The sequence below is a fragment of the Pagrus major genome, chromosome 20 (genome assembly GCF_040436345.1).
Source record: "Pagrus major chromosome 20, Pma_NU_1.0".
Classification (NCBI taxonomy): domain Eukaryota; kingdom Metazoa; phylum Chordata; class Actinopteri; order Spariformes; family Sparidae; genus Pagrus; species Pagrus major.
In genome coordinates, this window is record NC_133234.1 from 7,746,806 (window position 1) to 7,818,687 (window position 71,882).

The 71,882-nt window shown below is 40.5% G+C and overlaps 4 protein-coding genes across 4 annotated transcripts; 2 read left to right on the forward strand and 2 right to left on the reverse strand.

The window, feature by feature from the left end:
- Positions 1-7,630: 7,630 nt before the first annotated feature.
- On the forward strand, positions 7,631-11,484 carry LOC141015033 (uncharacterized). The gene is made up of 4 exons (XM_073488928.1): positions 7,631-7,759; positions 7,976-8,092; positions 9,195-9,503; positions 9,679-11,484. Exons 1-4 carry the CDS (start codon positions 7,645-7,647, stop codon positions 9,939-9,941), a joined length of 804 nt encoding a protein of 267 aa, XP_073345029.1. The 5' UTR covers positions 7,631-7,644; the 3' UTR covers positions 9,942-11,484.
- A 1,927-nt stretch (positions 11,485-13,411) lies between these two features.
- Positions 13,412-34,139, reverse strand: usp22 (ubiquitin specific peptidase 22). Its single transcript, XM_073489804.1, has 13 exons — positions 33,920-34,139; positions 27,985-28,117; positions 23,741-23,854; positions 22,921-23,022; positions 20,943-21,109; positions 20,697-20,844; positions 20,258-20,360; positions 17,852-18,010; positions 17,377-17,503; positions 17,193-17,284; positions 16,291-16,353; positions 15,796-15,945; positions 13,412-15,653 (listed from the first exon to the last, which is right to left on the reverse strand). Exons 1-13 carry the CDS (start codon positions 34,037-34,039, stop codon positions 15,611-15,613), a joined length of 1,521 nt encoding a protein of 506 aa, XP_073345905.1. The 5' UTR covers positions 34,040-34,139; the 3' UTR covers positions 13,412-15,610.
- A 569-nt stretch (positions 34,140-34,708) lies between these two features.
- Positions 34,709-46,279, reverse strand: cops3 (COP9 signalosome subunit 3). Its single transcript, XM_073490112.1, has 12 exons — positions 46,101-46,279; positions 44,991-45,120; positions 43,174-43,286; positions 42,527-42,576; positions 41,375-41,467; positions 40,771-40,950; positions 40,484-40,624; positions 38,006-38,179; positions 37,142-37,228; positions 36,720-36,833; positions 36,520-36,600; positions 34,709-35,565 (listed from the first exon to the last, which is right to left on the reverse strand). The coding sequence occupies exons 1-12, from the start codon at positions 46,153-46,155 to the stop codon at positions 35,512-35,514; spliced, it is 1,272 nt and encodes a 423-aa protein (XP_073346213.1). The 5' UTR covers positions 46,156-46,279; the 3' UTR covers positions 34,709-35,511.
- Positions 46,280-47,239: 960 nt separating this feature from the next.
- LOC141016047 (5'(3')-deoxyribonucleotidase, mitochondrial-like) lies at positions 47,240-56,444 on the forward strand. The gene is made up of 5 exons (XM_073490296.1): positions 47,240-47,816; positions 49,712-49,812; positions 51,737-51,797; positions 51,950-52,064; positions 53,831-56,444. Exons 1-5 carry the CDS (start codon positions 47,541-47,543, stop codon positions 53,968-53,970), a joined length of 693 nt encoding a protein of 230 aa, XP_073346397.1. The 5' UTR covers positions 47,240-47,540; the 3' UTR covers positions 53,971-56,444.
- Positions 56,445-71,882: the final 15,438 nt, after the last annotated feature.

The window sequence follows — 71,882 nt, forward strand, 5'->3', positions numbered from 1 at the left end:
ATGCATGCCTATTGATCGGACGTTGCTTTTTCTGCATCCCTGAACACAGTTAGTTATCAGAACACATAAACGATCCTTTCTCTCATTTAGCTTCTCTGGAGTTTTTTGATGAGGTTAGCTGTGACACTCTTGGTCATGGTTAGGGTGAGGATATAGATATATACATGTTTAGACTTCAAATACCTGCTTTGGTCTCCACAAACTCAGCTGGAGGTGTTCTGGCGTTCTGTCACCATAAAAGTAGCTTGAAATTGTCCCGAGGTTTCCTTTAAAAATATCCAGTGGTGTGTCGCTTACAAATGTTGAAACGCTATGGGCCTGTGTCAGAAACGTATGAAGCCTACTAATGTTCAAATACAGGTTAGAACTGCGGTCACCGGCTTGGTTAGCCGTCTCGCCTGTAACTACAACACCACCCCCTCCAACTCCCAATGTGAAAGTCAGGTCATAAACATGTAATGTGGACACAGAGGCTGGGCTGGGGCTGAAATGCCTGTCAGTTTCTATGCGTGGGCCATTTTATTTTTTATTTTGAGTTAACTCATATGCCTAAATGTTAATATACTTTTCTTGTATATCTATCAACCAAAAGCATTACTTGATTCACAATATGAATAAATGTTATTTATGCATATACATTTATGTTTGTCGTTGCTAAGGCCTTTCTGTATCTGCAAAATATCAGCACTGGTTACACTAAAATGTAAAATGTGAAGGTTTCGCTGTGACTCGACATCGAGCCGAGTCATACTTTTATTTGCGCTTCCTCAAATTCAACTTGTTGGTTTTCCTCTGGATTTTTGTGTTTCACACAAGGCTGCATTCAGGTGATTTACATACTGATGTACCCAAAGTGGAAGAAGAACTTATTTACTGCAAACTTGTGCAGGTGTAGTCCTGCAAAATGAATCCCAAAGATGAATCACTTGTTAGTATTGTTCATTCTCAGAGGCTGTGTATTTGTTGGAAAGACTTTTCCAATGGCCAATCAGAAAGCCTGCTACTGCACAGATCCACACATTGCTCTGTGTGTGTGTGTGTGTGTGTGTGTGTGTGTGTGTGTGTGTGAGTGTGTGAGTGTGTCTGTGTGGAGGTGGTTGTTCTTTAATGACTCAAATGCACCAAACTGTAACTAATTATTCAAACCAAAAACCAACTACAGGTTATATCCAACCATAACTATTAAAGTACTGAACAATTCATTCTAGGGCATGGTTAATCACTCATTCCGCTTCATTTATTGTTTTATTTATTTTCCACTTACCATTTTCTAAAATACTCATTCATTAACCAGCACAGCAGCACCTTCTGTTCTCAGCTGCTGTCGCAGGTGCTTTGGTGCCTCTGATGGTAATCTCATCTGCAGTTAACATCGACCGCAGTGTCTTCTTTTTCTCCACCCTGACTTTCTTGTTTGCAGCAGTCTCCAGCTAAATGTTTTAAATGCCACAGACAGAGCCAAATAAGTCTGTTGTAAAACAAAACTAACACCTTTTAATGACTTGTCACACCAGAATTTCCGGTTCTTCTAGCAGGTGCACAGCAAAGCCCCCTCAAAATCCCAGAGTGACAAAGTCTGTGCATTGTCTGTAGAAGATTAAAGTGCTTTTCATTCTTCTTCCATCTCCCCCTGATTTGTTGTCATCTACCAGTATTGTCTCTCTTATGGACTTTTAAGTTCTTTTCCAACTTTACTCTAGACATTTCATTTATTTATATAAATACATCATTAATCATTTTGGTTGGTGTTAGTGTGCACTGTGTGACCTCTTTCAAAATTGGACAGAAATAAATCGCTGGTTATGTTTCACATGTTTCAGGTGTTCGTGCTTTGTTTAAAAATAATCCACTGTAGTCACTCTCAGTCTAAAACTACGCTGCACATGGCCAGAGAGATCCTGGTTCCTACGAGAAGTGAAGCAGAGATGAAACGCTGAAATCTTGTTTTGTGCTCAGTGGAGAGGAAAAACACATGGCGTGGAATTGCCCGACAGTTTCACACTGATGTTGAGAAAGTGGGTTTACTCACATCCTCCAAATGAAATTCAATAAGTGTTTGACACACTAATACCCGTCATCTGTGAGTCACTACGGTCCTGTGTTGGTTAACTGTAAGTTAGGGCTCCATCAGACACTGATTGATTTCTGAATATCAGAAGAAGAACCAAATGACTGCATGAGTAAGGATTCTGCCCCTTTTTAATCATTGAAACCCCTAGAAGTGGCATGATAAGGCAAATGGAGATTGTCGTGTGCAATCAAGTGATGAAAGTGATTTGTGTACCCACCACACCTCAATGTGAAAAGCTTTTCTATCAGTAGAACTTTTCGCAGTAAACCTTTTAATTTTTCATTGCAGAAAAAGCAAAAAAATGTGCGAATACAGTTCCATGAAGTGTCCCACTGAACTATCATCTGAGTCAGCATGCACAATAACATGACCTTGAATTTCACACCTAAATGGAATGCAGTCATTGTTAAAGATATTAATGGTGTGCTTTTGTCCTCCTATGACGTGTCAAGAATCTCTGGAAAAAAGGAGTATTTCAAAAAAATGTGTCTCAATAGGGTTAAAAAGTACCAATTGGGGGGTACAAGGATTTCACAGCGAACAGTAAGGATATTTCATCCGTGTGGCTTGGTGTATCATCAGTCACAGCGTCAGTCCAAGTGGACCTATGACCTGACCTGACAGCTTTTTGCCCATCCAACATGTACTTTATTTGGCGCATGCTGCACTTCCTAGCATGAAGCCGGGCTGTGTTACCTGCTCTGGTGGAAGGGGGCTAAAATGCAGCAAAATACAGAGAAATCATGAATGAAAACAGAAATTGCCACTAGGGAGGTGACTTATATACTACACATTTTATTCTATAAATATTCTATTAATATGGGGGGGGGGAGATTTACATAGCAGCTATAGGCAACAAGCACAAACAGAAAGCTAAAGCTACAGAGGAGAACTGGGTAACACACACCTATATTAGGTCCTTGGAATAAGCAATAGTTAATAGGTAATAAGGCCCTTATAAGATTATCGTTAATAAAACTATTTCAGTTATAGTAGCATAAAAAGCATGTTTATTGTCAGATTAGATTTAAAGACTTCTATGAGAAGCTTGTTAACAGTTTAGACTGATTTAAATTGTTAAAAAAAAATTAGTTTATCTTATTACCTAATAACTAACAATCCCATTACAAGGACCTTAATATAAAGTGTTACCCAAAATTATAATTTGAAGACTTTAATTCCACTCAAATACATTTTGAAGGCAAATCTTTTACTTTTTAACTCAACTGGTGCAGGGTCTGATTGTCAATAGAAAATATAAATAAACTAATAATGATATATTATTGCACGCTAAGCTAAACAGTTGTGTATAAAGTAGCTGAAATTAGCTCCACTTTCACCAGCTGCAACATTAAAGTGATGACCACATTACTGCATCGTTAATTATCCTATAATAATATCTACTTTAACAATCCTATAATATATTGGGGTCTAAACATGAACCATTCTGCATAATGAGTAACACGGCAAATACTTTACTTAAGTAAGACAGTGTGTGTGTGTGTGTGTTCGGTGTGTGTTCGGGTGGAGGGGATCCTCCTCTTGCAAAGGGGGAAGTCCCAGATCAGACACTGAGTTCATACCCAAATAAGTTTACGTGCTGAAACATGGGCCTGTCTCACTCTCATCTTCAAATCACGGATTCTCCCACTGCGTCTTCATCTCGCCAGGTGAGTGAACCATCTAAACACTGTTTTCAACCCATAGCAGGTCACATCAACAAATCGAATATTAGTTTTTCAGTAATTGTGGTCACTATTGGTGGTCCAGGTAGGAATCGAACCCCTTGACTTCAGCAAGCGTTGTCACAGTTTCTAACTTGTATAAGTTTGTGGCGGCTCTGCAGCTCACTGGGAGCTCTACCAGAAACACTCGACATAGCAGTGAACGCAGTTTAGGCCCGCTGGTTACAGGAACACACACACACAAACACACACATGTACACCATAATAAAAAATGGAGGCCAAACATAAGAGCCTTATAATGAAAAAAAAAACAAAAAAGTAAAAAGAGCAAAAACAAAACTCAATAAGGAGGAACAAAAATAAGAAAGCTAACTCTAAATTCTGATGCTGGTTTGTATGGAAACACAGACTTTTGGTATGTGTTTATGATAAATACACATTGTACTAACTATACATCAAATCTGAAAGGTAATTATTGAGGATCAGGGTGTGACAAATAGACTAGATTCTGTGCATGTGAAAGCAATGGAGGGCGGAGGAGGTTCAGATCTGCGTGTCTTTCACAGTCGACTGACTCAGTGCTCAATGGAGTGAAGAAGACTGTGTTTGAGAACAAAGACGTGACTTCTCGAAGGTTGGGCATATACAGTATGTGTTGCAGTAGCAGCAAGGCTGGCACGTTGCTGATGGCTCTGTATCTTTGATTTACTGGAATTTGTACATGTTTTGCAAGGCTTGCTCCAAGAAGAAGTTTGAAAACACAAAAGGAAACAGGCCTACTTTGCTTTTGAAGCTTAGGTGAAAAGAGCTGTCACAGTACAAGAGCCCCTCCCCAATTCATCCAGTACGCACTGAATAAAACTGGGCCAAGTGCAGACTAAGTAAAGCTCCTACTTGCTTCTTACATTTTCATGCATCATGCTATAAAGACATGGGGCTTATATTAAATAGCAAGACATAGTAAATACTATACTTCTACAACACAATAGTCCTCCATGCTTAGTATAGTATAGTATAGTACAGTATAGTATAGTATAGTATAGTATAGTATACTGTACATTAGTATAATAGTATGACAGATTATAGTATGGTACAGTACCGTGTTGTATCATTTAATATAGAATAATTTCAGATACATAACGTAGCATAGCATAGTATAGTATACTAGAATAGTATAGCATATCATGGCATAGTATAGTATATTATAGCATACTAGATTAACATAGCATAATAGATTATAGTATAGTTCAGTACAGTGTAGTATCATTTATTATATAATTTAGTATACTTACATAATATGACATAGTTGTAGTAGAAATTAAGTATAGTATCATTTAACATAGTATAGTGTAGTAGACTAGAATAGTATAGTATAGTATAGTATAGTATAGTAATACTGTATATTAGTATAATAATATAATAGATTATAGTATGGTACAGAACCATGTTGTTTCATTTAATATAGAATAGTCACTTCTTGCTTTTCAGTTCCTCCTGTGTGTTTTTCCCTCCCAGTGTTTTTCTGCTCATTCCCTCACCTGTTCCTCTTCCCTCCTCACTCCGCCTGTTCCTGATCCCCTCTTTATTGTGTCTGTGTATGTAGTCTTTGTTCACCCTCATGTGTTTGTCAGTTCGTTCTGTGATGTTCCGTGTTGTTCCCTGTTACTCCGTCTTGGTCTGCCTTCCCCCGTGTAGCCACCCGGCATTCTGCCCCAGTGTTTCCTCGTGCCTCCCGTTTGGTATGTTTCTGATTTTGGTTTCTTGTTTCTCGTTTGATTTGAACTTTGCATTTTGTTTAAGCTTTTTAGTTGCTAGTTTGTTTTATGTCCTCGTATCTGGATTCCTTGGTTTTTGTATATTCAGCGATTGTGTGATAAAGCTTGCTTTTTTGTTCCCCTGATCCTGCCTCCCATGTGTGTCTGCATTTGGGTCTCACCTCGTCTAACATCGTGTAACAAAAAGTTTGGACACACCTTCTCATTCAATGTTTTTTCTTTATTTTTATTTTCTACATTGTAGATCAATACTGAAGACATCCAAACTATGAAGGAACACGTATGGAATTATGCAGTAAACAAAAAAGTGTTAAACAAACCAGAATATGATTTATATTTTATATTCTTCAAAGTAGCCATCTTGTTGGCTGCTTTGCCTTCACTCTGCAGTCCAACTCATCCCAAACCATCTCAATTGGGTTTAGGTTGAGTGATTGTGGAGGCCAGGTCATCTGACGCAGCACTCCATCACTCTCCTTCTTGGTCAGATAGCCATTACAAAGCCTGGAGGTGTGTTTGGGGTCATTGTCCTGTTGTAAACCAAATGATGGTCCCACTAAGCGCAAACCAGATGGGATGGCATGTCGCTGCAGAATGCTGTGGTAGCCATGCTGATTAAGTGTGCCTTGAATTTTAAATAAATCACCAACAGTGTCACCAGCAAAGCACCCCCACACCATCACACCTCCGCCTGCATGCTTGAAGCACACATGTAGAAACCATCCACTCACCTTTTCTGCGTCTCATAAAAGACATGGTGGATGGAACCAAAAATCTCAAATTTGGACTCATCAGAACAAAGTACAGATTTCTACTGTTCTAATGTCCATTCCTTGTGTTTCTTGGCCCAAACACTTCTTCCTCTTCTTGTTGTTCTTCCTCAGTAGTGGCTTCTTTGCAGTAATTCGACCATGAAGGCCTGATTCACAGTCTCCTCTGAACAGTTGATGCTGAGATGTGTCTGCTACTTGATCTCTGTGAAGCATTTATGTGGGCTCTAATCTGAGGTGCTGTTAATTTGTCGTTTCTGAGGCTGGTAACTCTAATGAACTTATCCTCTGCAGCAGAGGTAACTCTTGGTCTTCCTTTCCTGGGGCAGTCCTCATGAGAGCCAGTTTCATCATGTGTTTGAACTCAAAACACTCAAAGTTCTTGATATTTTCCAGATTGACTGACCTTCATGTCTTAAAGTAATGATGGACTGTCGTTTCTCTTTACTTAGCTGGGTGATTCTTGCCATAATATGGATTAGAACAGTAGTTGAATAGGGCTATTCACTGTATTGAACTGTGTACCAACCCTAGCTCTGCACAACACAACTGATGGTCTCAAACACATTAAGAAGGCAAAAAATTCCACAAATCAACTCTTGACAAGGCACACCTGTTAATTGAAAACCATTCCAGGTGACTGCCTCATGAACCTGATTGAGAGAATGCCAGAAGTTTGTCATCAAAGCAAAAGGTGTCTACTTTGAAGAATATAAAATATAAATCATATTCTGGTTTGTTTAACACTTTTTTGTTTACTGCATGATTCTATATGTGTTCTTTCTTAGTTTGGATGTCTTCAGTATTGATTTACAATGTAGAAAATAATAAAAATAAAGAAAAAACATTGACTAAGAAGGTGTCACAGAGGCACACAAATAAAATGAAGGACTACTTTCAACACAGTGGATGGGCCTTCAGACCATCACTGACTCAAAGCCCACCCCACAAACCTGTGACAGTGACAGCTGCTAACCCAATGAGTTTCATGTGCAATTAGAGGTTAGAAAATGCACCTGCAAAGAAGTCTGTTGTTCCCCCTGATAAATAAGCACCTGCCTCTCCACTGCTGATGTCAGAAGGAGCCTCTCTGACAAACAGTCATGCAACTCTAGCTGTCAGTGATGATGCAAAAAGATGACGATGACCCATAAATATAATACCCATAAATCTTTTACATAAGCTAGAAGATAATGAGGGAGTTCCACAACCTATGGATACTATCTCACAAACTTATGGTTACTGTCATTGTATTGTCACTATTCCCTCTACACTTATCTTACTACGTATCTCTGTGCTGTTGTTCATGTGTGTGTGTGTCAGAGCGAGGTTTGTCAGGGCCGATGGCTGATCGTTGCCATACGGGTCAGTACTGGGATGCCTTAATCACTCAATGCATGGACTGTGATATAGAATGCCAGCGACCACATGTCAATCCCAGATGCACCAGTTACTGTGGTGAGTATACACTTACACAGACAGGGATACAAATCCAGGAACATTTTCTTACATTTGGTCACAGGACTTTGTGGGCCACCCTTCTCATGTGTTATCTGACTATGCTACATGGACTGAGATAAAACCTGATCAGTTATGCACTAAACAAGTGTAATAGTTGCGAGGGTAAGCTTATAATTCTCCTGATTGCTTTCACACTGTGTCCTCCTGCATTAGAGCCTGCGATTTGTAAGGCAAAGCTTGGCCACTACTACGACGGGCTGCTGAAGAGATGTGTGATATGCGCTGAAGTTTGTGATGGACCTCCGGCAGAGTGCACCCAGCACTGCCAGAGTGAGTGCTGACCATGCTAACCTGAATAAGAGCTTTAATTATTCTGTGACTTTACCTCTCTGTTTCATGGAGAAAAAAATGTCGGCTGACAAGAAAAGTTTGATGGTAAAGAAGGAATTCTTGTGACACTACAGATAAATCCCAATGCAGTGACTTTTTTTTGGAAGGTCAGCAGCGAGCTGAAATGCTTACCGAAATGCATTACCACAACTCCTGAGCAGTGGGGCTGAATGGTTTTTGGTTTCTGGTACATATAGCAGGGGTTCCCAACCACCGGGACTTGGGACGTTCAGTACAGGTCTACGAAAACCCAGTAGAAACAAAAGAGGATGATTTGATTTCCATTTATGTGCTGCATTGTGTTATCATATCACAAGGTAAATCATTTTCAATGTGCTTAATTTTCACAAAAAAATATTCTATTTACATTTTCATGTGTATTGTACAGTAGTTCAGGATGCATTATGCTTTTACTGTGTGTCATATATGCATATATCTCAACAAGAACAAACAGTGGTGCTTTAGTTCTGTTAAGAACTCTCTGTCACCCACCAGCTAATGGAAAGCTTCTCTCATTGACACAAATTCAAATGGCTGCAAACACTGGTTGATGTGACTGTGGCTCGCTAGCAAATGTTAGCTCACTAATAGCTAACATAAAGGGTGACCTGTAATTCAGTGCAGTGAATTGATTATAAATGTGTTTTTGATTGTATTCAGTGAGAGAAGCAAATGTCTAATACCCTTTGTTGCCATCACTGGCCCTTGTTGAGAAAGCAATCCAAAGTAAAACAGTAGCACAAACATAGCCTCTACGACATTTTCATCATTCTTGTTTACCGTCCACATTTGTGTTAGCGAAGTCAGTACAAGCGGGGAAAACAGTAGTTACTGGATGTAACTCCAGTGCTATGAGTGCATGTTCAGCCTTCTAGCTGAATGTTATCGTACCTGCAGTAAAACATGTCATGTCTAACCCACTAAAACACTTAGGATGGTATTGACCGTGTTGCTAAATGCATGTCGTGGCTGGACGTGACACTGGTGACCGTGTTGAAAACTAAGAGACATCACAGTGATATTCTTCCCATCTATCCTCCAGCTTCACCACCTCCAATAAAAAAGCTCCTGACCACTAAAAGGCTGCTGGTGGGAGGTACGTCACCTGTGTCGTACTCCAGAGTGCCGACAGCCGTGGAAGACCCCACTATTCTTGTATACCCCCTGCTGGCCCTGTGCATGGTGCTGCTGTTTTCTAGCTTGTCTCTAGCCTTTGTTGTCTTTCTGAGGGGAGCCAGAGCCAAGAGCTCCAACCCAGCTACCAAGGAGGATAACCGCAACCAGGAGTGTGTAGTCCAGCTGGGCCAGGAGGTCGGCCCGCCAGGGCCCCAGCCAGAGCAGAGCTCCAATGGTTAGTGTGGTACGGATTTACATCAAATGCCCCAATCAGTGTCGTCAATGAGTGGTTTATGTTCAACAACTGCTAAACTAATTATTAACTCTAACTCATGTGTAGTTAGATTGATGTTGTGATACTGTGGCATCTGTTCCATGTTTTGATACTATGTGTGTCTGTCCTATTACAGATTTTGTAACAAATACAAACCTTCCTACTGACCATGAGCCATCCAATGACTCCAGCCCTACTGAGACCTGCGTGTGTGTCCACTGTTTCCCTGATCTGAAAGCACTAGGCCAGAGCCATGACAGGCCACCGAGAGCACCTTTGTCATTCTACCCGCAGGCTGTCCACCACAGAGCCCAGATCCAAAATGGAGAACCTCTCTGGACTGATGGGAACTTATACACCTCTGGACCCGAGGTGCAGGATGAGGCTGCAGTGGGATGAGGCTCACTTTTTGTCTCATAGGGGACAAATGGAACGGCCAATTGTGACCCTAAAGGATAGGAGAAGAGTCCGTGTCAGTATGTTGGACTGTGGATTCTGTCACTGCGAAGGTTTTTAAGTGTTTGGACAGTGAAACTGAATATAATGGTGTTAAAGGGGCCCGTCTTGTTCCCTTATGTCACGCATTGTTCATAATTTGTGTTAATTAACAAATGTTATGACAACATTTATACCGTCTTATTACACTGACATGAAGAGTTGACACAGCTTTGGCGTCGTCTTCTTCATATACGTGTGTGTGTGTGTGTGTGTGTATATATCTCCAAAATCTATTTAAAGTAATAGATTTTTATATCAATTTATATAACCATTGTGTTATCAAAATGTATGTTATTTTTATTTTGTAATATAGTCTTGACAATATATTGGCATGTATTGTCATTTTTCAGCATGTGTCAATGTACACAATCTCAAAAATTTAGAATATCATGGAAAAGTTAAATTAAAAAAGTGAAACTTTCCTATATTCAAGATTCATTACACATAAAGTGAAATTTTTCAAGCCTTTTTTTGTTTTAATTTTGATGATTATTACAGCTTACAGCTCATGGCCGGCAAAAGGAAATCTGCATCTCCATACAGTATTGAGATGCCATGGTATTACTGTGCTTGATTGGCCAGCCGACTCGCCTGACCTGAACCCCATAGAGAATCTATGGGGTATTGTCAAGAGGAAGATGAGAGACATCAGACCCAACAATACAGACAAGCTGAAGACAAAGCGACCTGGGCTTCCACAAAACCTCAGCAGTGCCACAGGCTGATTGCCTCCATGCCATGCTGCATTAATGCAGTAATCTGTGCAAAAGGAGCCCTGACCAAGTATTAAGTGCATAAATTAACATACTTTTCAGAAGGTCGACAATTCTGTATTATAAATCCTTTTCATTGATTGGTCTTATGTAAAATTCCGGATTTTTGTGAGTGTAAGCCCTAATCATCAAATTTAATACAAAAAAAAGCTTGAAATATTTCTCTTTATGTGTAATGAATCTATGAACTTTTCCATAATATTCTAATTTCTTTTAGATGCACCTGTATATTTGTTCTGGGGTTTAAGGTCCAGTGTCTAGGATTTAGTGATATCTAGCAGTGAGTTTGCCGATTACAACCAGTGAAATATCCCTTGCTTCACTCTCTGCTACGGTGGCTTCTAAAACTGCAAAAGGCCCTCTCTGGAGCCAGTGCTTGGTTTGTCTGTTCTGGGCAGACTCCATGGATGAGGACCCACTCCCTCTCTGGATGTATAGGGCTCGTTCTAAGGTCAGGAAAACACAAACATTCTTTTTTGGGGGTGATTAAATACAAATGACAAAATATTTATGAATATTATATTCAATTTGAAATAACATATCCTCCTAATTCACATAAATCTTACACATTGGACCTTGAGACACAAAAGCAAAAACATTGAAATGAAATATTTCCATTAGAAATATTACAAAAGCTATTGTGGTTGATTCATATTAAAGGTCGCGTGGGGTAGAAAGTAAGACTTCAGTGTCTTTTTTGAATAGGTCTAGATGCTATATGAATCCTGTAAAAGGATCAAAATGCTCAACCTACAGAGAAATAGAGACAAACAAAGAAACTGTGCCTTCAGAAAAGCTGTTAGGGAATTCTGTAAGATTATGATGTCACAGCTGTATAGTCACCTCACTAAGCATGGCCTTGGCTGAAAAATCCCTGGCAAAGCTGATGTGGCCTGTTCAGGCCTGTGAGAGCTGACCAATCAGAGCAGACTGGACTTTTTGGGAGGGTGGCCTTTAAGAGACAGGCACTAAAACGGAGCATTCGGACGGAGGGTGAATAGAGGAGCTGCAACAATGAGAAAATAATTGTTTTTTTTTAACATTAAAGAGTGTAAACATTTTCTACTAGACACACAAAATGTAATTATGAAGCTGAAAATGAGACTAATATGCAATCATTAAACCCCTGAAAAACTTTGCTAACTCTGTCAAAGACATTTTGATAAAAATGTGGAAGTTTGTGCCAAAAGCACACTTATAGTATCACTGAAAATGGGGCAAGGACTCGACCTACCCCTAATTGTTAGGGAGCATGTGTGTCCAAGGGCCACTTACAAGTATTGTTGGACTTTGAAGGCAACAAGGTTAAATCACTGACACACAAATCGGACAGCAAAGAAGAGTGATCGATGCTTGGCTCCACCTTGCCTCATGGCTCGGGCTAAACGTTTCACTTGAACACATCACAGAAAAGCTGAAACTACCTGACCACTGTCATGCCCGCAAGCGTGTCTGATTGTATTCATGATCCAAAAAAACATAGTGAAACAAATAGAAACACCAAGAGATAATACTAATTAGCCAACTATTTACACAACCCTGTGAATCTCATTCAGTCATTAAGCACAGAGAATACTAATGTAGAGTATATCTGATACAAAGTTACTACTGACACTGTTTCTTCCATTTCACTGTCGAGGAACTGAGATGATTTGGAGGACCAAATAAGGAGAAAGTGGGTCTAGGTCCAGTCACACGTGACGTGAAGTGCTTACCATTCCATAATCAGCAATATTAAAGCAGCTAAGGAACTTTTTTTGTTGAATCTGGCGACCCCTGTGGTCAAGATCCTGATCTGGCTAGCTGTGCACTTTTTCAAAAGCGAGCATCACATAGTATTCTTGACGGTATTTTTCTTTTTGGAAAGCAGACACAGACAGCTTTTCAACTTTCAACCCTGCAAGTGTTTTCCTGTGGTATTACTGTTGGCCGTTATTGCAAAGATAGCATTGACAACATGGCAACCAGCCAGCAGCCTGGCTACTGTCCAAAGGAAAAATAAAAAAGTAAGAACTCCATCTTGACCAACAAAACCCTGATCTCAGTGCTGTGAAAAAGGCAGAGTATAATATATATATCTTTGAGCCTTAATTTGTCTTTTGTTTTTCCAGTAAAAATCCAGCTGGGCAAGAGGAATAGCATAGTGAAGGCGAGTCTGATAGGGAATGCAATCAGTATGTACTTCAGTATGATAACTTAAAGCGATCAAGTTGTCTATTGCCAGTTTACACAGCTGTTGAGATGATGAGCTAATATATCTATTTGTGTTATGTCAGATCAATAACTGTAATATGATGATGGTGAAACAAAGTAAACTTTGTTGTAGAAGCGTTCATACACTTAGGTCACATTTAATGCGACAGCATACAGATGTAAATACTCAGTAAGAGTCATTTTGTTGAGAAAGCAAAAATGATTAACGTTCTGTCGTAACCTCGGCACACTGACAAATAGTTTAAACTTTTGGAATCCAATCTGGTGGTAGGCATTATGAATAACTATGCAGAGATAGCCCATCTTCTTGCTGATGGTCTTGTTTGTTTGTCTAGGTCGTACGCAGAATAGGTATTAAGGACAATAAAGAACAGGCACCAAGTGTTTACAGATATAGAATTTTCTTTATTTGAGTGTCTCTCAGTCACCGTGTCCAGTTCTTGCAGCAGTTACATGTGTGTGCGAGGAATGACTGACCGGGTCAGGACAAGTTTCTTCTGATTATGACCCCGTGTCCGGATCCAGCAATATAAGAAGAACAACTTGCACAAATCAACTTTGAGGTTTCACCATTTGTCTCTTACATACAAACTGTACATATATACTTTTACATACATCATCAACATGTGGAAAAAAATCCTATCAAACTGTGATACCCAGCTCGGACGGCATGCTGAATGCAAGTACTGATTCAGTACACAAACATACGCTACATACGCACGCGCACAACACACGTGCATACAAACAGGAACACACACACACTTTTTTTTTTTAATCCGCAATAACACATTTTACACAAACACACCTAGACTGAACTCCCCCCCACCCACTCCCATTTCTCGGGCACATACACGTGCACACACACGTACAAACACACTGAATTAGAGCAACATGCGGCCGACGGTTAACACTGCAGGATCGAGCATCTGACCCATTACATATGGAAGACTATTGCTGCCATGCACGAAAAACAGATCAGTATCATGGTATAGAGTAAAAAAGTTAAGTGTTATAACAAGATGTGTTCACGTTTTAACAAATATTCTCATTTATATTTTCACCAATACAAATTATCATGTTGTAATCTGAAACATTTTGTTATAACATGTTATTACGTTATATCATGCCAGGTTATACGTTACCACATAAATAGCATATTGCTATAACCAGAAAAATGTCTTGTTATAATGTGAGTAGTTTGTATGAAGGGTCAAAATATCTTGTTGTAACATGAAAAACATCTTTTCATAACAATTAACTTTTCAAGTTATAACCTGATACTTATTTGTTTTTCCTCATTCTGGTGTGGCAGCAATAGGCTTCCATAATTATACACACACACACACACACTTTACTGAGAATTATGCTCTCCTCTTTTGTTTCATTTTTCTTTTCGCTGTTTACCTGAAACAGCATCACGACAACGTATCTTGAACATGGAGAATATGCCCCCATAACGCAAAAGAATAGATAAAAAGTAGCCAGATTACAGTTAAATTACAGGGATAAAATAATAATAATTCATTTAGCCGCCATAGCAGCAGCTTTATGAAAGTTATCAACACTATTTTGCCTTTTGTGTACAAATAACATGATTGACGGCACAATGTAACACGGACGAACAATGTGACAGTTTAGGGAGAATGCAAAACTGTAAACAAACATTTTAATTACAGTATGTATAAAAATATAATATTCACTGTGTACTTTATTTCCCCCCTGTGACTGTTGGAAGCAGCATGACAGGCAGAAAATAACAGATCCTTTGCGTACTCGTCCTCGGTCTCCTAAAAGTATCTGACAACTACGACTCACAAGTAATGAATGGAATTGACTGTCTCTCTATACAAAGTTCGTAATACCATTTGTCAGGTGTTTTTTTTTTTTTTTCTTTCCACTCTTTGCATTCTGAGCAAAAATGCATAATAAGACAACTTCCATCCTTGATATATTTGGTCATTTGGAGGAGTGTGGGTGTGGGACGGACAAGTGTGCTTGTGTCAAGAAAGTTGCCAGTTTAGCAAACTTTATTCGCTGCCACTCTCTTCTTAGCGCCTTCAGGTGTTACTAAATGCAGCTGTGCTAGCATGAAACAGGATGTTGGTAAAGAACAGCATTTGTGACGAAGTAAACCTTCCGCAGGTAAACTAAGGTTTAAAGAAACCTCCTGTAAAAAGAGAAAAATGTCGGGAGCACAGACTTATTCTGCAGTCATTTCTTTCTTATGGAAGATAACCACAGCTGCTTTCTTCTTCATTTCCTGAATTCAAGTGAAAAACTTTTGCAATATCTCCTTCAGGGGCCCATACAAATCTCCCTTCCAAATTTCTTGCATTTTGTTTGGTTCTTGCCCTTTGTCTTTGCACCATCCTGCACAGCAGACAGTTCTCTCTTGCATGTCGTACACTGGAGCTAGTATTAGTATGTGGTAAGAGCGGTTCCATGTTAGAGTGAGAGTTGCGACTAAAAGGGTGATTCAGGTAGGCTTGTGTTTCTGTTTCCATGCCTCTCTCATCACTCCCATGCAACTACTGTAATCCTTGCATCGTAGCTCGTCTCCTCCTGCAGGTTGATGGGAGAGAGCTATTCATACTCCAGGAACTGTTTGTGGTAAAACAAAAGGTACCTGGGGAGATAAAAGTACCATGAGGTCAGATTGCAGCACCATTAATAAGACAGCAGCTGCTGTCAAAAAGCTATTAGAAAGACAGAGGCTAACTGTATATAGTTACAATTGAAACATGTAACTAAACACAGTTTCAGCTCACCCTTCACTATCCAGGACGTCCTTGATGCTGGCCTTGGTGATGATGGCATCGTCGCATTTGAACCACTGATCCTTGTGCTGGCGGATGAAGGTGGTGTAATGGCCACTCTCTAGTGTCCCCTGGTGGTTCACCACTGCAAATAGACTGTACCTGAAGCAGAGGAAGAGAGAGAAGAAGAGACTTAATGATACAACGAGGCTTAACACACAGACTGCATACACTTGGTAAGATAGGACAAATTCCATCTCAAACAACATTTATTTTTACAATACAGACAGTCAAGATTAACGTCATGATGTTTCTGTGGTGGACTCTCCGCTGTGAAACCATTAAAATTGGTCAGAGAACAGGACACTGAATGTATATTTGTAGATGCATTTGCTGCACAAGACCCATAATTGTTGTCAGGTGACAGAGTGGTGATTATCTGGTTTATTCTGGAATAACCTGTGCTGGTTCAGAAACTGGTTTGTGACAGACGGATGTTTGCCTTACTTGTTGTCGTTGTTGAAGGGGTCCACGGTCTGCTGGTACTGCCCGTTCATCCTGCTTTCTTTACTGAAACACAGCAGAACAAACTTAGTCAAAACATCAACTGTTCTTGCTAGAGTTAGTAGTCAACATGTTTGTTTTTTTAAATAGGTTTTAATTTTTTGTTCTGTTTGCTCTAAAAACCAATAAAACAAAGGAAACCATTACTGCAATGCGACTTTGTCTTCTGTGCTACTTATCTTTCTTTTATTCCCGCATTTTTATTGGTATACCAGTGTGTACGAGTTTGCAACTGTATGAGATTTGCAGCAAAGCTACAAACTGACAACTAACTGACGTCACCACAGGGGACACTGGATCTCTGGGAAGCAGTGAGGTCCAACCTGCAATTGCCACTTGGGGAAAACTTCGAGATTGCCACTTTAAGATAAGTTTGTTTAATCTGTTTATTCAGTCATGAAAACAAAGAGTTTCTTTATTTAGTTTCTTAAAGCCATAAAAATATGAATGAATGAATATCTTTCTCTTCTGATTAAAACTTCTTCCACAAAACTACATAATGCACCTTTAATAAAATGAATACAGAGTGATTTTTGGTTAAAGAAACATATTTTCCTAACACATGAAACTTGATATAAACTTATATTTTGTTTTATATAACATTAGTACCACAGAGTTAAATACTGTAGATAAGAACAGACACACTTTGTCTACTCAGGATGCACAGTGCTACAACCATGACTATAAAGCTGAAACATGTTGGCAGAGGTCAAAGCAGAGGCAGTCACGTATTTCTTCCAGATCACAGGTCTTCCTTCCATCCCTCCATTTCTTTAGTCTGCGTGCAACTTACTTCTTTTCTTTTCTGTTTCTAGCTGACTGCTTCCAGTCTGGATCGTGCTCACCTGGAGGCCATGAAGGGGGTCATGTCCAGCTCTAACGGGAAGGAGACATAAGTTGTGATCTTCCGCCGCAGTTTGGCTGAATGTTCAAACCTCTGAAAACAAACAAAGAAACAAGTGTTAGAGCACGGCTCAGATAAACTGATATCGCCGAAATTAGCAGTCAAACCGTCGCACGCGCTCTTACTTTGAGGTGAAAGCAGGCCACGATGGGCAGCTTCTTCATGGTCAGCTGCTTGGTGGACTCCTGGTAACTATGGCAACCGCTGCACTTGATCTTAGCACTGCTGCCGAGGTGCTCTGGCCTGGTGAACCTAGACAGGAGAGGATGGGGTTTAGTGCCAGTGTGTGTGTGTATGTGTGTGTGTTCTATAATCCCTGTAGTCTCCAGTGAATTTGGGAAGAACAGGAATTAGTGTTCAGGGAACCAAGCATGTGTGTGTTACTCCCTGCTCTCTAACAGGCTTCGGTGTGATGATTTTGGGAACCGATTTTCGATTGTTTGTATCTCTGAGTTTATCAGTGCATGCATGCGTTTATTTCCGTCTGGGGAAACAAAAAGCTTCAGCGGTTACTTCTGTTTTGGAAATGTGCGGTGGGGAGATACACAAAAGAGGGAACTAATCAAAAATTATAAAAAATGTAGTAACAATGTCAGTTACCTGCGCAGACAGTCTGTCAGTGTCGTGGCTCCAGTGGTGTGACTCTCTCCGTTAAGTGCTGATCCGTCTCCTCCGGGGCTCAGGGGCCAGAATGGGGTGGAGGAGCCCGGCAAGTCCAGGCTGATGTCCCAGAACGGGTCTATGGTTGTTGAAACGCCGCTAGAAGGAAGATAGAAAGATGCAAAATAATGATTCTGAATGAGAAGATGAAGATGCCACTTCACAGTAGGCCCGGTAAGACACTGCACTTTGTAGTTTTCCTTTATTCAGACAGACATATAAGTGAGAAGAAAATCTGGCATCAACTCCATCTTGGCACCGTGGCTTAGACCCTTGCGCTCCTAATGTTGGCAGCTAAGCTCCTTCGTCTGGGCGACGAAGATAATTCTACTGTTGAACATCTTTCAAACATGCACGCAGCAGCTTAGTGCTGGCAGTTAAGGATATAAAAACAAAGCACACTGGCCGATAGCATCCGCGACCTGCGAACGTTTGGGGCGGAGATCTTCTCTAAAGAACTCCCTTTGCTAACATCAAGCGTTTCTTTAAACCGCTTATCTTTTGCAGGGTTTGGAGCTTGTTCCAGCTCTCATTGGGTGGAAGAGGTGGTGTGCAGGCGGGGCGGGTTGCCAGTCTGTCACGGGGCTAACACACAAAAACATAAACGCCCGATTCAAAGTCTCCAAAACATGTCAAAGATGCAGATGACACACACACACACACACACACACACACACACACACACACACACACACACACACACACACACACACACACACACACACACACACACACACACACACACACACACACACACACACACACACACGTATGGAGAACATGCAAAGTGCAGCATAGTATTCATCCTGCAGGGGGAGTCAAACACATGACCTTCTTGCTTGTGCCTGGTCCCTGCAGAGCACAACAGATTTATTTGTTCTATTGTGACACACTGCCAAGCTTTTCCCCTTCTATCCCTCCGTTTGAACAAATTAAAATGTTTTGACTAAGGTAACCCACTTAATCGTTGTTCAGTCAAGAAGCTATAGTACAATTACGTATTAAGTATTTCATAACTCAGTGAGCTGCTGATCCCACTCAAATCCTGGTTTCCCCATGTCTATTCTCACTGTGGGAACTGAATCCAAATTAGAATACGCTTATTAGTTTGTTAAAGAATGTTAGCAGACAAAATCCTTTTTTTTTGCAGCTCTTACTCCTTACAGGTTATGTCATTTACACCAACACAAACTGTAATTAAATATGATGGTTGTTAAACATGTCTTATGTCAACAGCAGGCTTTCTGAATGCTGTGAGTGGATGGTTGACATCACAAGACCTTCATCACTAGCAGCCGTGTCATAGCACAATGATGGAGATGAGTGCAGTGAGCAGAGACAGTAATGGAGTGACGCAAAGCTGGTATGCTGTGTAAAAGCACTGATCATCAACTAGCTCCACGGCTGACACTGAAGGTAATTTTGGGTTAATTTCATGCAGTTCAAAACGAGAACTTCGGCTGGATTTCACCTCTGGATCCTGACTAAATGATTCGGTCTGTAAATAGTGAGTAGTGTTGTGTAAGCTGCTCTGTGCTTTGTAGAATATCTACCGGATGCAGGATGAGTTTCTTCTCTTATAAACAAACACAAAGCGTCAGAATCCAATTTTGTGGCTCTCGGCTGGAATAATAGCAAATGACTTCACTGTATGCTAAAAATTCTTTTGATTATTATTTTAGAGTTTTCCACCGTCGTCTGCAAGCGATCATCCTTTCTTTTGACTCCAAGCCAAAGCACAGTGCTTCTTTCAGTTAGTTTGAATCACTGTCTTTTAGATTTAAGGGCAGAATGAGTACTTCAGCTGTTCATACTTGAGTTTTTGATGATACTTTCTTACTTTTACTAAAAACTCTGAATGCAGACTTTGTAAGTTTTGATTTATAAATCCCATTTTGCTGGTAGATCTATGCACACCCATTTCAGTGTGTCAGCCACTGTAAATTCATAAACGCATCTTTCTCAACCACCAGGTGGAGGTAGAGGTCAGCTTTCCAGACTGTATGCCATGAAAGGCTTTTCCTGTTGCTGCAGTGTAAGGCTTCAGTGTGTGTGCGCGTGTGTGTGTGATTGATGATGCACTGTGTGAATGATGGAGGCAGGAGGGTCACCTCAGGCCAGGGAATTAGAGAGTTGTGATGCAGGATGGTGAGAGACGAGTGTAATGTGTCATTTTTGAGCGGCTGTTCGGTCAAGACAGGCGTACTGCGACATAATGGAACGCTACTGGGTCATGGCTTTGTTCTATTAGGCTTCATGCAGTCTCTAGTGAGGCCTAAAAGGCTTTTTATGTTGTGTGTTTCTCCGGGAAGAACCTCACACACACACCAACTCCATCACACTTACTGGCAGACTTGACAGGTGACGTCAGACTGCAGGCCCCCTGTGAAGATTTGGTCGATGATGCAGTTACAGTGGTTGGGGTTGTTGGCTTTCTTCCCGTTGTCGTCTGTGTGGGTGTAAAAACACACACACACATACACACACACAGTCACTAAAAGCAATGCTGTGTAACTTCACAGCCACCCTCTCTGCTTATGAACTGCAGAGAGACACAGGGATCCAGCAGAGATCAGTCCTGTGTCTCTCCGTCTCTCCGACAGTCAGTGCATCTCTGCCTTTTCTTTTTCATCCTCTCAACTCCTCTCATTCCAACCAGCTCTCCTCCCATCACTCCTACACTCAGCTGAAAGCCTCTTCTCTGTCGTTCTTCCAGCTTTTCCCTCGCCTCTTTCACATCTCACTCAATTTTTTGTTTGTTTCTTCTCTAGTTTTATCGTCTAACCTTTGCAGTGTCTGTGCAGGACGTCCAGCGCCGCGATGAGGAACTCGTGGGCGTCCTGCTGCTCGTAGCCGGCCAGGTGACGGGCGTGAGTCCACACCAGATGGAGAAGACGGAAGGGGATGTGCGGCGACCGATGGCCTGAGTAGAACTGCAGGAGGAAGGTGTGTATTTGAGAGAGAAATTCCCTTTTTGCACCTTGCTTCTACTTATTCCTCTTCTTTTTACTCATCTGAACCAATTCTTTACCTCCTGGAAGAGTTGCGACATCTCGCACACCAAACAGGAGTTGCTCTGCATCTCGCATTTGTGCCGGTCGGACAGGAAGAAGTCGCGCAGCAGCGGGGTGTGTGTCAGCGCCTGGACGATGCAGTTCATGAAGCACGTGTTGCCCAGGTTTATCAAACCTCGCAGGCCTGAGGGTTGAGAGGGAGAAAGGGAATGAAAATTTGGTAACAAAGAAGAGACAGAAGCCCAATCCCAATACACTGCTTGCCCTTAATTGCGAGGGTCCATGCTTTTCTCTCGCCATCAGATAAATGGCAACCACCAGGATTGCCACAGTAATGCAAGAGAAATCACCACAGCTGAAGATGATGTGTTGAAAATGTCTCAACCCGTCCGTTTACGTAAACGCCATCATTAACAACTGATGACGTATGAGGGTCTTGAAGGGTTGTCCCATTTCAGGGAGATTTCAACCACTACCCCTTGTAACTCTGTCCTGAAGGGCAAGGGGGCACTTGAAAACAAGAGGTAGGGTAAAGATTGGGATTGAGCCAGAGAGAAAGAAAGGGTGGAGGGCGGATGGTAGAAAAAAAAAAAGGGAGGATGGAGAGAAAGAGCTGAAGAGAGCCAGATCGTTTTTCTTGGCTGCTGCAGTGGGGCTTCGAAGCTGCAATGCTGTTAAACGCTAGACAACTACACACACACTCTCTCACACACACACACACACACACACACACACACACACACACACACACACACACACACACACACACACACACACACACACACACACACACACACACACACACACACACACACACACACACACACCACAGTAATACCGTGATGTCCCTGAGGCAGTGTTGGACTGCACGCAGGGAAACCCTTGTCGAATTACAGCAGAAAAACACCACACACAGACACACGGAGAGGGGAGAGGGAGGAGAGAAGGTGGAAGGACAGAAGGAAAAGGAAAGAGGACAGAGGAGGACGAGGGAGGTAGTTTTCTCACAGATGAGCAGCCAGGCCTGTAATTTCCCTCACCTAAGACAGTGCCAGGGATGTTAATGATGCTCGAGCAGATTCCTGCAGGCTGCTACAAGGTGTTAAACGTATGACGGCTCTCCTCAGTCCCACAGGCTGCCAAACCCCCAAACTGCTTTACTCTGATGTTCCCTGCAGCTTCAAATATATTCTGCTGCTTTTCTCAGAAGACAATATGTCTGCCAGCTTATATCTGCATGATTGACCGGTGATCACAGACATGTGTAGGATAGCAGTGTTATTATTATCACAGTTTGTAGCAGGGGCTGTGACTAATGCTTGTTTTCTTTAACAATGAACCCTTTCAGAAAGTAAAAAGTGTGTGTTCCCAGGCACATCATGCCTTCTGTTTCTGCCTCACGAAACTGTCCAAACCCTAAAGATCTTTAATATGCATATAATGATATAAAACCAGCATATCCTCCACTTTGAACCTTGAAACAATTAATATTTTGCTTTTTCTGTTTAATAAGTGATAGTTTCACTAGTTCAAAAATGCATATTTTCAAATACGCCTAATTTTGCATGAGAAGTTGAAATTTCTCCATTTATAAGTTAAAGTTCAGACTGTCACCTCTTGATCAACTGTTTTAACTGATCTAAGCACTAGAATCTGTGCACACTTTAATTTATGGTTTAAGGAAAGCAATGGTTACAACATCTTAAAGGTGGCTGATCAAAGATGATCAACACCACCAACCAAAACATACAGTATAATATTGTATGTACTATGTGACAAAACAATAATGACTATAACTGGAAAAACACAGTTGAAACAATAAGTTCTGACGATCAAGCAGCTCTGATAGCAGCAGCTAACATTCTGCTACTCCCTCTAAGCTCTGCAGTCTGTCCCTCTCTCTCTGAAACTGAGCCATCGGCCCACACTGACACCTTGCTCTCTGCAGCTACACAATCACACAGTCAGTGCATGAGAGACAAAAGAGATACTAACCAATAGTACAGTTGGAGGTGATTCTCCTTCTCTTGGGGTTGTGGCGGAGAAGCTCCAGCTCCCTCTTGGTAGGCTCCCATGTCGAGTACTTCTCCCCTATGCCTGGAAAACACACACACACACACGCACAGGCACACACACACACACACACACACACACACACACACACACACACGCACACACACACACACACACACACACACACACACACACACACACACACACACACACACACACACACACACACACACACACAAAAAGGATTACACGCTTGCCTTTATGATTCCTGGCACCCCTCTTCCCTTTCTTGCTTTCAGAAAAACATGTTCTTGCTCGTGCTGCAACGTTTATATTCACTGTTGATTAATCTGTCGATTATTTTCTGGATAAATCGTTTTGTTTTGTCTTTAAAATTGTCAGAAAATGGTGAAAATGTCGACCAGTGTTTTCAAAAGCCCAACTGTTTTTTGTTTTGTCCACAACTCAAAGATATTCAGTTTACTGTCATGGAGGAGAAAGGAAACCAGAAAATATTCACATTTCAGAAGCTGGAATCAGAGAAATTTGACCTTTTCTTTCTCAAAAAATAATTTTAACTGATTTATTGATTATCTAAACAGTTGGCCAATAATCTAATAGATAACAACTAATCGATTAGCCTTTGCAGCTCTAGCTGGAGCCAAGATCTAGATAATAAAGTTGAATATTATTGTATTTCAACTGGAACGCTGAAATTCGTTGCCTACTTTCACTTTAATCCTGTGGCACAGTGTGATGCCACAGCGTGTGGTATGGCTACATGTGGTTAATGCGGTCATACCTTGCAGTTTCCAGGCTTTCCTCTGTTCCTCTTTGGCAATCTGCTCCATGTCTTTGTCATAAATGTAGTCTTGGCACATAAAACAGTAAATTCCTCCATACAGCAGGTCAATAGCTGGGAAGAAAAAAAAAAAACAATGCATGGAAAGCCGTTAATCAAATGCAGGGACACTGAGGGTGAATATCGTTTGTGTGTGAACCGCTAACTGCTTCATCTCTTAAGTCTTTTTCTATTCAGGCCACGTTGTCATGGTGCTGCGATGCCAGGCAGCCGGGCTTATCTGCTGACATATCAGCTATCTGTTAACACCATCCAGGAACGGCGGAGAGACACCCCGAGAGATAAAGAGAGCAATGAGGAGTCAAAAGGTGAGGAGGGAGGCGCCTATCTAACGGTGCAATCTTCCACTGTCACACACTCACTTAAATCTTCAAAACCGTCCTTCCCCCACCTCTCTCCCTCCTCTCCTCACCTTCTCTGTACCCTGCAGATACCTGTTTGCTGTTGCCATGACAACCTGCCTGTCAGGCTTCTCCTGGGCTGTCATCCTCTGCAGGTATGGAGAAAAAAAAGAAGGAGCAGGAAGGAGACAGGAAGGGGAAGGAGGTGGGGGGAGGAAGGAAGTACAGAACTTCACTCAATTGATTGGAAGGGGAAAAAAAAGAAGATGCCAGAGGTACGAGGCTGACGGTGCAATTAGATGAAATGCTTTTACAATTCTGAATATCGAAAGGGTCATCAGGTAACCATGGGAACAAGTGGAGGGAAAAACAGACGAGGATAGAGACAAGGACGAGCCCGATGCAAGGCTGCAAACAGCATTCGACCAAATAGCTGCGAGTGAAAATGCATAAAACGGTTGGATGAGAGAGGTGGAACGGCAAAAAAGAAAAGGAGGAGGAGGAGGAGGAGAAGCAGGAAGGAGGAGGAGGAGGGGCCGGTGGTTTAATGGAGGCTAATTCCACAGGGTTTGTTAAAGACGACTTAATTACCTCCTCACTAGTCTGCTGAGATCTTTTCTCTCGCTCTGTATCAGACCATTTCTCACTCCATTTTTTGATTCAGAAGCTAACCTAATTAAATTCACAATTACACTCTGTGGGAAAACACACACACGCGCACACACACACACAGACACCAGAGGGGGTCTTCCTGAGCTGGGCGATAACGCAGAGCAAAGGAGGCTTAAAAAAAAAACAAAAAAAAAACAACCCGGCAGATTCTCAACATCTGCCAAAGCCAGCCTTTGTCATGGACACCCCGAATGTGTTTTTTCTGCGGCGCCGTTCTCCTCCAAAACACACCGCAGTGGAACGTACTTCACTCACTGCTCGAGCAGCCTAATTCTATTATGTGGAGAATAAAAAGAGAAAGCTGGCGGGTGTGGAGCTGCTATCGCAGCATTAGGTGAACAGGATGACGCCTCGTGCCGGAGATAATATCCTGTTTTCAGTGTCTTTTCAATGTTGCCTCTGAAGTCGTGTTTTTCATTCAGTGTCGTTATGCACAATAAAAGGTTGTACAAATGTCTGCACACTACATCTCAATGCAGCTTATACCTTAAATAAAATGCCCCATGTTCCAAAGCTGTGAACTGCACTGTGCATTTTCACCCCTTGCTAAATGTCTTTGCATGTATGGCGGCCACCTGCTCCATGAATGTGAAGTGTTGTTAACCCTTTGAGAATCACTCAGTTCATTGTGTGGTCTTGAGGCCCTGTATGATCACAGAATCACTGTGTAATATGATTTGAATGATTTGAGCGCGTGCAGAAAACTGTATGATGGTGTTATGCTGTCCTGAGGTCTGTTGTCACATCATCATTGTCAGCTCAATCCTCAAACAGGACACCAGCGTGACTGATACTGGATTTTTGAGGCCAATTAAGATTTTTTGACAGGTGGACAATTCTTACATACTGTACCTTAAAATAAACCTAAAATGAACAAACAACGGTATATAGATCTCTTATATTTTGCACTGGGTGTGGCATTTTCCAGATAAAAAATATGGTGAACATACATAATGATGATGACTATTTCTCAATGACATCAAGAATATATTTGGCATTTTTATACAACGAGGTCTTGTTACGTCAAGGCTGACATGAACATTGATAGCGATATGTCTACTAAGAGCTACTTTTAGCAGATTTATTGGTCTGGCTCTACTTAGCGGTCGCATTGCATCATCCTAGTTAGATGAAAACATGGGTGCAAGCTCTCTCTATGCTTGACTCTTCCTCAGCCCCACAACAGCATGGGCAGAGAACCCTCGAGAGCTGAACACCAACCAATGCTGGTATCCTCTGTGCAATACATGTGTGTTATTTGATGCTTGTGTGTAGCGAATTTCTATTAGAAAAGCCAAATCATACTCTTATTTTGTGGTTTTCTTTTATCTGGCTGCGTATATGCGAAAGCAATATGTATCCGAAAGCACCATATTTTTTATACCACAATTCAGTAAACACAAACAGTGCACTTAATCAACATAACTTACTCCCAAAAAAACAAAACAATCCAGTTATCCTGGAAACAGGAGATTAGTTGGATGGTGTTAAAGGATGTGGTCGAAACTATGTATTGCACAGTCTGCTGCAAGTTTGAGAGAAAGGTGGGTAAGATTGAACATGACAGTTAAGTCTTTGTTGTTGACGCTGAAGTGCTAATAAATAAAGAAAATTGGATTGGGGCAAGTAATAAATGTAAAAAAAAGAAAGAAAAAAAAAGAAGAGAGAACCACCGCCGAACCAAAATGAACAATATGAGTTTTTCCTTTCTTGTTTCTACCAGTGGAACACAGCAGAATATTTTGCATACACTTGTAAAATCATGACATAAAGCAGGCTAACAAATTGAACAACAGCATCAAAGCTGTTCTGGAGGCACGAGGCAGGCAAAAACCTTACTGAGACACTTGCCATTCATCTGCATATTAGTATCATCCCTTCTTTGTACTAAGTAAGACACAGCAGTTTACAGATGAGTCAAGACTGCACACATTCAGCAGTTGTTTTGCTGGGTGGGATCAGGTAATACACAGCAAATTTCTCTGCAATAATACAGCGATTTGTGTGCGAAGTTTTATTACAGGCCGTGTGTCCCTGTGGGAGTAGCACGGATGGGGAAAACAGCCAACTGTTCTTGGTGTTCGGCGAACACCCACGTCTTTGTTCAAAATCTGGAGCCATCCACGTTGTGTCTGTTTGATGCAAATATTTAATTCAATGGATTGAATACAACTTTCCCGTTTGTCACTGTGAGAGCTCAGCAACAAAGCGCCCTCCGTGTGAACTGCCGTGAGAAACACAGTACAATTGTTGCATTGCTGAAAATACAAGCCGTCTCAGTCAGGGAAGAATATTTAAACAAATCTGATGGAGATTAATTCTCTGAAGTCGCTGATGTGTGATGTTTAACGTTACCTTTATCTGACCTGGAATAATAATCCTGTCAAAACAAGGCAGAGGTAAATCTCCTGTTTGTGTTCTTCCCCATAAACACACACGCACACCGCTGAATGTTTTGAAGGGTTTTGGAGGAGGATGACTGTAAAACAGGGGAGGTGCACCCAATTAAGTAGATTCTTAGGTGCTTAATTTTAATCAGTCATCATGACAGACCTCAGTCCCTATTCATTAGTGAGTTCACTAATGCATATATTCCCTCTAATAGGCTACATGAGGCCAAATACACAGGTGACATTCAAATCCCCCATGAGGCCAAGCCTCTTCGGCTGTGTTGCAATTACATTGCACCAGGTTGCGTAATAGCTCTCTGTGTGCCTCTCGATTATTTTGCTCGATTAAACACATCACAATGTGTCACAGTCCAACATATAACTGACTCATAGCTGACCCTAAATATAGGCATAAACAAAAACACACACACGCTCCAGTGTGTGTGACTTGTCAGCGCTTTGTGCAATCACACCAGGCTACGTCTTCATTAGCCACTCAGCTGTATAATTAGCCTTTTAAGCAGCCTTTGTTTGGAAACAAGAAGCATTACTGATCATCAAGTGTAGGTGTGTGTTTGTGTGCATGATGTACATAATGCGAGTGTGTCCGTTTAGGAGGCAGGGATCGACTCATTTACACAAAGGGGGGGGGGGCTAATTGCAGGTATGGATGCCTGGTGTGACACCATGTGTGTAACACAAGCCTCAAAACACACCTGCTCCAACTGCACCTGTGGACACTGTGAATTCCTTTGTGTGCGCGAGTGTGTGTATGCCGTACCTAGGTTATGCCTTTTGCTCTTGGCATGTTCATGGATGTGTTTTTTGGCAAAGCAGGCGAAGAAGACGCAGTAGAGGCAGGAGTGGAGTCTGTTTAGGTGGGCGCCGCACATGTGGCAGATACATGACTTGGCCTGGAAGAGAAAGGGGAGGGGGGGATAAACAGAGAGACAGAGAAATTATTATTACAACTGTTGCATCAAAAGACAAGCAATAAAACATGAGTAGATGCTGTCTGATCAAGATAAGTTTAGGAAATACATGTGTTTAAAAATTCTAATTCAGAAAATGGAAAAAGCTGCTTTTTCCATATGCATTTATCAATACTCTTATGTTAACAATGGATCAACTATGTGTAATGCGTCGCTTGTCATGAACATTAGTAGAATTATCACCCAACTCTGCAGTTCCCCTCAGCTCTATAGGGCATTTTAGCATCTTTCAGCTCATTGTTTTGGTTTTCTAGCCTGCAGCTTAAAAGTGGCACAGACATTGAAGCATCTTTCGATACTGTAAAGTGGTACATTCACAAGGGAAACTAAACTATGTGGGCAGAGTTTAGTTACAGAATCCTTCAGCTATGATTGCATCACTCAAGTGGACATGGCCTTGCAAATGCAGTGGAGTGATGTGGGTCAGGAGGAGGAGGAGGAGGAGGAGGACAGAGAGAAATTTACAAATCGGGCCTCAACCACATCTGTAAACATGACTGATTCGTATTAATTAGTCATCATTTAATAATTAATTAACACTGTTTTGCCTGCATCTTTACAAAAACCTGTCTCCAACCCAATATCCCAGATCAAGCTAATTCACTTGATGGGTGGACACAGTTCTGAGCCAACAGATCGGAGGAAGAGGAGTGGTGAACTCACATTAGTCAAAGCTGATGGACAGTGTTTACCTGATGTTGATGTTTTAATCTGGAGATTATTTCCTGGGTGTGTACATGTTTATGTATGTAGCCTCGATAAATGTATGTATGTTCCAAGTTGGTGTCGCCTGAAGGAGTTACAAATTTTCATTTCATTATGCAACACTGTTGTATAATGACATGAGTCACCTTGAGCCTCATCATTTTGTACCGTATTTCCCAGGGCTGCATTCACTCATAGAATTAAATGTCCCTCTTGAACCACTTTGTAATGAATTTTAATTGTTAATTATTTGTTAGGACCATACCTGACATAGCTATATCACTTTTGGTTGCAATTTCTATTTAAATCATCCTGTTTCAAGTATGAAACAAAGAAACATCTTACACAGCTAGAGCCTTGTGCAGAATCACAATGTATACGACTGGAAAGCAATCCAACAAGGATGTTTTTCTATGTGTGTGTGTGTGGCTGCACCGTACGTGAACATGGGCCAAAAAAACTTCAGGCGTCTTTCGGTGAAAATATGTGTGCGCATACTCAATCATACATACATCATATATGATTGTTAATGATTGATACAGTCCTGCATCTGTTTGATAGTCATGTAGGAAAGACGAGGGAGGGTGCATGACTGTGGATGGAGGGTAGATAGCAACAGTTCAAAAGCATGCAGATGAGAAGCTGGCATGCCAATGCGCCGGCATGAATTTGATGAAGTGAGAAGTGAGAAATGAGAAACGCCTGGAAGAAGAGAGGCTGGAAAATAAGAAAAGACAGGAGGTCGAAGAAAGAGGAAGGTATGAGGGCAAAGATGAGAGACGAAGAAAACAGGAGAAAATCAAGGAGATTATGATATTTGAAATTTAGAGGCTAATTTGATGGCACTGCCAAAAGGTAGATTTCAAAGTCAAATTCAATGTTTGATGTGTTCACAACATGTGTTAAATTTCACTTCTCTCCCCTCCAAATAACATAAACATGTAAGAGTGGACCAGTTGGTACAAATGGGATGAGAAAAGAGCTGTTGCTCTGTCTGAAAGTAGACTGCGGTGGTCAAAACTGGGGGTGTAGAGTCACTCTACCCTGTGTTGAACTGAATCCCAGTCCACTTGTGCTGTATTGCAAACTGATGCCAGCAGTAAAAAGCCTTTATAGAATGACTAACAGACCAATAAATGACATTAAAGTCTCTGTGAAGTAGATGCTACAAAGAACAAAGAGCCTAGGACTAATTGTCAAAGGAACTGAGAAAAGCATTTCAGTGACTACCACTGTTCTGCTGCATTGCCTTGTGTCTGCGCCAACACATTTTGTATATTGTACGCTAATGCTGCATGAGAATATTCAATACCCTGGTTTGAATGTGGGAAGGGAGCTGCAGTATCAACACTGCTGATATCTTTTGTCTGTAAAACGTTAGACAATAGTGAAAAAACCATCACATCATTATTTCACACAGCCCAACGTGACGCATTTAAATGGCTTGTTATGTTCAACCAAGAATCTAAAAACACACAGATATTAAATATAAATTAATCATAGAAGACAAAAGCAGTAAATGCCCAAAACTGAGAAGCTGTAACTCAGATTTGCTGAGCATTTTTGCTTAAAAAATGAGAGAAAAAAGAGATTTTAATGATCCAATCAATTGCTTTCTAACATTGGGTTAAATGAGAAGTTTAACACCACTCAGTCTGTTAAACATGAAGCTAGAGCCAGATGAGCTTAGCATTAAGACTGAAAACGGGGGAGAACAGCTAACACGGATTCGTCCAAAGGTAACGGAATCTACTCAAACTCATTAATTAAACACATTAGATCTTGTATATTTAATGCGAAATCCAAAGCAAAGAGTAAAGACTACACGCCAGTCTTTTTAGTCTTTGTGCTAAGCTAAGCTAATCATCCTCTGGCTGTAGCTAAATATCTCACTTATCTTCACGTCCAGGCTAGGTATAATGTGTAGGATTTAGGAGGATCTTCGGCATAAACGTAATATAATATTCATAATAATGTTTTCATTAGAGTATAATCACCTGAAACTTTAAATAATCGTGGGTTTTTTAGCCTAAAATCAGTCTTTTATATCTACACAGGGATTTTTCTGCCATAGCCCAGAACAGAGAAAAACCAAACACTGGCTCTAAAGAGGGCTGTTTGCGCTTGTTGGATTTTTAGTGCGCACTGTAGGCTCCACATGCTTGGAAGAGGAGGGTGAGGGGAGGGGTGTTCAGTTGGTTGCAATCTGCAAACTAGCTGCTCAGTGCCACTAAATCCTACACACTGGACCTTTACCAAAAAAGAGGCTTTTTTTTAATACTCATTCTTGCTGATGAAAAAATCAGATATCAGTGTCAAACAATTCCTTTAAACAGATTCAAGTAATGATTTTGAAGGCTCCCTCATACTAAACACCAAGTGTCAACTGTCACCTTAAAACACTATGATTTACACTCACTGTCAGACGTTTCTTTTCTGATTAAAAATTATTTTGGAACATGCTCGGTATACCAGCTTAATCATGGACACCGGCGCAAAATGGAAAAATAACAAAACCAAACACACTGATTCTTATTCCAGTCACACACACACCTCCATGCATAAGTGCTTAGACAGCACATGAATTATGAAAAGGCATCAATATGCAACAATTTCTCCTCACTCATTCTTCCAACTGTCAGTGTTGCAGTGTGCATGTGTACGTCTCCGGTCCGCACGTCAACATATCTTTACATCCTCTACTGCCATGCCAGTAAGAGTACTTTGAGTACACATACTGTTAAGGATATACAGTACTTTTTGCTTTAGCACACGCTCACTGAGGCTCTGTGGTCTTCCCACCACCTAGACAATATCCCGAGCTCTGTCCACGTCCTGTTTCTGCGAGTGCTAAGACGTTAAGGACGAGCCAGGAGAAACACAGGGGGAGTAATGGGCCGGAAAGATCCTGGCTAGAAGTGGAAGTGAGGACATTATCTCACTACGAGCCAAACGCAACAACATCTGTCTGCTCCATTCAGGGCAAGGCCTGCATCAATAGGTGGAGTGTAGAGAGGTGAATTAAAAGGACTATTCCCTCCAAAACAAAGGTGCTACATCAATACTGTATAATCTTATGAAAATAATGTAAAAAAGTGGGAAAATGGGAACAAGAGGAACTGAAACACAAATAGCATCTGGGCTCATTTCTTGATATGTGCTGTTGTGTCCTCCACGATGATTCTGACCTCAACCTCACTGAACATTAATGGGGGGGGGCACTTGAAGACTGAGCGACTGAGAAAGCCAAGCATTATGTGACATCATAAGAAGCTTTGTGGAAGACTGTCAAAATCATGCTGGGATAACATGAGTCATCAGGTTTTGCACAAATTTGTGGAGTCCATGCCAGGTCGAGTGCATGCTCACATTAAAGCAAAAAGGGGGACATACCAAACACTAAGATATGCAGAAATTCAAGGACATTTTTTCAAAGATTAAACGTTTCACTCAAACTGTTAGACTGATATCAGCATTCATAATGAAAAAAAGTAGCAGAACATTAAAAAAAAAATCCAAAGTAGAAGTATTTTGACTTGTGGTCTCATACATGCAGCTTCCCCTGGGGGCATTTAAGTGGGATTATTTGTAGCCTATATGAAACGTGAAGATAGACAGTTATGAATTTACCATGGGTGTAGTTTAATGTTATAATATGGGGTAAAGAGGATGCATCCTCCTGCAAGGCTCCAGTCAACATTCTCCATCGCAGCATTTTGGGAAAAATCAGTTAGTTTTGTGGAGGACTGATACAATCCAACACACCTGTCAGTCAGATGTGATTAGACACTTCTGTGACCGACACCGAAGCCAACCACAGAGTGCAGCCTTTGTATTCTCAAGGTGAACAAACGGCTTAAAATTCAATCTGCGTCAGAAGGTCAGTGGACCGCCCTGATGCTGACTGAATGTTGATCGAGACCATCTGAGGCATGGAGTGGAGCCCCGTGCTGCCCGTGAATGATGAAAGAGTTGTCAGATATGTATATGTAACTGAGCTCCCGATCAATAAAAATGTAGTGCCACTGGGAGGTGATGCGCAGCAGCGATGTGAGCCCTCCTGCCAGCCTTGTCTGCTATAGGGTGGGGGCAGGGGCAGAGAGCCGGGGCGATTACAGCAGGAAGAGCCTGCAAATATTTACACCATTTATTTCAAGTAAACATGCCTCCTAGACTACCAGCTACCCACTGATGCCAAGCAAATGCCAGGGGACACAGGGTTGTCCCAGAGCACATTCAAGTGCAAGGATGCCTGACACACTCGCACACTGCAGATGCAAGCACTACTACTGTTGAGCACATCAGCTCTGCAGCCACTCATGTGAATCTTGAACATGGCTCAATAGAAATGTTTTCCTCCTCTCACACCTGACTGATGATACACATTGCTTTCCAGGTAAAACCTAGTTGATACAGTCATGCAGTAAAATGATAGCAATTACTCGTCTCTGTCACCTTTGGCTTGGTTGGAAAAGATTCATGACTGCTTAGGTGATTTTAAAAATCAATTAATGCCTCCTAAGCGAGGAAATACCACCGTGTGCAGCTGGCCTGCGGTCTGCTGGTGGAAGGAAGTGGGGCCACTGCAGGCGCACTGCCAATGCAAACAGATGCACATCAGCTTTCTAATCTATTATGCGGTCTGTCGCTCTGAAGTAAGCTAACGTTTCAACTGGGAGATAAGCGGCCAGTTTGCTGCACTTTGGGATGTTTTGCAGATGCGGCGAGTCTGTCAGGTGTTGAGGTGGGCATCTGGGCTGGTTCGAGCCCCGGCACCGACGCAAAATTCGATTCTGAGCGTGTAGTATGTGGGTGAGAGGCTACAGTAGTCTGGCGTTCACTGTGTGTGTGTGTGTGTTTGTTGTTTTAGAAGGGCGGGGAACTGTCCACGCACGCCACCGCAGCTCACACATACACATACACACACACACACACACACACACACACACACACACACACACGGTCCGTCGTGCGTTCGAGTCCCGTCTCAACAGTCGTTTTCTCTCTATCACTTGTTACCTTGCGTTTTCTGGTCTCGGCTGAACCGCTCCACACGAAACACTGATAGATAACCCTCAGGTTCTGCTTCCAGTTGTCCACTTTGAAGCTGTTGACATGAGGGCAGCCTGCGGGACTCATGGTAGTCACAGCATCCGGGCTTAACTGTCCTCTGAGCGAAGAAACCTTTTCAAATCCCTCAACGCAGACCCAGTCCCCGAACTGGCTGGCTGGTTAGCTTGCCAGGTTCGTTATCCACCGATCGCTGCGCTCCGGCTAACTGGACATGTCCTGGTTGCAGTAACGGAGACACGCGCAGCAGCGAACATCAAGACGATGTGTCCAGCATTCCTCGGTTTGACATGAAATATTGTGCATGCATGTAAATCCAGAATAGCGCCGCGTGCTGTTCTTTACAATTCGCTAAATTACATGTTAGCAAGCTGGCTAAAGTTGGTTAGCACTGGAATTTCAACAGTAGCTTACACGGTGAGTGTCGTCAAGACCCACCTTATTCAAAACGACGGACCAATGAGGGGCGAGTGCTGCGCATGATTGGCGGGTGCCCACGTTCTTTACCCGGTTATGTCCCGCCTCTTTGAAGCGGGTGCTGCGTCGTGATTGGTGCCATTTTCCTGCAAACTACATCCGCCTAAATAAGGACGTTCATTGGCTTAGGCATACATCAGCTTCATTGTATCAGCCAAGAATGTTACAATGTGACAACCAAGTGGATGGAGATTCAAATCCACCCTACAGTTACAGTACAAATGGATGAGTGTCTTTTCACAAAGGCATGAAACCCAGGACTATATTCTTAAACAATTTATTATTAACAGATCCACAATCGCAAAGCTCAAGCTCCCAAAATGACATGACAGTTTGGTTTCATCTGTTGACTTCACCTCTTGTAATAACAAGCTGTCAAAACGGTTTTTCTATACAGTGCTCTAGCGACCTCTAGTGGATCCGACCTAAAAAAACAAAAAAAGAAAAGGGAAAAAAAACAAAAAACAAGAAAACAAAACAGTGCACCAGATTGTGAACGACTCCTCCATTGTGCCGAGTTGGGTCAAGGGCATGTCCAGATACAGATTTGTACAGATTTGATATTGATGATATCTACATTCTAACCAAAAGGAGTGCGAGGGAAACGATCATTGCAGTCTTTACAAATGTAGAACATATCAGGTTTATTCCTCGCCATAGATGTTTTCTCATATGTAATGCCCTCTTGTTACGGCCATCATGCAGCAGAACCAAAACAAACAGTGAGATTATTCACACACGTTTGGAACAAATAAGTCCAGTTTTTATTATTGTGGTTTCTGTTAATGTAGCAGTGGCGCTCCAACCTGAACATTGATAAATAAAACACTGACAAAATTGTTATCATTTTTTCCTTTTCTGTAAGGATGTTTTGCTATCCTTAAGACACTGTGAAGAAAGAATAACCAAATTTATCATCATTCCACACAATTAGATTTTCCTTGACCAATGTCCTTATGCAATAGAATGTTTGTTTGTTTGTTTTTCCTCTTTTAAAAAAATCCAACTCATCCTGGGAAGAACGTGTTGGGTGGCTGCAGCGTTCTCTCCCTGTCCAAGGCCCCTCAGGAATAACTTGATGTTTTGCTACCAACATCGTCCTCCTGCGATCCCATACTCTGGGAAAAAAAAAAAAAAAAAAGGTGTCACATGTAACCTGTTACACAACAGACCAAACAACCGAGGTAAAAACCGGTTCCTGCTGCACTTCCGTAAACAAAAGCTGATAGTTTTGTTATCTCTTAGAACTAACCAAGGGCCTTTTCCAGGAAGCATGTTGACTTACTACTGAATTACCTGCACAGCTTTGTTAGTAAAACCAGAACTTGTCCTTAAGTATTAGTCCATGTTCATGATTTTACTCAGAAAATTATTCACTTTATAAGTTTTAATAAAACCATGAAATACATAACCATTGACCTTTTCCAGTTTTGCTTGTTTGTGCATAGAATAGCAATGCTTTGGTAACATCCAAATACCAATAAGGCCAGGTTTTGTACAAATTGTAGTTTGTACCATGTTAACATTACTTGCGTCATTTATTCTTTGGTTTTAATTTCATTCTACCACATGTAAAACATCTGAATTAAATGTGCAATATGTAAGAAGTGGCCTGCTGTAGAATTCATACTCATTAAAAATTAGCTAATTAGCTAGCGGTCCTATAAGCCGACTTTAGACTGCCTAGACTGAGCGCTCTGAGCACTGTTGAATTGTTGGTGTTTACATCAGTCAGTGCCCACCTCTGGAGGCCTGAGCAATACTACTGGACTATCACCTACTGAGGTACAAAGTGGTATTAGGTGACATGACTGGCTGGGGCTAGTTGGTTAGCATGTAAACCTCTGTATATATATCTCTGCAAAACAATACATAGACATCTATGACAAAACGTCAAAACTCTTAAAATTCGAACATATTTCACTTTCAACAAAATAATGTAAATGTCGCACTGAGATACAAGGTACATAGCATGACATTTACATTTAAACATTTGTTATGATTCCACAAAGCAAAACACATTCATGCATATGTAAAGAAGTTGTTCAAATAATGCAAAAGTGTTGTCTCACCTTCTGCACAAATTGTGGGTTTACTGTGATTTCTTGATCCATAGACTTTAGTTTCTCATCCAGCTCTATACATTTCAACATCTGAAAGGACAAAAGTGATATAGCTTTGAATTAAAAATAGTTACCACCAAACATAGTATCAGGATTCATTCACTACATTATGATAAGACTACAAACAAAATAGAGCAGGACATCTTCACCTCTTGATCAATTTTGTGGAGCATTGCTGGGTTGTTGTATTTTTCGGGGTTGTCGTGGAAGCAGACCATGCCGTCCTTTTGGTTAATGCTAGCGTAGATCTCACCATCTTCAATCTGTTCAGAAGCATGAGGAGGAGAATGATGAAAACTAAACTGAAAATCTCTCGTACTGATGAATAGTAACCTTTTTAAGTCTATCAGGAATCAGATTAAAGATAAAGAAAACATGATACTGTTAAATTAGCCAAAGTTCTTGCATTAACATTATATACATTTTAGTGGCTGATTGATCAACTTCCCATCACCATTAATTAGCATACTTCATGTGCAGTGATTAATACTTCTTCATCTGATTTCAAGTAAGTGTGTGGACGACATGTTGGACTGGCTTTTCCTTCTTAAGTCTATCTGGACCAACTCACCATGTGTAAGACATATTTCTCTGCTTCCTGGGGGCCTGACAGCTGCACTCGACTCGCCATGTCTTGCAAAGACAGTGTCAGGAAGGTCTGCAGGAGACAGATAAAACAGAAAGTGATATTAAAAATAGATTAGACTAAAATATGTGCTGGACCCGAGGGAAGCCATATGTACAGTTAGTTGTATATATTATACTACGTGTATATAATGATATGTGGCTATATGTATCTATTTCTAGAGATATTTACACAAAGGAATATTTAAAGGTAGAAAATCCTTGGTAATGTGAATATGCTTAATTGCCAATTTAAAATCAGGACAGTCAAAATGGATCAGAATATTACGCCAGCTGACTACAGCAAAACCTTCAAGAGCCAATAAAAACAAATCAAAGCGAGATCATGATATCAAAATCCCTAAAATACTACAATAGAGGCATTAAAGTGATACATCACCTAGTTGAAGAAGGCAAGCTCTTGTTTCATATCTCTGCTTTGCTCAGCTTTCCAAGTAACAGCTGGCTATCAGATATCTAAATCTGCCTTCCCTCATTTATGTTTCTAGGATGTTTCCTGTCAATTACTGTCACTTCCAATGACTTTCACTTGACCAGATAAACCAAACGGGTACAAGTTTCAAAACTTGTGTAAATCCACGATAACTTACAATACCAAGGATCCATATTGGTCCATATACATTCCATAACTCCCAGCCTAAACTGAACTGAAATTTAACTGTTAACCCAAGTCAAAAAACCTTCAACAGAACAGTTCAACCATAGCCTGACCACGTGAGGAAGCCAGGATTAGAGGAATTTCACTACTTTCTTGTGAAAACATCTGGCTCACATTCATAGAGTGACCCACCTTTGTTAACCTCTGGATGTTCTTCTTGTACAGAGAGGAGAGGCACTGTTTGACCAGGCCTGTGTTGTTGTCTCGTGTGAAGGTCTCACTGTGTTTGTTGACCAGGCCGCGCAGCTCTCCCGGGTTGTTGGTGGTGTAAACCTGAGCTAACTCGTGGTATGCGTTGCTCAGGGGCTAACGGTAGCAATAAGACAAAAAAATAACAGGGAGAAAACCAATCACTTCATGGCACAACAAACCATCAACTGCACAAGTAGGTAATTATTGGTTTTTACCATGTGTTGACACTGCAAGCAACATGGTTACTAAGTCACTTAAGTCCCTCATTGCTTTCAGACCTGAATACAAACTGGCAGACGTGGGGAATCTGTGTGGAAGTTTGAAGCAGGGTTTGAAGAAAGGTTGCTTGATGGTCATTTCTCTTGTGATTTAATTTTATGAACAAAAGCTATGCTCAGAGTGCAAACAGGAGAAGCTGTAAAACAGCCATTCTAAGCGGTTTACAGCTAGTTAACTGGGCACTTTGGACTGTGATATAATAATGACTGATTAACTACAACAAAATGGACAGGTTAATTGGTGAATGAAATAGAGAGCTGCTGGCCTATTCGTCTATATGAAAGCTAGATAAACAACAAAGGGCTATGCATGATGGCACAACTTACTGGGTGCTTGGGGGGGTCTAGATTTTCAAAGCAACCTTATGTTCAGAAGTTCCAGAAAACAGATGCTTGCACATGAAATTTACAACACCATCTGGCAAGGCAGTACCACAAATCCTTGTGCACATCTTCATGGAAGAAGTTTTGTATGTATATCAACCTAATTATCAACGTTTTGTTACTTTTACTGTACCGATTTATGCTGTTGAAATCCTGTTACGTTTCGTCTTACATCATTTAACCATCAAAACAAGCTTAAATGAGTGCTTGCTTTTGGTGAATTTTTCATTACTTTGAATATAGGGGATAGGGGAGGACCCAACGTTCAGTAGAGCTGGGTATTGCCACTGCTTTCCCGAAGCAGTTTGATTCTGATTCACATGGTCTCGATTTGATCGATTCAATAACGATTGGGTTGGGGATACTTCAGTCACGGTGCCAATCTCGCTTGGAGGTAAGGTTCCAAGAGAACTTGGGCTTTAAATTGTACATGGAACCATCTAACCTGGTGGATTATTAAAGTTATGAATGTTTACATTAAGATTTTAATTAAATGGTTTCAGAAATGTGTGGTTCACAGGGCAAAACTTTTGCACATCTGTGGATCGACAGGTGTGTAGGAGAAAACCAAGGGTTGACAAAATCGGAACAAAAAATCTCTAATCTCTAAATAACTTAATGAAGGTCAACCTAAACATTATTACATTTTTTCTGATTGCAAGTGTGTGCAGAAGTTTTTTGTTCAGAAATATGTGGTTCAACAAAAGGAAAATAAGAAAAAATGAGAAACTTTGCTGTTTTAAACAACCTTCCTGGGTTAGCATTTGCATTTGAACTTCGGACTTAACAAGTTGCGCTTAATGCACCATTAAGTCCCTGTTGACACTCAAGCGCCTGGCTGTACAAAGTGATTAAGATTTCAGAGTTTATGAGGTTCAATTAGTGTGAAACTCTGAGACAGACAGACAGCTGAAAGGATAAAAGCAGCGCGTCCCTAAATTACACCAAAATGCGGTACAGACTCAGCATATTTCTGAAAGACACAACTGTTTTGATGCATTTACCCGTCATATTTACATAACATTCACTACCCATATCGAAAATCTACGTGCATTTGGCACTTAGTGGGTATTCATTTTGGATGAGAAAAGGCTTACATTCAAAGATCCTTCTCTGTATTTCATTAATATCAGATCATTTAAATGAAGATCGATCTGAACCAGAAAAGAAATTTCTTAAACTCAGCCCTAATGTCTAATACAGAATGCTCGCATGTTTTGAGGATGTCTTATATATATATATCCTCATTATTGCCAGCTTATTGGATCCACCTGGGTAACGCAGTCTCATACCCCAGTCCTGTAATACATCCTCCCTTCATGACAGTTATAATTTTTAAAATGATCATTTTGGAAGCTGCACTTTGTGTTGCATATACTAAGAATGTATCCTCATTGAAATAAATGGGTTGGACAAAACAATAGATACACCTGTCAGTGTAACACAATTTAACAGCTCCACAACCTGAAACCTTCAAATTGATTTATTGCAGGACTGTGTTATTGGACTGCAACAGTTTTAGCAAAGGGGTATGTGAGTGTATATGGTGTGAGTTTCAGCAGTTTCTGTAAACCACAACAGAATGAGATGTTTTAATTGAGCAACATTTCTTGACTTGCTTTATCTTCTTTATGCGGTTTAGTTACAGTAAGCGTACTTGCATCAGGTAAAAATTAGATAACTCAAATGTCTCCAGATGAAAATGTGAAGACCTGATACTATTAATTCCATCCATGCTTTTTTTTTTTCTCCTTACCTTGACGAACCTCCCTACTATTTGTGAGGTGTATTTGGGCAGCGGCTGCACTTTGCCATGGAGAATGAGTGACACCAGGATGTATTTCTTATAGGCTTCCAACATGATGTGGCTCACTGCCATGGCTGGAGTGGTTATTGCCTGAGGAGCACATGAGAAACACATGATAAACCAGAGGAAAACGTGACAGTTCATTGTGCATTCAAATTCTATAGAATTAATTGGAACATTAGAAAGAAAATTTCAAAGAAAGTTTGCAATGCCATTCCATGTGTGCATGCCTGTACCTGTTCATAAAAATACAGTGCTCTTTCGAAGTTTTTGAGGCCCGTGTAGATCATGCCACCATAGTAGTAGTAACATAAAAAGTGCTTTGCGTCGTAGGCTCCGTTCTCCTTACAGATGTCCATCATGTCCAACTCCAAGAAGGGCAGGGCAGGCTTGAAGCACTTTGCTAACAAGCACAGCTGCAAGAAGACAGGTAAGTTGTGAGGATGACTAAGAGGGGTACACTGGACAGTCACAATGGAAGGGAACTATGCTGGGACTAAGCCTGTGTTTGAATTATTTAACACAGCCCTTTAAATGGCTTATTCAACAAGTATGAATTTAGGAGAAGGGGGAGAAAACAACTAATATCATTAGGTTAATGTGGATGTTGATTACATATAATACAGCTAAATAAATCATTTAGTAAAACATTTAGTAGCTAAATTTAATGTGCAAGTTAAACCATGAGGCCATCTAGGATTACAGACTGGGCTGGGCGACATGTCCTTAAAATAATAACTGGAACAGTCTGGTAAGTTACATCACTTTACTGTTATGCGGCCTTTACAACCAAGAATAGACAACACTTGTGCCATATAATATCCAGGGCCAGTGACTCACCTGACACAGGTCTGCATGAACTGAGGTAAGTTGGTTTGTGTTCATCTGCATTTTGTCTATTGCCTGTTTTAGGACGACAACACCCCTCAATGGCTGCCAGAGAAGGAAAAAAAATATTCACGTATTCAGCTTCGGCTTTCCTGAGACATCAAAACACAGCGCAAACGGTCCAGGCCCGTACTGCACTTTAAAATGCATTAAAATATTTAGATCACGATGGAAAAAGGAAAACATGCTACTCTTGGATGCTGAAACTCAGTGAAGTAAAAGCAATAGGATGACTCATTCTTGTCAGGCAGTGTTGAGAAATAAGATTTAAATGTACTTATTTCACTATCGCCGATGGGGGCATACAACATTACAAAAATGTTCCACCCACTCGCATGCAAAATTGTCAATACACTGCACATTGTCCTCTAATCCATCACATGCACATACAGACACATGACAAGGATACTTCACAGAATCAACAAAAACATCACAAAACTAAGGAGCGATGAAGATATTTTCACTGAGTCATGTGATTGTGCTGCTAAAGTTAAGAGTGGCTGATGTAGCATTGTCAACTGCTGTTCGGAATTCAAAGCTGTGTGTGTGAGCATATTTCTGTATGGCACATGTCAGCACATACAAACTGTAAGTGAAATATGGTTAATGAGTGAACATTATATGGATTAACAAAGGCCCAATGCCTTTTGGAGCTGCTGGTCTACATCACTAAAACAGCACTCTGTCGATGATATCACACTTTTCATATGATGCTTGACTGTGCAGTTGTAAGAGGAATGAACAGGCCTCATTTGCATTCTGTGTTCTCATCTGGTATTTAAACTATTCAGTCTTCATTAGCAACCACAGAACTGCAGAGTGCTGTGAGTCATGCATGGAAACAAACAGTTTCAAGCATATCAGCATTACAAATTGGACAAACTAACAGAAATATAGAGCCTTTCTAATGTCATATTTCACCTGGCATCGTGTTTATGTTTTATACAATAAAAATACAATTAAAAAAGTCACTCCTCTTGATCATCAAACATCTACGATGGCCATTTGGAGCTCTTAAAAAAGGATTCAATTTCAAATTAAAGCTCTGTGAGGATATCTAGTTAGGCATGTCAATCTGACCTAAGTCATTATCAACAGTCTTACCTGTTTCCGCTCTACAAGGGCGTTTGTCAACTGGTGGCAAAGACCAGCAACTATACGGGAGGAAGCAGAAGGGAAGGAAAGTATTGAAAGAAAATTGATGATCGACTCTTTTAGTTGATATTCAAGTGCTCACATGTGTCTGCAGGCTACAACTTCACTTCACTGCAGCCATGTAAATACATACTGTGTTCCCATTCTTCCTCAAAGGTTCAAGTGAGCCAGTCAACTTTGTAATTATTTATCTGGGATATAATTTACAACAGCAGATTCTGTTGAATATTACTAAAAAACTAAAACTACACCAATTTACCTGACCACCACAGTCTAAATTACAGATGCCGTACCATTGCAACAATGCAACATGTTCTTGCTTTTGGTTGACACCTAAAACACATTTTAGAGCTTACAATTGGAGACTGGAAAAAAGCCGTATCTGACATATGGCCACAAGTGAGTGGGCATAGTATAGCTGGCAACAGTGCATTTTTTAGCGGAGTACATTTTGTCAACAGGATAAGCAACAGAACACTGATAAGTGTAGAAATCTGTTTTTGTTCAAGTAAAAACCTGTAAAACATAAAAACAACAGGATACAAACATTTTTCCTAAACATCAAGGAGTGACAAGTTTTCTTAGTGTGGACTTACAAGTGTCTGTTGCATATCTAATGTGCTCTCCATTGCAGGTACTGATGAAGAGCTGTACTTGGGAGAAGAGCGTCTCAAAGTCAGGGATGTTTGGCATGGAGAACTTCACAAATCTGGAACAAAAACAAGTAGGAGGTTAGCACAAGCGAGGAGAACTTAAGAAAGGCCTTAAAAGCACAGTATGTGGTTTCTGCTGCTAGGTGCCTTTCAATTAAACAAAAGATGTAGTCTGATGACATTGTGAAGTAGTGTAGGATCATGGGAGTTGTTGTCCTTGTCAAACAAAAACCATTGCTGATGAAAATCTGTATGATGTGAATCAGGCAGAAATGTTCACGGACGAGGTAGCACTTTTAAGTTTTGTTCGCCTTAGCCAACATCCTTCCTCACTCTCTGACATCATCTGGTGTTTCACCTGAAGTTATAGCGACAAGTGACCCAATTAAACAAACTGTTAACTTGAATAAAAATGACAGATTTCTCTGGGTTTGAACATTGTTGGAAAAAAGCTAATTTGGGATAATGCAAGTACACAACTTAACAGAATTTATAACAAAGGCCTAGTCACTTTTAGACATTTTAATGCAGAAATGTTGTACATTATGTCTCCAAAGCTGAACTACATAACACTGTCATGTGGGATGAAAAATTCTAATTCAAAATTGAATGGTTTAGTTGTTAAATCATTTCCATATGCTGAAGGTATTTTTCTTCATATAGAAAAACTGCACCAGTCAAATGGTTTCCATGGAACAGTGTTGAGCTTTACAAGGTTTAAGGTTCATGCTGCAGAAGTGAACTCATTGCAATACTGAATATTAAGTGTTTTCTTATAGTAAAAAAACAAAACATAATTTTGTGTTTTCCCCCACGTTTTATATAATGCACAAACTGAAACTGAATCATTTAAACATAGTCATCATTTTCATGACTGTTCAATGCAGCATGGGCATTTCTTGATTCATTAAATTACAAGACGTAATCTCTTTTTTGCTACAATGTTAGTTCATGTCTAGATTATCAGCTGTACATGCAACAGGTAGCTTTTGGCTGCTTTGTGGTTGTATCACATTTGCTGTGCTGCATGCAACAGGCAGCCTATGAAAGAAAAAACATAACAGAGAAGCAGGACATGGCACCCTTTACATGACATGATTATATTGGATCATTTTTAGAACTGCAATGGGTTGTGAACTATTAAATAAGTCATCAATTATAATTTTTCAAGAAATTTTTTTTTATCTGATTCCAGCTCCTTGAATATGAATATTTCAAGGAGACAAAACAAGACGTTTGAGGACGTCATCTTAGGCTTTGGGAAACACTGATCGACATTTTTTTTACCATCTTCTGTCATATAGACCAAACAAGGAATGGATTTATCTAGAATATAATCGTCAGAATCGACAATGAAAATAATCCTTGGTTGAAGCCCTAATCATTTTTTTATTGACTTGGCAAATCACATTTTCACCTTGACTGAGCTGGCAAAATTCCTCCTGGTTAACAATATTTCTCAATGCCACAACCTTATTCTTCACAAAAAGTATGATATGACATTCAACAGGCACAACAATCAAAGAATCTCTTGGCCCAGTTTAGAAAAAAAGGAGCCGAAGCTCAGAGCATAATGAAGGCAGGAGGGCAGAGGAACACAAGAATGGACAGAACTGAATACAAAGGCAAAGACAAAAAAAATAAAATAAAATAAAATCAGCAGAGGACTTCACTAGAGACTGAGGATGAGTTCTTGACTGGTGCCAACTACAATGACGGCAACAAACCTAGAAAGAATTGGGATGGAGCATGCTACTTACAGCACAGCCAGCACGCCCAAGGAGTGCTCTTGGATGTCCAGCGCCCCCAGCACCGTGTCCAGGTGGGACAGATTTTTGGCCAGCAGCTCCCCACTCTTGTTGATCAGCTCACACAGCTGAGTCATCTGGCCTGGGGGGTTAGAGGGCAGGAGAACAGAGACAAAGTTAAGTACTTTCTCGCATGTATGTTAAATCTTGGGAAAGACACCTATCTCATACATAAGATGGTTTACATTGCAATGTTGGATGCAAATCAAAATTTCAAAATAATTGCTTTAGGCAGGCCCTCTGCTTTGTAATTAAATTGAGCTGTTACACTAGGATTTAATGGCATTAAATTTCAAATTTCTTAATACATGTTGGACCACACAAGAGGGACACATGCACAAAGATGTAACTGCACTGATTACCAAAACTAAAAATGTTATTATAACAGTTCCTCTATCACAGTCAATGTAAATGATGAGGATGAATTAATAAAATCCACGAAAGGACAACACTTTCCCCCCCAAGTATGCTGAGGCATTTTCTTCATTGTCTAAGTGGCCGAATTAATAATCAAATTTCAATTTTCTTGTCCACGAGTGTCGTGAGGTTATTCTTTACAAATGTAGAAAAGAAATTTACTGACAAATCTGTCTACAATATTCGTGCTGTAGCTCAGTATTTCAGTAGAAATCGGCCGGTCAAGTGTCCTGTCAAGGCCTTGCAACATAGGTAATGCAAGTTGGATTGACAGATGACTTTGGACCAATAATATTCGCTAATTCAGTTCGCTAGCCAATCATGTTGCGCCAGGGCGGGACTACCGGTAGGCAATCCCCAGAAATTATTTTCTAGATCAAAAACAAAAAGTATGATTTAGGCATTTTCTTTGATAACCCACCTAGTTCACGATTATCCCTGGCGTCCCTGTACACTAACGCATCTTCTGGTGATACTTTACAGAACTCTCGCTGCCAGAAAAAGTCATTTTTGCGGTGTGTTTACATGATAAAGCAAAAAGAGGGCTCTGACCACTTTGGCTGCCTAGCTATCGGCAAGGCATTGGATAGCATATGCTAGCTAACTAGCTAATACTTCCCACTCGAATGAGTTTAGCAACCATACCTTGAGCGGAGAGCTGCCGCACATTGTTCACAAACTGCTCCAAGGCTGAAGCCATTATTTCCTGGGTCCAAAGTGGAGGTAATTTGCACTGTTTTTCATTCAAACGTCAGAAACAACTCCGTCCGGACTAAGACAGGGGGGCCACACAGCCGCCACTGATGTGAAGCTATCGCGAGATCATAAGAACAGAGCAGACTGCAACGAGTTTACGGATCGACCAAAGGATTCTTAAAGGGCCAGATACACGATTCGCTGAAAGTATTGTAAACATGAAAACCATCCATTCAATATAAGTATTTTTATTAGGAAATTATAACGTATTGTGTTAATGGACTACAGTTGTCTATTTCAGACTACAGTGCCCGTTCTTCATTTAAGGAAAAATAAATAAGGGAACTGACGTACAGTTTACCGGGTTTTTAACAAAGATGGTATAAGGCGTAGGAGCGCCTGTCTAACTGAGTTTTAAGCATCCGCTGTTTATGGACTGGACACAGTCTTGCGGTACGGCATCAGTATTATGTGCTGGTGAATTGCCTTCATACACCTGATTTAAATGATGTTATCTTTGTTAATACATATACTGATATTCTATGTGTTATTGCTGTACCACCATATGCCTAACTTTCAAAAGCAATGTACTGTATGATGGTAAATGCAAATGTTTAGAAATTATTAGCAAAATAAAAACAAATGACAGCACTCCCATCAAACTGTTTATTGATTGTGAGTTGAGCGCGTTATCTCTTATTTGTAGAAATTATTAGCAACCATTGCATATGAAAAAGAAAAATTTAAAAAATACCTTGTCCGTTCAGAATGGACTATTTATTGTCACATTTAGACCATATAATATTAATGGTGGTGGTAAAATGTGTGCTTTTTTATTTGTAATATTGTAAAACTGCTAGGCTTGGCTCTCACACAGACAAGCACGTAGTAGTGAGCCATCTTGTTCACCTAAACTATCTTTGCTGCGAACAGCCTTGTTGTAGTACAGTCTGTTCCCACTGTCCTTGATGTTGCAGTGCCAGTACTACTCCTCGTAGTTCAGGCTGCCCCAGCAGCAGCTGTAACATATGCTGTGGGTCTGAGACAGGGTGCGGGAAATACACACTGACAAACGATGCAGAAGCTCCCAGTACACTGTGGTCAAAGGCTTGTCACATTTGACCTGCCCGCTGCTGTGCGGCTAGCCTAACAGCTAAAGTTAGCTACCGAGCGTTAGCTCAACTGCAGCTGGCCAGCAGAGTGACAAAGTTAAGCTAACAGTGAAACAACAACTTAATGCTTTAAGACAAATAACAGCACCAAAAATAACGTGTGCTGAGAACGACACGGTCTCACTGCAGCAGTATTTGGAAAACTTTTTCGACTCCCATGCGGACTTTATCCAGGGTCTCCACTCGACGCAGTGACCGTTTTTGGTAACAAGCAACAATGTTGTTACTGTCCAGTACAACACGCCTACTCGGAAGAGGAACAACTTTGCTTCGTGATCCGTTTAAGAGGATTTGCGTAAACATGTCGTCCACCTCTGCCTCGGGTAAGAGACTGCGGGTTCTGGTTGACATGGACGGGGTCTTGGCGGACTTCGAGGGCGGGTTCCTGAAGAAGTACCGTGCCAGGTACCCCAGCGAGCCCTACATCACCCTGGAGGACAGGAGGGGGTTCTGGGTGTCGACGCAGTATGGGCGGCTGAGGAGTGACCTGTGTGTAAGTGACGAGTATAGGTTACATGTTCAAAAATAGTTTCCGAAATTCATATTTGCAGTCCTACACAGAAGCAGGGGCCCTTGAGCGGGCCCCCAGTAAAATAGTTAATTTTTTACTGAATATACTACTACCTATGTGGAAGACCAGAGGGGACTTTTTAAAAAATGATAATGTGAACTTGAAAATGTAAATCCACAATCATTTTCCACGTGTTATTTGTGAAAATATTAAAATGAAAAGACAATAATCTAGTTTGCATTTTAATTTTCACATAGTTGTAAGGGCATCAGTGGTTACTGTATACGTCCCATGTATGCATTTGCACAGTGCCGACCAATTAAAACACTGACGTTTTTTTTCGTTTGTATGTTTTTGTTTTAATTGTTAATAGTTGAGTGTGTGAATGTCACGTTTGTTTTTAATTATTTTTTATATTTTGTGGAAAACCTTATTTCCTTCGGGGAGTTTCTAGCTGACCTTGAGAGCGTTGCACTTTGGACATTCCTTTTTCAGAGCACATGTACACTCACGGGAACTCACACACATTTACACCTTATCAATGTAAGCCGATACCGAGCTGTGTGTGTGTTTTTTTTTATTGGTGTTAACCCCCTTTTTTTTGCATTGTTTTTATTGAACTTTTCCAGTTTTCCACAAAAAAAGAAAGCTGAATACATGCAAGATTAGGGAAAATCAAAATAACACACAAAAATCAATTTAGGTATACAGTGTATCTTCCACATTCTGCTATGAAATATGTGGGATAATGTATAGTTCGGAGGTTGTTATGGAGAAATAGGGGTTCCATACAACCTGAAGGGGTTTATTTCTCCATAACAACCGACTAACTATACATTATCCCGCTTATTACACGGCTTACGAGTGAAATAAATAATAAATAATCACCCACAATGATTCAGCAGCGACAAGGATTGGTCGGTAAAGTTTGCACTTTCACTTTCACTTTCACGGCCGGCCTGAGAGGAGCTGGACAGCGGTGCTTCTTATGCTGTGGTTGGTGTAACGCGTTGAAAGTCCAGCTGTCTTGCTTATGTTGCTACATGTTGCCAGGGCGGATCAGAGCGTCGTCCCTAGCAACGGTCTGTTATACTTGACGACGGTCATTATACAGAGATAACGGACCGTAGAACGCAGCGATGGACCAATCAGAGAGCAGCATTCAATAGAGCCGTGTAATAAATGTTGTGTAACAGATTACTGTTATATACACCAGCGATGTGTGCTATGTTTGGTACAGGCAAAGGATAAGCTCCATGCAACCTGCATTATCACACAGTCTACAAATTACACAAATCATATATTCCATCCAGTTTGACATATATACTTAGGTGGGTAATAACCACACATCAGAAGACTATAGCATATATATACACACATAGGAGCACCCTGTATTCCTCTAAAGGATTTTGCAGAGTTACTATGAAAATGCAAAATAAGTAAGTAACTAAATAAGGAAAGGAAATGACTAAATGGGAGCAGTGCAGATTTACCCTATTATGTTTCCAGGAACTCAATCCGGGCTTGCCATGTTTATATGAAATCTCTGCGGTTTACCTCTCACATTATACCTGATCTTCTCTAATGGCTTACAATGGTTAAGTTCGTTCACCCATTGTGAGTGACTTGGAGGATCCTCATCAATACATTTAGACAAAATGTATTTTTTGGCAGCTGTTATGGCCAGCCCAAAGAAATGAGCTAAATGTATAGAGTTGAACTGGAGATTAGAGTAATCACCCAAGAGTACTATTGAAGGAGATAAGCTAAATTCCATATTCAAGACTTTCTTAAGTGTATTTTCGATAGCCTCCCACCATGGACCTAACTTTGGGCATGTCCAAGTCATATGCATATTGTTGTTTTTTTGACTCCAGGAAAAAGCCATCAGTATCTGGGAGTCCAAGGACTTCTTCATAGAACTGGAACCACTGCCTGGAGGAGTGGAGGCGGTCAAGGAGATGGCCAAGATGGATAAGTAAGTCTTGATGATGCATTTCACTCATCTAATATACAAACTGTTTTTGCTGTTGCCACAGTGAAATGTGATATAGACAGGTTTCTTAGCAACATCATATTGAAATGTGTATAGAAAACAAAGCAGAATAACTGAGGAAAATAAACACAAGGATTTAGCCTCTAACTGCACAAATCACAGAAGTAATGGGTGGAAAAGATGAACAAGTAGCAATTTTTATCTAGCGATCTGGTGGGAGCCCTGGATTTTAACAAGGTAGTGGATGGTTTTGCGCAGAAACTTGTGAGAGGAAGGCAAACAGTTTAAAGTGAGCAAGCTCACAATCTTACTACGTATTTATGGATGATTAATGAATATTGCAAGCGTTTGTTAGGCTTTTTGATCGATGCTTTGGTAATCTGTTTGACATGCAGTTTCAGCGTGTGACAGCAAACGGAGGTGCACACTAATGGATGGGGATTGTGTCAAGTTGATAAGATTATAATTTGTCAGAGAAAGAGAACTCACAAAGCATGGTGCCATGTTTGCTGTTAGCAACTTAAAGGTCCCAGTTTGTAGAAGTGAGAATTCCTGTCTTTTTGATTACAGAGCACGTCGGTGCTATATAAATACTGTGAAAGTATTAACACACACAATCCACAGAGCAATGCACACAGCCTGTATTCAGGAACTGAGCCTTCAAACAAGCCGTCAGGACTTCCGTAATGTTGTGATGTCACGACGATGTCACGACGATTCCTTCACCGCCCTCAGCCCTGCCACCAGCACAGCCGTGGTCGCAAAAAAAGCCAGCAAAGCTGATGTGGAAACATGGTGGGCGGTGCCTGCTCAGGCCTGTGAGAGCTGACCAATCACAGCAGACTGGGCTTTTCGGGAGGGGGTCCTTAAAGAGAGAGTCACTAAAACGGAGCATTCATACGGAGGGTGAACAGAGATACTGCAGCGTTTTTTTTTGTTTTTTTTTAACATTAAAGCATGTAAACATTTTCTAGTAGACACCCAAATTAAAAATAGGAACCTGAAAATGAGCATAATATGGGACCTTTAAATATCGGATATAGGCAGGTCAGTGCTGTGCGCTGTTCACACTCAATGAAGAAATTCTTTCTTGACTTGTGCTACAAAAACAGTCCGTCTAACATGTTATATTTGTTTTTATAAAGACATGATGAGACACCGTCTTGGGTTGATAATGAATACCAATTATTATATTGCTATGTAAGAGGTTTTGTGTCCTCTTGTGTTGCTGTTTCTGAGTCTCCTTCACTTCAAGAACTATGATATTGAGAAACACTGGCTGCTGTCTGTGGTCAGATTTAAAGGTGCCTTATGGAGTTTTATTGTAAACAAACAAAAGTTACGTTTACAACTAGTGTTTCCCTCCAAAGTGTGTTATGTGTATCCTTGAGGCTAAACAAATGTATTGAGTGCAAACAAAACGAGGATCCATTCATAAAAACATTGCTCCATAGCCCTACTAGTCAGCACCGGCCATGTGCTTGTAATGCACTCTACTGTCAACAGTCAACATGGAGGTAGCTGTGATTGCCATTTTCGGCAATATTCTCAGAAAAACCCAACACAGTGGAATAACATTTAAAAATAGCCGCCATAGTTAGGAAACTGTGTTTACATTTCCTCTCCTGATAGAAATGAATGGGTTTCTTTAACTACCAGCGCTTGAATGAATGAATGAATGAATGGGATGTTTTCTTATCTGGGGAATCTGCCATATGGTGCGATCCCGTGTTTTTCACTTAAGCTGTCCTTCCATTGAAGGCCCTCTGCCCGTCGCCAAAATAGTCATTCATTCCGGTTATAAAGAGCCAATGTGTTTGTCAAGTCTGAGCAGCTGGAATATAGAAATGTTTGTATGTTTTTAATTTTTCCACTCTGGCTCTGTTGTCTCCATCTCTCTCCGCAGCACAGATGTCTTTATTTGCACCAGCCCAATAAAACAGTTCAAACACTGCCCATATGAGAAGGTAAGCCCCCTGCCAATCAGCAACATCTATTCTGTTTCCTTTGTAAATTATTACCATGTTTCCTTTCTCTAATTAGATCTCATCAACTGTGTGTGTGTGTGTGTGTGTGTGTGTGTGTGTGTGTGTGTGTGTGTGTGTGTGTGTGTTTTCAGTATGCCTGGGTAGAGAAACATTTGGGCCATGACTTTCTGGAGCAGGTCATCCTGACCAGAGACAAGACGGTAATCACCGGAGATATCCTCATAGACGACAAGCCTGACATTTTAGGTGAGGACTGAACACGTGTTTGTGTGTTTGTGTGCACATGCAGAGTTTATCTTGTCACAATAACAAAAATGCGTGCTCATCAACATCTTAATGTTTTCAAGGATTTACACATGTAACAAATGCACATTATGCATTGTGAGATATTTATAAATATTTTGCTTTGTATTCACTAAGCTCCACCCCTCTGACACCGAACACATGTAGTCTCCAACCTTAACGGTGTCAGATTTATTCCTCAGAATTCTTAGTCATTATTAAACAATTGCTCCCTGATTTCACACAAAGGCAGACAAAAGTAGGTTTCTCATTTCTGGGTGAACGTTGCTTTTGTAAGCTTAAAATGAAAACAGCTGCTAGCAGACAAGACTCAAGTTTTTTCACCACCGTCTGCAGTTGTTAGTTAAACGTATTAGCATTTTAAGTACTTCCAAACGAAGTACTTAAGTACATTTCTTTACTGTAAACTTGTTGTGCTGTCAAATTAAACTGCAGTTCACTGTTGGAGGCTTCACGTTGTTCTGGACAGAAACTCTCAATCCTGCTGTGTGTTTAGCTGCTGTCAACATGGATTTGTTTTTTAAAGTCTTGTGTTAAGTACCCAGAAAGTTATTATAACTTATGTAACTCTTCGTAACTATAGTAACAGCATGACAAGACGTACTCCGCTGTAGCCAACACCAGGTTCAGTTTGTCATTTGCTAAGCTATAGTTATACATAGTCATAGTCGAACATAAAGCAAACATTATAATAATTGTTGTTATTTACTCACCCTTATTGTCAAGGAAACAAATCAGTCATCTTTATAAAAGAATAACTGAACTGTTTTATAGCCATTCAGCCCAACAAAAACATTCTCTGTGTAACATTAATTAATGTAATTAAATGTAAATGTTAAAGTGATTAGAAAATTATGGCAGCCATACCTGCCACCATTAGGCTGTGAAAAAGATGGATATTTTCTGGGGTATTGGAGAGTGGCCAACCCATGATGACCATGCCTCAATATAATGCTAAACCACAGATTAATAGAATAATTACAAAGATATCAAAGTATAAATAATTTTAATAAGTCTTAAATTCACAGCTCACAGTAAAATAACAAAAAACATATAAAATATACAAAGAAATGATCAGTGAAATTGCTGCGGGCTTTAGAGAGTGCACTGAGGAATTAGCACATCGGGCAGGGTTGTTTGCAAATGCTCACCTCTGATTGAGTTAGGTTTCCAGGCACCATGACAAACATCCCACACAGAAACTGAGAAATACCCACGAGAATAACGGGAGAAAATACCAATAGGAAAGCACAGCGGGAGAAAGGGGTAAAAATTGGGGTTTAGTGAATGTAAATACAACATTGTAAGTCCTCTGGTCTTAAAAACTGTGGTTGAGTTTTTTTTTTGCTGACTTAAGTGCTGTTTATAATTATCGTCGATCCAAAAACATAGTGGCATAAATCAAAATGATAATAATTTGCAAAAAATAGCATTAAATAAAATGAATCCATGAAGAGTGTGTTCCAAAGATCAAAAGGAAGAAGGAAGGAAGGGAGGGAAAAAATGTGAAAAGAAGAACGTTGCATAATCCTGTTCGTGTAATGTCATGTGGGTGTAATTATTTGCATACATCTACTTCAATGCCTCATTTGCCGCTTTTAAGACAGCTGTTAACGGTGTGTGAGCTGTTAGTCCGGGTTGTGTAAATCAGTGAAATGTGTTTGGTTGTCACTTACGTAATGTTTGTGCCTTCCATACCTCCTGATCAGGAGTGGAGCCCAAGCCAACGTGGGAGCACATCCTGTTCACTGCCTGCCACAACAAGCATCTTTCCACCAGCCCCTCCCAGAGACGACTCCTGTCTTGGTCTGACGACTGGAGGGCCATCCTGGACAGCAAGAGGCAGTGAGGACACTCCCATCTATGAGCCCAGCATCATTACCGCCAACTTGTGTGTGTGTAGGCTCAGAGGACATCTTGGGATGTCAGAATTCATTATTTGAAAAGGAGGAAGGTAAAAAAAAAAGAGGCTAGTGATCAGCCAAATTCACAATAACATACAGGTCGGATACACAAAGCAGACACTTGATGCACTCTGTTGGGAGAGAACATTCACTTGTTTGACCACAAGAGGGCACTCTGAGACTGAAGGTGAAGATGTTTACAACCACATCTCCACCAGTTTCACTACACAGCTGTGACAACGGAACAGTTGACCAGGAGGACAAAATAAAGAGCAGGTTGAACTTGTTGTCAGCTGCTCTGCGTCTGCATACTACATGTTTTTGTGGTTCTTATTGAGGACAATTTTTGTTTCTTTGGAGCCACTTTATCTGTGTTTTCTTCACAAAGGTCTTATCAGTAGTTGACATTATTGTGTAGCATTAATGAGTCACGGGACTGTAATTCACTCACAACAACAGGGCACTCCACTAAACATTTCACTCACATTTACAAAAAGAATAGCCTCCACCAGTCATTGGCACTGGCGACTATGTGCAATACATAAACACAGGAGAGTGACCCGGAAGTACAAACACTTGAACTGTTATGTCAGGTTATTGTTTTACTTGGGTCACTGAGTAGTAAGTTAAAGGGTAACTCCACTAATTGTACACATTAAAGTGTGTTTACAGAACTTGGGGAGTACTACTAAAAAAGTAGTTTTTTGGAGGCAATTTATCAGATTACATGCAGCTTCCTCTGGAGCCACAAAAGACTTTATACTACTGTTTCACATATTCAGTAGTACTCCTCAAGACCTGTAAACACACTTTAATATTGTAAAATTGTTGGAGTTGCCCTTTAAATATAAATGCACAGTGATATCTCTTTAAGGTTTTTAAAGAGCCGGTATGGTTACGTTGGTGCTTTTTTGCCGTACTTATTTCCTCTGTTTCACACTGATCTATGCATCTTAACTATTACACCAATGAAAAAAAATTCTTAGAATTGCACACATACATATGCATGTTGCCAAAGCCATCACTAGTGCTGAATATATTAGATGACATTCACTGAGAAATGTGTGCTGAATGTGTTTAAAGTATAAAAGGAAGAAAAGATATTAAGATAGTTTAAAAAAAAAGGAAAGAATATACTAAACTTCAAAAGAGATGATTTAGGCTATTAGAGACTTCCTGTTTTTATATGCTCTACTTTCACACAGCCAGTCAGACGGCATATTGTATCAATTTCCGGTTGAATCTTGTGCACACTGCCGATTGTAAACACACTAAAATGAGAAAGTTACATTACCTCAATACGTCAAAACCAACGCACAGCACTAGCATCTGTTTTAATACAAAAAACTCTTGACCGCATTTGTTTGAATAGTGGTCATGATCTATACCACTTCCGAGTAGATCTGCATCATTTCTGATGAAACAAACTATGAACAGTACAGTTATAACTGTTGTTTACTTTAATTTCTCTTCTTAGTGTGTTTACATAAGCACATTGCATCAGATAAAAAATAAACTCCTGACTGGCAGAGTACCTCCACAACACAATAAAATTTACTTGCATTTATTGTAGTGTGTCATTTGTGAATTAAACGCATAGATTTTTTTTACCAAATTGAAAAGACCATATGAAGTATATCCACATCTGATGTTGTTGAGTCATATGAGCCAGCTGCATTTGTCTGTTTCACAAAACTCTTCATCACTGTGTTATGTCTGAGGTGTATTTAAGCAAACGAACATTTAAGAAAACAGCTTTCCGTCAGGATTTCCATTTTTCCTTAAGTATGTTCAAATCCATTGTGGATATTTCTGTCAGGCCAGTGACAAATTTGCCTGTTGCTGCTAATGTGTTATGGAAAAGAAGGTGGTGGGTGCTGAACATGTGTTATGACAGTCGTACCGAGCGCTGAGTGCTGTGCATGTTATTCAAACATATATCTGTTTTTTAGATTCTGTGTTTTATTCCACCTCTCTTAAAATGCGCACAATGAAAAGAATTATAGGAGGGCTGTGGAAATTTTAATGGTTCTCTCTCTGGTGCAATTAAAGGTGCATTTCATTTTCTTTGTTTGTTTAGTTTTTGTACTTTGTTTGTTGAGGCACACACTGCCAAAAGCTCACAAATAGCTTTTGACAGAAGTTTGGACAACTTGTCATCTGCTAACAGTTTAACATTCTGGCAAACTGTTTAACTAAACATGATGAACTTGCTTTATTGTGATCTTTGTTGTAATTTCCTCTCTCTACTGATCATATCAGTTAAGAACACATACCACATGTAAACATTAGTCTAGACTGCATTTTGCCATCAGTCCATTGTATCATGCCAGAAAAGACTTAATGCATGAGAAACTGCTGTTATCAAATGTCAAAATCTGTCTCCTTATAGCCATAAATCATTTCATTTAAGTATTGATTTTTGTTGTACGTTCTGACTGCCTTCTCTCTCTACGGTACTTATAACAGAATGAAAATGTGAGGCTGTATTTATCTATTATTTATTTCCCTTTTTTAAAACCCTTGGTTGTCCCTCATTTATAATCATGTCAAGTAAAGAGAAAGAACATTTACAAGAGGACATAAATACTGTTCATGAAAGAAACAAGATATAAAAACACATCAATTAAAACAGGTACAAACAGAGAGAATATGATTGAACAAGGATTTAAATTCACTGAGGGGTACCACAGAATCTATTTTTAAGGTGCCTTGTAGAGGTCTCCCAAGACAAGTTGTCACTCCGTCATGGGGCTAACACACTGAGAAACACCAACACAGTATCACAGTAGTTTGTCAAATACTAATTACATTTAATCAGCAGGATTCGTGGACATGGGATCAAATTGTCTACTTTTTGCATGGCACTCAACACGAGTTTTTAAATGAACAGTTTGTGTCAATGTACACAAATCTTAACGATTGCATTTCGTCAGTATTTCACAAAGATGTTTTAATATGAACTGACCAATCATGATCTTTCCCCTAACCATAACAGAAGTGAATCCCATGAGAGAACATTATTGATCAAATACGAAACTTGATTGAACAGCAGGTTTCAGAGAAAAAAAATTAAACTCACAGAGGTCCAGTTAGACAAAACTTCCTTAAGCAAAGGTCCAGAACATCATAGTTTCTAATTGCATAATGATTCAGTGCCATATAACATATTATATAAAACTGAACTGCCCATGGGCAATATATACATTTAAGATATACTGTACATTCATAAAAGTTCTTTACACTGTCTATTTGATATGATCAGCTGAGTAGCATTACGTGAGTGATTTACAACGCATGCAACTGGTCTGTGAGTCTTCTTGGTCGCTAAAGACTAGAAAGCTGCGCCGGTTAAAATTCTCTGTCAGTAATAATTCTCATCATCAGTTATGGATTGGGGTCCGGATAGATCCAGATCCCAACAGCGGCCCGCCTAGTAGTGATCTGAGTGGGGATGTGAGGGATAGAAGGATAACAAAGTGGACGCATTTTGGTCATTTTGGTGTGAACAGGAAAGATAGTTGTGCTGAGAGCACAATAAACACTGATCCTGTAGATTATACTTGGTGACAATTTGACGAACTGCTGTGATACTATGCTGGAAACACATTCTCATTCACACATGTGGGCAGCATATAGAGTTTCACTTCACACTGAACTGTAGGAGGCAACAGGAGATCACAAAGGAAGCTCAGAAGGAAGTTTGAATACGAAGGAAAAACGGGGCCAAGAAACATCTTTCAGTCAATATTTAGATACAAAGCTTTACATGCATGACTGCATCTTTGTCATATTTTCTTTCTTCGGCATACAGCCCTCAATTTGCAGCCGCTTTATGACTTTCAAAGTCATCGCCATTGCTTCCTCTCCGTACTTCCGACCATCACTAACTACCTGGTCAACTGGGTCCGCTGCCTCGTATAAATGCTGGAAGCCTCTGTGGTGGAACTCATCGGAAGTGCTTTCCGTTCCATGTGACCGGCCAACTGACAGCCACGTTGTTGTTAAAATGGAGATACATAAAAAGCAAAAAGCCAATCAACCGTTGCACAAACACTGCATGTGTGTCACTTGTATGTCAGCCATTTTTGTCAATGAATGTCTCATGTTTGTGGTGCGGATAATCATTTTTCACTGAAAAATTGTGAAACCTCGATGCAGAAATGATTGATTTAATAAAGAATTCTAAATGTTTAATCACGTTCAACTGTTTTGTCTTCCTTCCATTTCAATTTCTCAAAGTCTCCTCACATGAACCACAACATCACCCTTTGCCTCGCCATACCGTGGTGTGCAGCAGATGGTGTGCGGCTGCCAGTTGTCTACAGTCATTATCCATAATGGTTTTGTCAACATGTCAGTATGTGTGGAGAGAGAGGTTAGATAATCTTTCATCAGCCTCACACAGCTCTTGGTCTTCGGTTCTTTTCAGATCTTCTATTCATTTCTTTGTCCTCAGAAACTACACTCAGATCTTCACCTCAACATGTACCTGAGGTCCGCTGTGCTGCTCAGTCGAGCTTCATCTCCTGGGTGTAATTTTAGAGTTGCGTTTATTGAATGGAACAAAACCTTGCCAGCATGTCATTCATAAATTGTTAACGTAAGCCTTTGCAGCAGGGTTCTGAGGGGCTGGTGCCTATCCCAGAATGCATTGGCAAAGAACAGAGTGATGCTTTAAATGGTCTCTGAACAGGTGGACGGGACAAAGGTCTTTAAAAAAAGGTAGTTCATTGTTGTATGTTCCCACTGCGAGCCACATGGCGTATTACCCGTTTGCTAGCAAAGGCTGTTTCGCACTTTGAGGTAAATACATCCAGAAAACCTGATTAATGCAGCTGAATCCACAGTATTGTTTTTGTAGTTTTTTCCGATCATACTTGGGACATTTTAATGGCTGTAATTTATGTACATTTTGCACCTGCCAAAACGAATGTTTCCGAAGCATTATCAGATGGAAATAGTTGGGAAGTTAAAAATCTGTTTGGCAGAATTATGTCTTTGGCTCAGTTTTCTCTGCATATCTGTTTGGCTCAGATACTGAGCACATGATCACACTTCTGATGACTTGCTACCCACAGCCTGAAAAAGTTTCCATTCTGTCTGACTGTGAATGCATACAAGCTCCACTCAAACCAGAAACATCTTGCTGTATGACGACAATGTTAGCCAAGAACCAATCATGATGAATTTTACTGCCTGTATTCTGTTCTCAATGTTGTAATCGCAGGCGTTTAGCAAATTTAGGCCAGGTCCACACGTACATCGTTATTTTTGGTAATGATTTCCATCCTTACAAGCGTTTTAGCACCATTTTAAAAATAATCTCCATCCACACTAAGACAATTCCCATTCACATAGACTGGGCATGCATGTGCCGGTTAAACAGGAATTGTATTAGATTGTTTAGCCTGTGGCTGGTTGCTTGGTTCTGAAAAATACAAAGCACAAGGTGGGGAAATAGGATTTCACTTCACAGAATCCATCTGGATAATGCTGTTTTTAATGAAAACATTGGCACTGTTGTTCAACAGTTGTTGTTGTCTCTCCTTTGGTTGGTTTTTGTCTTTCTAAAAATAAACAATGTAAAATCCATTCCTTCAATGTACAAAATCAAATACTCCACAATATCATAAGAGTCAACATATCATTTTCACATTTGCAAATCATGCACTTCTAAGACCTAGTTAGGAAGCGGACATGGGTGTCTTCTGCCCGTCCTGACAGAAACATTGAAAACATTGAGTTTCTTCACTCAGGATGGCGTTTTCCAAAATGTCCATTTTCAGTGACCTAAAATGAAAATTACGTTACATTAAAGGGGCTCTGTGAAACTTCTTTGTTGTGCTGGAAGCCGGCTATTAGTTTATGTTAGCGGACTCCATTTCTAAACATTAGTCCACTGTGCACTGAGCCGAGGCACTCTTGAACGTGCATAAAGTTGAAACTTCTGACAACTTAAATTTCCATGTGAAGATATTCTAAAAAGCGAAACATTTTGAAAATGTTAGCGATTGACCTAAAAGTAAAAAAAAAAAAAAGAATTTAGTGTTTTGCCTATTGTCCAAATAGTACCGTTTGCATGTGCTATTCAGTTTGAACAAGCAAGTAAATACAAAGAGGGAATTCTGTGCTAAAACAACCTGCAACTTGGATCTCTTATTGCCAGTATGAACAGGAGAAATGCTCAGGAAGAGTTGTTCCAATATACATATGGGCAATATAGCTTAAAGACAGACTGGAAAAAAATGTGAACCGATTTTTAAAGTGAATAGTGTTCAAATGCCTGAACTTTGCATCAGTCTGCATTTTGTTGGCTGTGAACCAAGTCAGATTGACGCCACTTTTCCTCTGCAAATATTGATCCTGAGGTAGGAAACTTGATGATGTGCACTCAAAGTGTAGGCACAGTGAGCATAGTGGAGGTGTTTAGAGTGTAAGGAGGTGGAACTGAACCGAGAGGCTTGAAGGAAGCGTATGTGTGCTGGCCTATTTTATTTCAAACAGGTACGGTATAATGGCACAGGACCAAAAAGGGAAAGCAAAGCCCCGTTTGGACATGATTTGTCTTTAGGACAGTGTGAGTAACAGCGTTTGTAATCTGAATTGTTAATAGGATGACAAATCTGGGTGATTGCGAAACGAGTCTGCTTCGCATGCCGTCATCGCGCCAAAAATATACCAATCCTCATGTAACTTCACAGTCAATAACAAGATGTTAGGCCTTCAAAAGCAAGAAAATGACACTGAAATTGGGGACAAAGGGGAAATTGGTCAGGATTAGATTTTCTTGAGGCCTTTTTTGTATTGAACATTTTCCTTGAGGCACTGTAGCTTTTGAATGGAACCAAAATAACATGCTCATGTAATGACATTACCTCATTTTCATCCGTAAAACAAAATCGTGGCCATCAAGTGAAAATGAAATACTATGGAGTGTGTGTGTATGGTCACATGTCCCGTTGTGTTTGTATGTAAATTAAAAAGTTGTCAGTCATCACCTAGACACCCACACAGTGACTCACTTCCACCCATAACACCAGCTGAGTATAAATCAATAATCTGTTTGGTCTCTCACTCTGTGGCTCTACAGTCAGACCCACAGACAGCCACATTTCTTCTGTATATGTCATTTTACCTGCAGGCAAAACAGCGTGTCGTGCTGTTGGACTCGTATAGGTGGTGCTTGGCTTCTCTGCATCAAACAGAAAAAAAAGAGACAGCCATCTGTCCATCCCTTTGGTCGTTATTTTCTTCAGAGTTACATGAATACTGTCTGGCGCTATATCCCTGGTTGCTGTTGCTTTTGCCAAGACTTGGCTGACTTCAGTTTTTTAAAAATTAAATGTATTCTTTTGGCCAAAGTCACCAATTACAGTTACTGTGTGCAATTATCCAACAGTCTTAAATTAAAAGGATTCCAGGTTATTCATATCTGGATTGAGATGCATCTATATCTAATAAAGGAGCATCATGCAACACTGTTTCTGTATGTGCTAACCAGACCTATGAAATCCTTCCTAGTAGCTCTTCATACTGAAGAAATTCATTCAGACTAAATATAATAAATGGAATACAATTTTTGACACCTTGGGGGCAGCAGAAAGCCTAAACACATAATTCGGACTGAAGTTGACATAGCAAACTTGTTAGCAAATAGTTCCATATTTAAACTTTCAGCTGAAACACATTCTCATACCTAAATTACTGAATAGGTCCATTGCCAATGACTCTTTAAACAACATATATGAACATGAAAGCTACAACATATGACAGTTGGAGAGTGCAAGTGACAGGTGCTCTGGACTGTACCTTCGTTGTAACATGGTCAACGTTGTGAAACGGTCTTGTTTGGTTAGACTTATGCACATGGTTAGGTTTTCATTATTGAAACCACTTGGTTAGGTTGAGCCAACAAAAGTCCTTGGTAAGGTTCCAATTCAATTACTTGTTTAAGTTTAGCTAGCCAAACTACTTGGTTAGGTTTAGGCAACAAGATTACTTGGTTAGGTTTAGCTAGCAAAACTACTTGGTTAGGTTTAGGCAACAAGAGTACTTGTCTAGGTTTAGCTAGCCAAACTATTTGGTTAGGGAGAAGCAACAAAACTACTTGGTCAGGTTTAGGCAACAGAACTAATGGGTAAGGATTAGAAAAAGATCATGGTTTGGGTCAAGAAAACTAAGCTACTTTAGTAACGTAAAAGATAAGTTACATATGTGATATAGTTTATGTGCAGCTGGTTGCTAGTTTGTCTGCTGTTCACAGATGTTTCTGGGGCAGAAAAAGGTTGATGAGAACCTGACCTCTTTCATATTACACACTGTCATTTGACCAATTGTTTATGTGGCGAAATTGATTGGTGCAGCTTTAAACATTGTTTTTAATGCATGATCAGTTATGGGGAAAAAAATAAATCAGTGGAGGTTGACACCACTGATGCTTGTGTTTAACAAAGGCAGATATCAGCCTGATAATAATACCAATTTTACAAAATTAATAATAGGCTCCAACCTTGTTGGCTTATCATGGTGATGTAGGAAATTAAACTTATTCTATTGTAGTCCTTGTTGTAAATCATTTCCGATTAGAATGTCAAGCCCAATCCTTGAAACCTGAATAAGAAAGAACTGTTTAATCAAGAAAACAATAAAGGCTAAATAATTTGGTTGCTTATCAGCAAGGGCCTTAATCAAATATCTGCGTTCAGCCTTGGAATAAAGAGTACGTCCTTGTGTTACTGCACTACATTGTAAAAAGGCCTGTCCTTTTCAGGCAAATGCGTCACAGTCCTCTGGAAATCCCAACAGAGCAGTAAAACTGGAACTGAGCAAGAATTTTCCTTGAAGACAAATACAGAAGTCTTATGGGAGTGCGCTCATATTGAACATACAAAGGAAATGCTCTGTACAGCACAGTTTGTATTGTTTGTGCAGTGGACATATAATGTACAAGATGTCCTCACTGAGACAAAGGGGGCTTGGCATCAGCACTTATGTTCAGATTAGACTTCAGCTTTACGGTTAACCACATGCTGCTGATGTTGAAGGTTCATAATCAGGGACTTGCATATTTCACTGCGCTTGCATGGTTGTGTTTCATGGAACATATGTGTTTGTGTATGTGCCAATGATTTATTTCTACAGAAGAGACATTCCCCGAAGTAGAACAGTACAAATGCAAGACCGGAAAAAATGGAAGAACGGAAAGTGCGATGAAGCACATAAAATAGAGAAAACAGGTCAGGTGGAGCTCTTCCTGTTTGCTGAGTTGTTTTTGTTCCTTTCGTCACAGCGCTCGACCACCTCCCCCTGTGTTTCACACACCGTCTCTGTCTGTTTGGATTGCTCTCCTTCCGTTTGTCTAATTGCTTTACAACAGAGTAGGAAAGAGACACGCTTGAAATGTGCTGCATATTCTGTTCCAGATCGGATCATCTGCACCTCATAGTGGTATTAAAAGTCTGGTTTTACAGCCTGCTGTGTGCTATATTTTTTGAGTTTATGTATAGCAAGTTTCCTCGTGATCATTTCTCCATCTCCAATCTACAACTAATCAGGAAATGATGACATGACCTTTAAAGTGGCTATATTTGTATATTTCCCATGTATCAAATGACATTGTAAAAATAATGTGATAGGGGTCGCTAGTATGGATGTGACAGTTGTCGGTGGTATGGATGACCCCACAGAGAATTCTCTCTTAAATCTGTGGCTCCACTTAACTTTATGGAGCTTCATAGACACAAAATTACACAATAGGTCTGTGCAGGAGCTTGCAGACAAAACAACATAGTCATCACACTTGAGTACAGCATGACTAATAAATCTGCTGATACAAGCTTATAACACATACATTGGTTTTGTCTTTCAAGTGGCCAAGAAAATCTAATACTGCAGGTTTAAATTCCTGAATAAACTGAAAAAGCTGCATGCAATGATTAAGTTGACAATTCTCTGGCTTAAAGCTACTGAAAGAGTTGTCTTTGTCTTAGCTAACTTCCTTTCTGTTCTGAAGTTGGCAGTTCCTTATCTCCTCTCTACATCACCACATGAACGAGCAGCAGTAATCAGACGGGACCGCCTCTTTTTGGAGTTCTCTGTCCTAATTGGATAAAGTGGGCAGCGATACCAGAAGATGTCTATTCTCTTTTACTGAATGAAGAGTTGGAAGACAGAGCTACTTATGATTATTTATTTATTTTAATCAACATATATCACTAAGAGTAGCTTTGTAGCTTTACTACAGTCAACCCCTTTTATATTACAAATAAGCATTTGATTTAATGATAATATAAAAATATTGATGGGTGCAGCTTTAAAAATATTACAAATGTAACCGCTGTTCTATGAATTCTGGATAACTGATAGAGGTGCTGCTTTAAAGCTAGTCTTAGAGCCAGACCTGTCCTCACAGTGCTGTGTCAGCAATCGATAAAGGTCTGGTTGCACCAATGAGAAATGCTCTGACTTGATTGTATTACTTTAAACCAATCACAATCATATTGAACGGCACAAAGCCCAGGAGGCAGTGACAGTGCCCATGCAAAATACTAGACTGGATTACTAGTTTCGGTGGAGCGTACAAAAGGAGGCCCTGGCATTTAAAATGTTACTGTTAGCTTGCAGGTCAGGGTGAGGGTAACTTGCAATTTTCAGCTTGTATGCTCAGAGATCGTAGTCTAAAGCGACATGGATTTTCAGATCGGTAACTCGTAGATAGCAAAAGGGATAAAAATGCTGACTGAATTAGCTGCATAATGGCAGGCTTTACACCCACAGTCTGCATCTGGTGAGTCAAACTACTTGAAAACTGGATCAAGCATGCATGTATCAACAAAGTTACCCAAGGCCAAACTATGGTATAATGCATTTTTGATGCCAAGACATCATCTGTATGTTGGTAACAAAAAATATAATATCCAGCTTTAAATCTTAGCGGACTGCTCCACAGCTGCTAGCCTCACCATAGGAATGACCAGCTAATTATGGACTGTTCAAAAAGCAAATGTATCCAACACTGTTAAAAAATACTTTGTAGTTATAATCAAGTACTGATGATTTTGCACACTGCAGTGTGTGCTTGCCTCTCTCTACCTGTTGCATGTGCGTGCGTGACTCTGTGCAGGTGTATGTGATTCCTCTTGTGTTTATGCGTTAGAGACATCCCAGGTGGTATGAAATATCTGAGTCAGTAGTTTGCATGTTTTTGCCAGTGACTGACTCATTCTGTCAATCTGTCAGTCTGGCATATTGTCATCTGTCTTTTAGTCTCTCTCTCTCTCCATCCATCTGTGTGGCTGCAGGAACAGGACGCCGTGTTTTGCTGAGCTGGTGTTATGGGTGGAAGTCAAACACTGGAAAAAACACACACACACCTGCACTCGATTACAGTACAGTAACAATGATAAGCTTATTTTATGGTAACTGGTGTTGTCGCCCTTATGCCCGTCTCTCAGTGCATTGTATTTAATGAACATGGTTTTATTTTAATGGTTTCAATTGACTGAGGCCAGCTTTGTCAGCATAACAAGTTTTCTAAATTGATGATTCCATTCCAAACCATTATGCATTTGAGTAATTCTCACTTGTAAAAAATGGTTTCTGTTCTCTTTTTCTTTCAATTCAATTCTATTTGTGCAGCAAGCAACCTAAAACTGGGTCTGCCAAGTGTATCATAAGCACTTACTGAGGTTAAGTAAGATCTGAGGGATGAATGTTTGCACTGTCATCAGGAAGACAGCTGAATGTCCACATATAGACTCCATAATGTGGGTCAAAGCCATTGCACTTTCAAGTTGCCTTCAGAAAGACACCTGGCAACTCTGTTTTTTCCCCTATGAGTCTAGAAGGGTTAAACTTGCTGCATTAAGAAGCTTTACGTGAGAATTGGGAAGCAACAAGTATTTAAGAGATTGGCACCAAAATCATATTTCTAGCAGCCCATATACAGTGCTCAGATTGAACCCTTGAGTATGCAGTGTGTTGAATCATTGTAGCAAGTTTGAGAATGATATGTATCAAGCCAAAACCCTTTAGGACAAGCTGCTTTGAAGCCAATTTGACATAGTGGCCAAGCTGTGTAATTACAACTTCTCGTGACGCACAGGGGCCTGAAAGACTTGTGACATTGTGACAGAAGCTGCTGTAAAATGGTGGATACGTTTTTTGGAGTGTAACAACCCATGTGAATTTAATTATCAGAATTTAATTCATGACATTAATGTGTATGTTGCATTTTACTGCTGTGGATGTTTAAAGGAGCATGCCAGCATTTGCTCTCCTTTCAGCTCCGTTTTGAATGAAATATCCAGCTCTGTAAGGTAGCTGCTTAATGCTCCTCTATGTTCAGCAGCTATACTAACTGTGTCTGTCTTCTGTTTGGTGCCGGGCACGTAGCAAAAACGTAGTTTGTTTTTAGAGTTTTTTTTTGCTGAAAACTGCTGCAAATTTACTGTTCACTCTCACTCTCGCCGACGAACTGTGAGAGTGAACTAAATCAGTAAAGTTGCAGCTGTAGTTGTGACACCAAAATAGTGAGCTGAAAGACACTAAAATGCTCATAGAGCTGAGTGGAACAGCAGAAATGGGTGGTATTTCTATCTTTCTCTTCCCTTTCACATACACAATCATTTAATCCTTTGTTGATTTAATTTTTTGTGATAAATGGCACAGTCTCCTCTAAACAGGCTTTTACCAAGAGCTGCCTGTTTCAACAATGTCCAGCAGTCATAGCGAGAGTGTCAATGAAGAAAAAAAGATCCCGGTTTGTGAACTGACAGCAGCCTTATTAGACCAGAATGCAGCTGGAGGTCATGTTTTTTTTTTGACTAAGGTGTATGATTATCTCCCTCTCACTGGTGAAAACACTGAGAGAGAGTACTTCAGTGAGAGATCCATCAACACTTTCGATTTCAGTATTTTTACACCCGGTGGCCAACATTCTGAGAATAACTGCAACCACTACGTGAACTAGATAAAGATAAGGCACGTCAAAGGAAAGTGGGTCAAGCAGGGGAGAGAATTTTGTTCCTTGAGTGCAGTTGGATATAAAAAAATATCAGAGTATCAGAAGGGAGACTTTTTTTTTATTTGAGGCTGGGATGAAACAAGCTTAAATAACAGTATATTTCTCCGAATCTTCAACTCTACGGCTAGTTCATCAGGGAGGCATTGAGTTCAAAGTATTTCTGTCAAAAGCTGTGAAGAAACCATTAACGCGCGTCAGGCTTACACTGGGTGGGGTTTTTTCATTTTCTTTTCAGAGGAAGACAATGAAATTTGCATTAGTTTCAGGGCAGAACAATTAAGTCCAGCACTGAAGGTTTTCTTTTTTTACATTTCTTCTCTAAAGGAAGGAACACTGCCCACTGCCACACACTCACTTCACATAATCACTAATTGCGAATCCTGTTCTGCTAAAGGTCCCTGCAAATGTGATTCATTTCCAAGTAGGGCTTGATTATTTCTGCAGAACGGAGAAAAATGAAGAGAGCAGGAATTATAGATTGTTATGCAAGTGAGAAACTGAGTTGAACCCAGAAAGCATGCTGTCTGTGTTTCAGCTTGGGTTGATAAGCTGTGCACTGTGTAAAGTTTATCATGATTAATTTCCTATGTGTTCTCACCATGGGAAGAACAGCTTGTTTTGTGTGTGTTTGTTTCTGCCTGCCGTCGTGTGCCATGTGTGTTTGTGTGTGAGAAATGGAGAGGAAGAACACAGGTAAATTTCCACAGTGGACCAGACCACCACATCACTTTGCAATCCATCTTCACAGAGGAACAGACATGGCTGTTGACGGCTGCAGAGGCAACATCTCTTTATAGAGCTGCTTCATTTCCAGGCACAGGACCGAGCTGGAAAATTTTCACATTAGGCTGCTCACGACACACACACACACACGCGCACACACACACACACACACACGCACACACACACGCACACGCACACGCACACACACACACACACACACACACACACACACACACACACACACACACACACACTCACGCACACAAACATGCTTGTTTTCATTTCACCCTCTCCTATTGTTAATTCCTTATTGAATCTGGCACATAATCACCAAACACTCTCTATGTATGGCCTGATATAAAGGAACCCTCAGCATCCTGTCACAAATCGCCCACCCAAGCCCAACATTTGTCCTCCATGGTGTCACTTTGAAATGGAAAAAAGAAGATCTGAGCTCTTAAAAAACCCTCACCGTAACCTGGTCTCTATCTGTACAAATGTAAACAAGCTAACAGTTTTACCTTTTCTTCTGTGGGGATTTAGCCCTGTTATTGCAAGTTCACCCTGACATTTTTTTTTTTTTGCCAGGGGCAGCATCGCTGGCATTTCTGGTTATGATTGTGATTGGTTTAAAGAGATACCAAAAACAAGCCATAGCATTTCTTCGCCTAATGGGAGGAGCCAGGGAGACCTTTTTGCCAATGCTGACAGCGCTGTGGAGATCTGGCTAGGCAAGACTACATAATCGCTAACATTTTCGGCATATCGTTGTCCAAAGGGCAGGTATATAGCAGACTTAGCAATTATTTTCAGCTGCCTGCTGATGACAGCAGTACATTTCTGGACCTGAAATCCAAGATAATGGGCTGAAAGTCACTCTCTGTGAGTTCATCACTATGGTTGAACCCTTTCATATTACACATAATTATTAGATCCATTGGCAAAATAATACATTTAGTATTAGTGCAGCTTTAAAGTATCTGATAGCAACAGTTAACGGTTAAAAGTTAGAGTATGCAATGCATACACAACAGGTTAGTCAATGTGTAATGGTTGAGTGACTGCAGTTTACTTGTCAAGAATGGGTAAGTAGGTCAAGTAAGGCAGCTGGCAGCCTTTTTATGGATGATTTTATTTGGCAACTTTTACACTCATTTACTTGACACAGCCATGTTGATACATATGTTTTTTAATTGTTCAAACGACTCTAGGTTGATGTATAGTTTGACTTGTAGTTGAGTCCTGGTGTTCCCCTCATAAGGTTAATGTTGCGTGACTCAACAGGTTGTTGTGAAACTTTAATATCATTGGATTTCGTTTTGTTTTTTCCATCATGGGGTCATCTTCCAAGAGCCAGGTTCAAGGCTGTGAAGTTTTCCGTTGAGAGCAAGGTGATAAATAATGCAGCGAGCTGAGAGGCAAAGGAGACTCGGACTGTATCGGTGCAGGAGCCGTGGAAATAGAGGATGACGCAAATGACACAGCGTTTGTATCATTGTGTGCATATGTGCGTGTGGCCTGAGAAGAGAGAGGAAAAAGAAAGAGGGCTCTGTGCCAGTGCAATGCACAGACTGACTCACCACAACCCTCTCTGGTGTGTGGTGAGGGTACTGTGTGTGTGTGTGTGTGTGTGTGTGTGTGTGTGTGTGTGTGCATGAAAGCACGCGCGGGATGGAGATGTGCCACCATAAGTCTTGAATCATCCAGCTCTGAAGTGAGAGGAAAGGGCTAAAATTAGAACGTAAATAAATAAATAAAACAGAGGAAATTACTCCCCCCCCAAAAAAATGTCGTAGTTTTCCTTTCTGGTGCGATGAATCATTTTCGGTGTGAACATTTCTTCAAAGATGGTGCTAAAGTGTTGGATTTCACTGGGATGTCCTGTGGATTTTAAACCTCGGTAGGGGTGATGTGAGACTGCTGCTCGTGGCCCAATATCCGCTCTTTGGTTATCAAAAGCGCTAAATATTATCCTTTTTTATTTTAGTTTGTCCCCTCCTTTGGAGCTTTAGTTTTAGGTGGAGCTTTAGTTTTAGGTGACACTTTTTTTTAACAGCTATGATGGCTATTACTACTGACTCCACTGTGTATCCGTCTGTATCTCATGTCTATATTTGTGTTTATTGTGAGTGTGTGCGCCTGAGAGAGCGCACTGAGCATCCCCGATTCTGACTCCATTTTCTTTGCCAGGAAACTTCACACATTGACGTCGTGGGTAACAGATTGAGGCTGCAACACAGAGGAAGGCTCACAGTGTGATGCCGCGCATTGATGCCAAGTTGTCACTCACAAATGTGTGTGTGTGTGTTTGTGTGTGTGCGCACGCACGCAACGCTACTCCTCAGAGTCAGTATGTTAATACTTACATGGCATTCCCTCGATTCCCCTGGTGTTCTGTTGTTTTTAGACACAGACTGACGCTGTGTGCCGTCATCGGGGCAGTGGGAAACCTGTTTCGTCCTCGAGTCACAACACACATTATGCAAATGTATGGACCTGCTTTAATGTTCAAAAACACATGATTTTTCATTGACTGACCACTGCTGCAGCACCTCTATTCACCCTCTGTCTGAGCGCTCTATTTTAGTGCCTGTCTCTTTATGGTCAGTTTCCCAAAAAGCCCAGTCTGCTCTGATTGGTCATCTTTCACAGGCCTGAGCAGGAATTGTGCTGAGGTGGTATAGTTATGACATCACAACACAGTATTTATATAGCACCTACACCTGCATTATAATCTAAAAAGATGTGGAAATCTACAGTTTCTCCAATATGGGGCCTCTAAAAAGATTCTTTCTTTTAAAAATCTGAAATCCTAAGCCCAACCTAAGCCAAATATTGGTGACCCTATGGTTCAAAATTAACTTCATGTCATTTTCAATCGATATGGGCATCATTTCCCACTGCTTTAACACAGTACAGGTGTTGGCATTAGCATGTTTCTTAAAAAAACAAATTAAGGAGACATTCTCTGCCAAGACAAAGAACAGCATTGGTCTTTTGTTAAAGTGCCTAAAACTTCCTGTATAATGTTTGCTCATGCCTGTAAAAAGGTGTAAGTAACATAGATTTATTACGAGGCAGGCCATTTCCTACCAGCAGTCAGTCCTGGTTTTATTTCAGCATGGCCAGCAATGGGCCTGAAAATGCTAATATAAATGTTGTTTGTGATATTTTTTGATGGCACTGACGAACATTTATTATGATGGCACTGAGGACGTGTTTGAGTAGGCGTATTGCACTTCAGTACAGGGCTGTCTAGAAAGAAAAAAGATGAGAGAGAGGCCATTAAGTGATCCACGAGGCTTGTGGGCTAAAACCAATCACACACTCTGGCACACACATACATCTCTCAGATGTCGGCCCACTCTCAGTCCATTCACTCCTACGGACGTGTCTTGTTGTGACACGTGCATGTGCACTCAAGTGCCAGAAAACAAAGACAATTTATCTTGTTTCACTGATGTAGGAAGCACAGTGAGTGCTTCATATTCGTAGAAATACTGCCTCTCCTTGATGCTGCTTCTAGGCTTACATAATCGCCATTACAGTAGAGTTACAGTAATGGAAAGTCATTATCCATACTGGCTCTATGTCTGTGGTTACAGCAGCTGTTAAAGAATTCGTTCAACTTATGGATATACATTTTTATATATAGCAGTGCAGAAAGCTTGACATACAGTATCTATGAGATTTGTGTCTCTGCCGTTGTGTTTGTGTGAGCTCATAGGATTGAAAAATTATTAAAAAAAAGTAAAAAAGGTGTTTTAGCTGTGTTAATTAGCTAATGGCAGCTAAAGTTGGCAGCTACAGTTAGCAGCAGTTAGCGGTTACCCCGGTGATAAGCTGCTCCCCATTTGTTTGGAGTATGAATTTGACACGTGGCCAATTCTTACATAGTGCATCTTTAATGAATGCTGAATTTGCTCCGTATCTTCTTCATGTGTAAATATGGAACTGTTTGCTGACCTTTTTCGCAACAGCAACTTTATAAGGTGGTAATATAATAACATCTAGTGTTTACAGGTTGTTACACTGACGCTATGTAAACTAGACTGAGGGAGACACAGCGAGGCAAAAAATAAGGAAAGCGATACAGTAAATGCTCTT

What these genes read in the sequence shown, in the direction of transcription:
- LOC141015033 (XM_073488928.1), top strand. Translation starts at nt 7,645, where the DNA reads ATGGCTGATCGTTGCCATACGGGTCAGTACTGGGATGCCTTAATCACT. An exon ending in GTGCACCCAGCACTGCCAGA is followed by an intron (nt 8,093 to 9,194) that starts GTGAGTGCTGAC and finishes TCTATCCTCCAG; the next exon opens with CTTCACCACCTCCAATAAAA. An exon ending in GCCAGAGCAGAGCTCCAATG is followed by an intron (nt 9,504 to 9,678) that starts GTTAGTGTGGTA and finishes GTCCTATTACAG; the next exon opens with ATTTTGTAACAAATACAAAC.
- cops3 (XM_073490112.1), bottom strand. Translation starts at nt 46,155, where the DNA reads ATGGCTTCAGCCTTGGAGCAGTTTGTGAACAATGTGCGGCAGCTCTCC. An exon ending in GCGGCAGCTCTCCGCTCAAG is followed by an intron (nt 45,121 to 46,100) that starts GTATGGTTGCTA and finishes CTAACCCCCCAG; the next exon opens with GCCAGATGACTCAGCTGTGT. An exon ending in ACATCCAGAGGTTAACAAAG is followed by an intron (nt 37,229 to 38,005) that starts GTGGGTCACTCT and finishes TGTCTCCTGCAG; the next exon opens with ACCTTCCTGACACTGTCTTT.
- LOC141016047 (XM_073490296.1), top strand. Translation starts at nt 47,541, where the DNA reads ATGTTGTTACTGTCCAGTACAACACGCCTACTCGGAAGAGGAACAACT. An exon ending in GAGATGGCCAAGATGGATAA is followed by an intron (nt 49,813 to 51,736) that starts GTAAGTCTTGAT and finishes CTCTCTCCGCAG; the next exon opens with CACAGATGTCTTTATTTGCA. An exon ending in AACACTGCCCATATGAGAAG is followed by an intron (nt 51,798 to 51,949) that starts GTAAGCCCCCTG and finishes GTGTGTTTTCAG; the next exon opens with TATGCCTGGGTAGAGAAACA.
- usp22 (XM_073489804.1), bottom strand. Translation starts at nt 34,039, where the DNA reads ATGAGTCCCGCAGGCTGCCCTCATGTCAACAGCTTCAAAGTGGACAAC. An exon ending in CCGAGACCAGAAAACGCAAG is followed by an intron (nt 28,118 to 33,919) that starts GTAACAAGTGAT and finishes TTTCTCTTCCAG; the next exon opens with GCCAAGTCATGTATCTGCCA. An exon ending in CCCTTCAACAACGACAACAA is followed by an intron (nt 15,946 to 16,290) that starts GTAAGGCAAACA and finishes CCTCTGCTTCAG; the next exon opens with GTACAGTCTATTTGCAGTGG.